This window comes from Amblyraja radiata, chromosome 26 (genome assembly GCF_010909765.2).
Source record: "Amblyraja radiata isolate CabotCenter1 chromosome 26, sAmbRad1.1.pri, whole genome shotgun sequence".
NCBI lineage: Eukaryota > Metazoa > Chordata > Chondrichthyes > Rajiformes > Rajidae > Amblyraja > Amblyraja radiata.
In genome coordinates, this window is record NC_045981.1 from 9,669,529 (window position 1) to 9,741,377 (window position 71,849).

At 48.6% G+C, this 71,849-nt stretch overlaps 2 protein-coding genes across 3 annotated transcripts; both read left to right on the forward strand.

The window, feature by feature from the left end:
• The first annotated feature begins 1,054 nt into the window (after positions 1-1,054).
• On the forward strand, positions 1,055-6,418 carry ppp1r27 (protein phosphatase 1 regulatory subunit 27). The gene is made up of 3 exons (XM_033044195.1): positions 1,055-1,345; positions 4,434-4,584; positions 5,829-6,418. Exons 1-3 carry the CDS (start codon positions 1,165-1,167, stop codon positions 5,950-5,952), a joined length of 456 nt encoding a protein of 151 aa, XP_032900086.1. The 5' UTR covers positions 1,055-1,164; the 3' UTR covers positions 5,953-6,418.
• Positions 6,419-15,104: 8,686 nt separating this feature from the next.
• mcrip1 (MAPK regulated corepressor interacting protein 1) lies at positions 15,105-32,079 on the forward strand. 2 transcript variants are annotated; one of them, XR_004415822.1, is made up of 5 exons: positions 15,105-15,202; positions 22,854-22,978; positions 25,726-25,824; positions 27,740-28,075; positions 32,069-32,079. XR_004415822.1 is itself a non-coding variant. In XM_033044196.1 (4 exons), exons 1-4 carry the CDS (start codon positions 15,195-15,197, stop codon positions 27,802-27,804), a joined length of 297 nt encoding a protein of 98 aa, XP_032900087.1. In that variant the 5' UTR covers positions 15,105-15,194; the 3' UTR covers positions 27,805-29,230. The 2 variants fall into 2 exon arrangements, 1 of the variants encoding a protein (XP_032900087.1); XM_033044196.1 differs by lacking the exon at positions 32,069-32,079 and having other exon boundaries at positions 27,740-29,230.
• The last annotated feature ends 39,770 nt before the right edge of the window (positions 32,080-71,849 follow it).

Below are 71,849 nucleotides of genomic sequence, written 5' to 3' on the forward strand. Positions count from 1 at the left end.
AGGTGTCCTCCAGGTGTACACGGCGTGGAACGCAGTCACACACCGACCGACCTGAAAACAGGCCCGCTTGCAACACAGCGCAATGTGACGGGACACCTGATGCATGAAGTCAACTGAGCAGCTTTCTCTCTCACTCTAGCGTGAGTCTCAGGGCGATGCCAAAGATCACGCGTTCAGCGTCACGGGGCGTCGGAGAAGCAGCCAGGCCCAATGTTCTTGCTCAAGAAGGAACTGCAGATGCTGCAAAATCGAAGTTAGACAAGAGTGCTGGAGAAAATTGGAGGTAGACAAAAGGGCTGGAGAAAAGTTTTTCAAGCCCTTTTGTCTGCCTCCAATTTTCTTGTTTGGCCTTCCAAGGACGAGATTGCAATGAATGTTATCTCCCCCCTCCCCCCCCCCTCCACACACCATCCTCTAACCATGCCCTTGATAGAATTTAGAACAGCACAGGAACCGGCCCTTCGGCCCACAAGGTTTATACCGACCAATGATGCCCACGTGGACTGATCTGACTGCATAGCGGCGACTGTCATACGCTGAGAGAATGGAGCAGCTGGGCTTGTACACTCTGTGGAGTTTAGAAGGATGAGAGGGTATCTCATATCTCATTGAAACATATAAGATTGTTAAGGGCTCGGACACACTAGAGGCAGGAAACATGTTCCCGATGGTGGGGGTGGGGGTGGGGGGGGGATCCAGAACCAGGGGCCACAGTTTAAGAATAAGGAGTAAGACATTTAGAACGGAGACGAGGAAACACTTTTTTTCTCACAGAGAGTGGTGAGTCTGTGGAATTCTCTGCCTCAGAGTGCGGTGAATTTTGTGTCTATCTTCGGTTTAAACCAGCATCTGCAGTTCCTTCCCTACACACATGTTGCATCTTCAACTATTCCCTTTGAAGGACGTTTGGCTAATATTGTAAACGCCTCCTCCCTCCTCGCCCTTTCCGCTCAGCGACTGTGGCGGGGGAGTGAAGGGGTGGGGTGGGAATCCCGGACCAGCCCGGGTCAGTGACTAAGGGTGGTATAAATAGAGGCAGTGGGAGGTATAAAGGCGAGTGCGTTTAGAGCGCAGGGCAGTGACTGCCGAGAAAGGAGCCAGCGTTGCACGGTGCCCGTCTCTCTCTCTCCCCCCGCTTGACTTTACCGGGTCCTAGCCGTTGCCATGAAGTATTACACGGGCCGGTCCGGGTACGCTGCGCCCCCCGCCCGTCTGAAGACCACCCGCGCCGTCCATTTCTCCCACGACATCGTCTTCCAGGATCACATTCGCCAGGGAGACCTGGTGCAGGTGGGACGGTTCATCCGAGCAAGCAAGGTGAAACTGGACACTATCTACATCTCGGGTGAGCGAGCGGCTGGTGTGTGTGGGGTGGGGTGGGGAGGGGGGTCTCTCTTGCCCAGAGCAAAGGGGAATCGAGAATCAGAGGACAGACACAAACAAAGCTGAAGTGAGTAACTCAGCGGGCCAGGCAGCATCTCTGGAGAAAAGGAGCAGGTGAAGAAAGTTCCCGACCCCCAACAAACGTCGCCGATCCATCTTCTCCACAGATGCTGCCTGTCCCGCTGAGTTACTCCAGCATTTTGCGTCTGTCTTCGGTGTAAACCAGCATCTGCAGTTCCTTCCTGAACATTTAGTCTAGAACCAGAGGACATACAATACAATTCAATTTATTGTCATTTGGACCCCTTGAGGTCCAAACGAAATGTCGTTTCTGCAGCCATACATTACAAACAAATAGACCCAAGACACAACATAATTTACATAAACATCCATCACATTGCTGTGATGGAACACAAATTTTTTTTAATCTCTCCACTGCACTCTCCCCACCCCCCCCCCCCCCCCCATGTCAGAGTCAAAGTCAAAGCCCCCGGCGGGCGATGGCGATTGTTCCGCGGCCATTAAAGCCACGCCGGGTGATGCAAGGTCGCACACCGGGTTCTTGGTGTTAGAGCCCCCGGCGGGCGCTCGCAGAGTCCCGCGGCCATTCCAAGCCGCGCGGGGCGATGGTGTAAGGCCCCGCTCCAGGAGCTCTTCAACCCCGCAACTCGGGCGGGAGAAGTCGCCGTTGCGGGAGCCCTGAAAAGCGGTCTCCCAGCAGGGACCCGCGGGCTCCCGGTGCCGCCCGCCAAACCCGCAGTTGCAGCCTCCGATCCTCCGGGGGTCGGGCCGCAGCAGCGTCCACCACCGCTCCACCCGCTCTGGACTCGGCCAGCTCCGCGACGGTGAGGTGAGTAGTCGGCACCACAGCCCCCGGTCTTCCTGTTGGAGGCCGCTCCTCGTTGCAGCCCCAACGTCAACGGAGACCCGACAAAGAAAAGGTCGGGTCTCCCGTGCAGGGAGAGATTTAAAAGTTACCCCCACCCCCCCCCCCCCACACCACCCCACCCCCCCCCCCCCCCCCCCCACACACATACCCCAACAAAAAATAACAAAAACTACATAAAAACATAGACATAAAATAATAAAAACGCAGACGGACTGCAGAGGCCGCTGCTGACGAGAGTCGCGCCGCCCACCGACATGGGTTTAAAGTGAGGGGAGGAGGGGGGAGAGAGATTTATTGGGAGCCTGAAGAGTAACTTCCTTTGCACAAAAGGTGGTGGGTGTGTGGAACGAGCTGCTGGAGGAGGTCTAAATGCTGTGGTGGATGTTTGTGTTAAATTCTATTGGGTATTGCGTGTTCTTTTTAAGTGTGTCGCTGCTGGCAAATTCATTTCACTGCACCTTCGGGTGCGTGTGACGAATACAATTGACTTTGACTTTGAAGAAGGGTCTCGACCCAAAACGTCACATATTCTTTTTCACCAGAGCCGCTGAGTTGCCCAAGCACTTTGTGTCTATCTGCTGGAGGATGTAGTTGAGGCAGGTAATATTGCAACGTTTAGGAAACATTTAGACAGGTGTATCCTGGTGGGGTGGGGGCTGTTGACCTGACCAGCGTGGGAGACTAGTTATAGGTTGTACTCCCTGAATTACTCCATGTCTATAATCAAAGACTTGTCCCACCCCGGTCGTTCCTACTTCTCCCCGCTCGCTCCCATCGGGCAGAAGGCACAGAAGCTTGACAGCGCGCACCACCAGACTCAGGAACAGCTTCCTCCCCTCTGTTGTCAGTCTTCTGAACGGTCCTTCCATAAACTGGGGGGGGGGGGGGGGGGGGGTACTGTCCGGTTCACCTCTACCCCATTGTGGACATTGGACTTTATCTCTGGGAACTGATGCGCTACAATGCTGAGAACTATATTCTGCACTCTGTATCTTCCCCTTTGCTCTCTACCTGTTGTACTGGAGTTTGGCTTGGTGGTATTTATGTAGGGGCTTTTTTTGGTCTTTTTGGATAGCCCGCAAAGCAAAGCTTTTCACTGTACATCGGTACAATGCCAAAAATAAGCAGAGTCTAAACTTAGACTTCTGCTGACTGGTTAGCTTTCTAACTCTTCGGTGATATCCTCTGGATAGGTTCTGCCTGTCTCTCCATGTGCTGGTCAATAACATGGAAGAGTTTTACAACACAGGAGCGGGCCCTTCGGCCCACAAAGTCCGTGCCACCCATGATTCCACCTGCCTGCTCATGGTCCATATCTCTCCACTCCATGCCTGTTCATGTGTCCATCTAAGTGCTTCTTAAACATTGCTCTTGCATCGACTACCTCTGACAGTCTGTGGAACAAAGTGTTCCACAAGGTTAATTCCCGGGATGGCGGGACTGTCATATGCTGAGAGAATGGAGCAGCTGGGCTTGTACACTCTGGAGTTTAGAAGGATGAGAGGGCATCTCATTGAAACATATAAGATTGTTAAGGGCTTGGACACACGTTCCCGATGTTGGGGGAATCCAGAACCAGGGGCCACAGTTTAAGAATAAGGAGTAAGCCATTTAGAACGGAGACGAGGAAACACTTTTTCTCACAGAGAGTGCTGAGTCTAGCTAGATAGGGCTCTTAAAAATAATGGAGTCAGGGGATATGGGGAGAAGGCAGGAACGGGGTACTGATTTGGGATGATCAGCCATGATCACATTGAATGGCGGTGCTGGCTCGAAGGGCCAAATGGCCTGCTCCTGCACCTATTGTCTATTAACTCAGCGGGCCAGGCAGCATCTGTGGGGGACATGGATAGGCGACGCTTTGGGTCGGGGCCCCTTCTTCAGACTCCGCACAGACAGCAGCGCCCGCAGTCGGGATCGAACCCGCGTCTCTGGCAGCAGCGGTAGAGTCGCTGCCTTTACAGTGAATGCAGCGCCGGAAACCTAGGTTTCACTGTAAGGCAGCGATCTACCGCTGCTGCCAGAGACCCGGGTTCGATGCCGACTACGGGCGCTGCTGTCTGTACGGAGTTTGCAGCATCTGCAGTTCCTGGTGTTTGAAGTGATGGGGCTGGCAGGCTGCGTCTATGAGACTATAGTTTGGTTTGTGTTTTGATTCCAGGCATGGCGGCGCTACACGAGGCTGTGTTGACGGGAAGTCTGGACTGCGTCAAACTGCTGGTCAAATACGGGGCGGAGGTTCGTCAGAAAGACGAGAACGGCTGGACATCCCTTCACATCGCCTGCAGCGACGGACACGCCGAGATCGCCAGGTGACGACCAGCATGGCCCACACCAACGTTTCAAGCAACTTTAGACAATAGACAATAGGTGCAGGAGGAGGCCATTCGGCCCTTCGAGCCAGCACCATCATCCACAATCAGTACGCTGTTCCTGCCTCTCCCCATATCCCTTGACTCCGTTATCTTTAAGATCCCCATCTAACTCTTGAAAGCATCCAGAGAATTGGCCTCCATTGAATTCCACAGATTCATAACTCTTAGGGTGAAAAATATTTTCCTCATCTCCGTTATAAATGGCCTACCCGTTATTCTTAAACTGTGGCCCCTGGTTCTGGACTCCCCCAACACCGGGAACATGTTTCCTGCCTCTAGCGTGTCCAAACCCTTAACAATCTTATATGTTTCAATAAGATCCCCTCCCATCCTTCTAAATTCCAGCGTATACAAGCCCAGCCCTCCATTCTTTCAGTATATGCCTTATACAGCATTGAAATAGGCCCTTCGGCCCACCGTGTCTGTGCCAACCAGTTTCAGTTTAGTTTATTGTCACGTGTACCGAGGTACAGTGAAAAGCTTGTTGTTGCGTGCTAACCAGTCAGCGGAAAGACTATACATGATTACCATCGATCCATTTACAGCGTATAGATGCATGATAAGGGAATGTAATGCGGATTAACCTACAGACCCACACGCCTTTGTAGTGTGGGAGGAAACCGGAGCACCCGGAGAACCCTCCCCCCCCCCCCTCCCCCGTGGGTCACAGGGAGAGCGTGCAAACTCCGTGCAGACAGCACCCGTAGTCAGGATCGCACCCGGCTCTCTGGCGCCGTGAGGCGGCAACTCCTACCGTTGGAGTTTCAGGGTTGGTGTCCAACGATGCAAGAGATTATAGAAATAGAATTAGGCCACTCGGCCCATCGAGTCTACTCCGCCATTCACGCATGGCTGACCTCTGCCTCCTAATCCCATTTACCTGCCTTCTCCCCACGACACCCGTTCTGATCAATAGTTTGTCAGTCACCCTGCCTTAAAAACATCCACTGACTTGGCCTCCACAGCCCTCTGTGGCAATGAGTTCCACAGATTCACCATCCTCTGACTAAAGAAGTTCCTCCTCAAGTTACGGAAGTTACGGAAATGGGGCCGAAAATGACCCATGAATCTGCCCATGACCGTACTACGTCTTTTTCGTCGAGTGGACTATCTTGCTCGCTATAGGATCTTTGCCCGTAAGTCCTCGCCTCACTCTGACCTCTCCACCTTCACCCCGCCAGGTATCTGCTCTCCCAAGGAGCCCAAGTGGACGCGGTCAACGATGACGGCGAGATGCCCAGGGACCTGATTGAGCCGGACGACATCGAGCTTCAGGTGCTGTTTGAGCCTCGAAGATCCGTCTGAAGAGAAGGCGAAAACCAAACGTGTCAACCCAATTCCCCAGTTGAGGAATGCAGAGATACAGAGATGTTGCCTGACCCGCTGAGTTGTTCCAAACCCTCAGCTGCAACTTGTGGATGGTGAACTGCAGCAAGGACTGGACTGTGAGGCACAACTCAACTCCCTGGCCTTGCCCTCTCTTGTGCCTTGGTTTGGTGTTTACCAATGCTGTTGCTTCCTTCATTTTAAACTTTTTTTATCAAAAGAAAGTTTGTCGACTTTAAAGGACATTTTTACTGCAAGTTACATTTAGACTTTCAGCCAGTGATGTTTAGGATTGGCCACTATCGCCTGCTCCAGCCTTTACACCGAGTCTTATATGCATTGGAGTCTTAACCCTATGTGTGGGAAAGAACTGCAGATGCTGGTTTAAATCGAAGGTAGACACAAAATGCTGGAGTAACTCAGCGGGACAGGCAGCATGTCTGGAGGGAAGGAATGGGTAACGCTTCGGGGCAAAGAAGTCTGAAGAAGGGTCTCGCCCCGAAACGTCGCCGATTCCTTCTCTCCAGAGATGCTGCCTGTCCCGCTGAGTTACTCCAGCGTTTTGTGTCGATCTTCGGTGTAAACCAGTGGCTGCAGTTCCTTAAAGCCCTGTCCCACGGTACGAGTTTCCATTGTAAAACGTATCATTCACATAATCTCGCTTATTCAAGTGCAAAGTTTCCAATCTTTCTGGTGAATAATGTTTACTGGTTTTTAAAGACAAGTTTCCCAAATATATTGGGGACATTCTCCATCATATCTTCACCTCATGTTCCCTGAAAAACTCTCCTCAAATCCCATCTCAGTCTTCACACATTCACCCCCCATCCACCAATGTCTGAGTATTCGAATGTAATGCAAATTGAAATATTTTACCAATTTGTTGAAATTGTTATGACTTACTGTTGCATGTGAGGGACGATGCTTTATATATTTATAATGAATAAAGTCATACATTTTGTTATTAAGAGTTGCAAATGTTCCATTATTTTGTAGGCTGCATGTGCTGTTCCCAGAATGGGGAATGTGGTCATGTATCTGTCTGAAGAAGGGTCTCGACCCGAAACGTCACCAATCCATGTTCTCCAGCGATGCTGCCTGAGCCCCTGAGTTACTCCAGTATTTCGTGTCAATAGATAATAGGTGCAGGAGTAGGCCATTCGGCCCTTCGAGCCAGCGCTGCCATTCAATGTGATCATGGCTGATCATCCACAATCAGTACCCCGTTCCTGCCTTCTCCCCATATCCCCTGACTCCACTATTTTTAAGAGCCCTATCTAGCTCTCTCTTGAAAGCATCCAGAGAACCTGCCTCCACCGCCCTCTGAGGCAGAGAATTCCACAGACTCACCACTCTCTGTGAGAAAAAGTGTTTCCTCGTCTCCGTTCTAAATGGCTTACTCCTTATTCTTAAACTGTGGCCCCTGGTTCTGGACTCCCCCAACATCGGGAACATGTTTCCTGCCGCTAGTGTGTCCAAACCCTTAACAATCTTATATGTTTCAATGAGATACCCTCTCATCCTTCTAAACTCCAGAGTGTACAAGCCCAGCTGCTCCATCCTCTCAGCATATGACAGTCCCGCCATCCCGGGAATTAAGCTTGTAAACCTACGCTGCACTCCCTCAATAGCAAGAATGTCCTTCCTCAAATTAGGGGACCAAAACTGCACACAATACTCCAGGTGTGGTCTCACTGTGGCTCTGTACAACTGCAGAAGGACCTCTTTGCTCCTATATTCGATTCCTCTTGTTATAAAGGCCAACATGCCATTCGCTTTCTTCATTGCCTGCTGTACCTGCATGCTTACTTTCATAGACTGATGTGCACGGACCCCCAGATCCCGTTGTACTTCCCCTTTTCCAATGTGTGAAGCTGGCCAGGGGGAAGGGCTGGGGTGCACAGAGGGAGACAGCTGCAGGTTGGCAGTGCTGAGGCGGCCAGGGAATGCGCTGCTCGCCCTTCCTTAGACGGGGGGGGGGGGGGGGAGGCCACAGAGTGTTTGTTGTGGCAACGATGCTTCACTGACAGCTGCCTGTGCAATAAAGTCGCCCATCTCTGTGTCACCGGCTGTCTGAAATAGCCCGAGCTACACGGGGAGACTCTGCTCTCTGACCGTTAGGGCCACTGATGGGCCATCATCGTAGGATTCACCCCGGGACAGGCGACAATGTTTCCCCATCACCTCCGTGTTAGTTTACACAAGGCACTGCATGGCGCAGAGGTAGAGTTGCTGCCTCACAGCCCCCAGAGACCCGGGTTCGATCCCGACCTGTGCTGCTGTCTGTACTAAGTTTGCACGTCCTCAAGAGTGATTCAAAGAGTTTGTGGCCGGTGTGAGAGGGGTCAGAGATGATCTTGCCCGCTCGCCTCCTGGCCTTTGCAATGTACAGTTCATCAATGGAGGGAAGGTTGCAGCCAATAACCTTCTCAGCTGATCGGACGATTCGCTGCAGCCTCCAGATGTTGTGCTTAGTGGCTGAGCCAAACCAGGCCATGATGGAGAACGGTTCCTCAGTATCATGTGCTCAGATGTACAGTGAAATTATTTTCCTGCATGCAGTTCAGTAAAGTGCTGCACAACTCTTGATTAGTACAAAGTGCATAAAAGTGATCCACTGAGACCGCATGCAAGAGTTACCAGGTTTTGGAACCATTTTCAAATTCGACCTCATTGGGACTTCTGTAGCCCCTGTGGCCGGGGCTCTGGAACTTCGGCCCAGCCGGCTGATCTGTTCCCATAGCCAACTTCCAAGGCCAACTTTGCGGGCCGGTGTCTCAGTACCGTTGGACTCCTCTCAGAGGCCGTGACCTCTGTTGGTCCGGCAAAATGGACAATCCTGAGAGGTTGCAGGAAGGGACTGCAGGATGCCGGTTTACATTGAAGATAGACACAAAATGCAGGAGTAACTCAGCGGGACAGGCAGCATCTCTGGAGAGAAGGAATCGGGTGGTGTTTCTTCCCTTCTTGGGAAGAAGCATCTGTAGTAGGGACTCGACCAGATACGTCACCCGTTCCTTCTCTCCAGAGATGCTGCCTGTCCTGCTGAGTTACTCCAGCATTTGGTGTATAATCCGGAAAGGTGATGGAACCAAAGGTGATGGAAAATTGGTGGTGGACCGGGATTTTGATTATTATTTATTTATTACATATTCAGTAGCTTGTGCACTTATAATTCTGCCGTTATTCCTCATTTTTTTGAAAGACACTGGGTTGAGAAATGGTTCTGTGAGTGAGTTCCACTGTGGAGGCACAACTACTGCTGAAGAGTTGGGACTCAAGATGGATGCCTTGCGCCTCCTGCTGGCAACTGGCTGCAAGTGTTGCTCCGCAGAGACACAAGGGAACAAAGTGAAGACACAAAATGCTGGAGTAACATCTCAGCAGGTCCAGACAGCATCTCTGGAGACCAGGAATGGGTGACGTTTCGGGACGAGACCCTTTTTCAGACTGAGAGTCAGGGGGAAAAGGGAAACGAGAAGATATAGATGGTGATTATGGAGAGAAATGAATGAATGAAAGAGGGGTGGGAGATTGCAACCTTCACGTGGTCCGCCCTGTTTCGACGAATGCAATCAACCCGGCGTGCACAATCAAATAAGATCAAACAGAACAAGTTGTCCTACAACTTTAGGCTGTGCACGCCATACGCAAGAAGAAGAAGAAGAACGAATGAAAGAGAAATGAAAAAGTAACAATGATAAAGGAAATAAGCCATTGCTAGATGAAAACGAGTTACAATGAAATTCACCAGGACGACAATGAAACTACTACAACGACTAGGGTGGGAGAGGGACATAGAGCGAGAGAGAGAGGATGCAAGGGTTCTTGGTTCTTGGTTTCCTGGTCCTCCAAAATATTTCCAAATGGAATTTAAACTGGAGGTTACTTGTATTTGGAGCATTGTGAGCAGTTTTGAAGGATGTGCTGGCTCTGGAGAGGGTCCAGAGTGTTTTATTATCATATGTAGCAATGTTACAAAATTTTGAGATTTAAAAAATCAAGTCTGTAATTTATCCCATCAGATAAAGCATAAAAATAAGTTTAATTTGACACCTAATTCACTTTCATATCTCAAGTATTTAAAAAGTTATGGCCATTTTCATACTGGGAAATGAGCATCTTGTTCCCTATTGATTTTCTATGGACATAACAAAAAAGCTGTGATCGTGAACAGTCAAAAGCCCATAACTTTCTTAAAAATTAAGAGAACTGAATGAAATTTTCAGTTATCATAGATTGAAGCATTCTGAAACAAATATAAAATAATCTTACTTGGATGACCTGAAATTAAAGCATATAATTAGTTAGTTACCTAATTGTAGCTAATTTCAGACTTCAATTACTAGATCTAAACATCTATCCATTTCTTAATAAATGATTAACATTTTTAAATAGCCTAAATGTCCAAATAATATTCACAAATAATTCACAATAAAACATGATTTTTAAATCTCATTTACATTAATTTATAGACCAAATGGAAGGCATTCAGTGTTCAATTGCTGTAAATAAATGCCCATTTAAATCAGCTTTCCAGTGGGTCCCTGTGGAACGCGCTGGTTTAGAACGTTCACATTGCGGTAGATTTGTGCCCCAAATGCCCAGAAAAATACTGCGGGATATAATGGGCCCAAAATGAGCTTCTCGCAATATTAAACTTTGTATAAAGGGATCTTTAGAAGCCCTTTTTAATGTAAAAAATATACAGCATACCTTCTGTGGTCTGCTTTATGAGACCCTGCGGTTGCTGGCGGTCGCGGGTTTAGAGATTGATTTTTAAACTACTATAACCATTTTACGAGGCCTTTAAAACTAATAATAGCTTTTGCGACGGGGTCTTCCAGCGATTTTTCGTTAATAATTAACTAGGCTGAACATCTTCGATTTGAACAGCCTAGAGAAAATCGCGTTTTAAACCCGCCCCCCTCTAAACGGCGCCAAAATTGCGCACACCCGCAGCGGCAGATTTTCAACGACGCTTCAGGTAGGCTTTGCAACATACCTATCATATGTCCCAGATAGAACAATGAAATTCTTACTTGTTGCAGCACAACAGAATATGTACACATAGACATAGTACACTGTAAACAATATGATAAACGAGAGAGAAAAAAAGTTCAGTGCGTGTATATAAACTCATAAGTACACACACATTTGTACATATTATGCCGAGAGTGAATTTTCTGTGACTGTCCAATAATGCTGTTAGTGGGCAGTCCTTCCACAAAGTTGTGGTTTCAAATCCCAGCCCTGCCAAATAACTCCATCTGAAGTCTGAACAAGGGTCTCGACCCGAAACCTCACCTATTGCTTGACCCACTGAGTTACTCCAGCATTTTGTGTCTATCTTTATCTGAGCTGTCGGCTTGAGTATTTTCACCCAAATCGCATAACTGTGGGCACAGCCGTTACTGCTGGCTATTGGCCCAGTTATTTGAAGTTCGATTCCCATCCTTAAATTTAAGTTTAGTTTGTTGTCACGCGTACCGAGGTACAGTGAAACGCTTTTGTCCCGTTCTAACCAGTCAGCAGAAAGGCTATACGTGATTACAATCAAGCCGTCCACATTGAACAGATACAGGATAAAGGGAATAACATGAATAACATTTAGTGCAAGATAAAGTCCGATTACAGATAGTCCGAGGATCTCCAATGAGGCGGTTAGTAGCTCAGGACTGCTAAAACTAAAGGTTACAGGGGAAAAAAACAGGGGGGGTGGGGTCGATGGGATTGCACTGAGAGCCAGCATAGAACTGATGGGCCGATTGGCCTTCTAGACGATAAGTAAGTATTGAATTGTTTTGGACTGACTGTTGGAACTGAGGCGGAATAAAAGTGTATTTTTCTTGCAGCTGGGGAGATGTTATGAGCAATGAGCCTCAGGGGCCAGTGTTGGCACCTCAAATATTGACATCAATGATGCGGATGAAGGTACCCGAGGGATGCTCGTTAAACTTGCTGACGGCAAGCAGAGGTAGTGAAGCAAGCCGAGGAGAACTCACCGCAAAGAGATGTAGAAAGGCTAAGTGAATTCAGTTCATTTTATTGTCACCTGCACCGAGGTACAGTGAAAAGCTTTTGTTGCGTGCTAACCAGTCAGCGGAACGACAATACACCATGTACAGATACATGACATGGGAATCATATTCGGTGCAGGATAAGTACGGTAAAGTCCGATCAAGGATAGTCCGAGGGTCTCCAATGACTAAATGAATGAATTAATGAGTTTATTGGCCAAGTATGTACACATACAAGGAATTTGCTTTGGTGCTCCGCTCGCAAGCAACAACACGGCATACAATAACAATTAAGAATGACACATAAAACATTAAGAATAAAACATTATGGTTTAAACATGTGAATGAAATAAAATACCAGAGCAAAAGGAGGCCACAGACATTTGGTTATTAAGATAGATGGTAGTTCAGGACCGCTCTCTGGTTGTGGTAGGATGGTTCAGTTACCTGATAACAGCTGGGAAGAAACTGTCCTTGTATCTGGAGGTGTGCGTTTTCACACTTCTGCACCTCTTGCCCGATGGGAGAGGGGAGAGTCGTCAGAGATCTGACAATTAGAGGGTAAAGGAGGAAAATGTGAAGTTATTCATCTGGCCAGGAAAGAAAGATTAACATCCAACCCGTTACAGACTGGGCGATCTGTGTGTGTTTTTGTACACAATTCCCAGAGGACGAGTCTGCATGTACAGCTGCAAGCAGGAAAGCTCACAATGTTGTTCTCTTTGCACGAGGAATTGAATGCAAAAGTAGAGATATTTATACTTCACTAAACAGAGGATGTTGGTGAGAACACCTCTGGAGTACTGTGGACAGTATTGATCTTCATAGAAGACACAATGTTAGTGTAAGTAAGAATGGGCATCATTTTGGGTTCAGATGCTTCTTCAGGTCTGAAGAAGGTTCTCGACCCCAAATGTCACCCATTCCTTCTCTCCAGAGATCTGCCTGTCCCGCTGAGTTACTTCAGCATTTTGTGTCTATCTTCGGTGTAAACCAGCATCTGCAGTTCCTTCCTACACAATGTTAACGTGTTGTCATTTGTAGGGTTAGGGTCTCCCTTATAGAGTCATAGAGTGGTACAGCGTGGAAACAGGCCCTTTGGCCCAGCTTGCCCACACCGGCCAACAATGTCCCAGCTACACTAGTCCCACCTGCCTCCACTTGGTCAATATCCCTCCAAACCTGTCCTATACAAGTACCTGTCTAACTGTTTCTTAAACGTTGGGCTAGTCCCAGCGTCAATTACCTCATCTGGCAGCTTGTTCCATACACCCACCACCCTCTGTGGGAAAAACATACCCCTCAGATTCCCATTAAATCGTTTCCCCTTCACCTTGAACCTATGTCCTCTGGTCCTAGATTCACCCACTCTGGGCAAGAGACTCTGTGCATCTATCCAATCTATTCCTCTCATGATTTTGTACACCTCTATAAGATCAACCCTCATCCTCCTGTGCTCCAAGGAATAGAGACCCAGCCTACTCAACCTCTCCTTGTAGCTCACACCCTGTAATCCTGGCAACATCCCCGTAAATCTTCTTTGAACCCTTTCAAGCTTGACAATATCTTTCCTATAACATGGTGCCCAGAACTGAACACAATATTCTAAATGTGGTCTCACCAATTTCTGGTACAACAGCAACATGACCTCCCAACTTCTATACTCTCACTGATGAAGGCCAAAGTGCCAAATGTCTTTTTGACCACCTTATCTATCTGCGACTCGACCTTCAAGGAACCATGCACCTGTACTCCTAGATCCCTCTGCTCTACAAAACTCCCCAGAGGCCTATCATTCACTGTGTCGGTCCTGCCCTTGTTAGATGTCCCAAAATGCAACACCTCACGCTTCTCTGTATTAAATTCCAACAACCATTCCTCCACCCACCTGGCCAATCGATCCAGATCCTGCTGCAATCTTTCACAACCATCTTCGCTATCTGCAAAACCACCCACTTTTGTATCATGATTTGAGAATTAAGGGACAGAAGTTTAGGGGTAACATGAGGGGGAACATCTTTACTTAGAGAGTGGTGGCTGTGTGGAATGAGCTTCCAGTGGAAGTGGTGGAGGCAGGTTCGATTTTATCATTTAAAAATAAATTGGATAGGTATATGGACGGGAAAGGAATGGAGGGTTATGGTCTGAGTGCAGGTAGATGGGACTAGGGGAGAATAAGTGTTCGGCACGTACTAGAAGGGCCGAGATGGCCTGTTCCGTGCTGTAATTGTTATATGGTTATATCAGCAAACTTGCTAATTTTCCCATATATGTTCTCATCCAAGTCATTGATGTAGATGACAAACAGTAACGGGCCCAGCACCGAACCCTGAGGCACACCACTAGTCACAGGCTTCCAGTCTGAGAAGCAACCTTCCACCATTACCCTCTGCTTCCTTCCATGAAGCCAATTTGCCATCCATCCATAATCTTGTTTCCCTTCCCTCCGTCCCCATCTCCTTTCTGTACTCTTGCTATTTAGAGCAAAACACAAAGTGCTGGAGGAATCCGGCGGGTCAGGCGGTATTTGTGGGGGAATAGACAGTCTGAAGAAGGGTCCCGACCTGAAACGTTGGCTGTCCAATCTCTCTTCAGATGCTGCCTGGCCGACTGAGTCGCCCCTGCACTTTGTTTTGGTCAAGACTCCGAGCGAAGGGGTCACCCTCTCCACCTCGCACACCCCTCTCTTCACACCCCAACCGTCCTCCTCTCCGTACCCACCTCTCCATCCCTCCTCCTCTCCATCCCTCCCTCCTCTCCATCCCTCCCTCCTCTCCATCCCTCCTCCTCTCCATCCCTCCTCCTCTCCATCCCTCCTCCTCTCCAGTCTCTCACTCAGTCTCCATCATTCCCTCCCTCCACTTTCATCCCTCACACTCCAGTCCCTCTCCATCAATCCCATCCCTCCTCTTCATCCTTCTCTCCCTCCCCTTCATCCCTATCCCCTCTCCCTCTATCCTCTCCATACTTCCCTTACTCACTCCCTCTTCATCCCTCATTCTCCATCCCTCACACTCCTCTCCATCCATCCATAATCTCCTCCCTTCTTTATCTTCAGCCCTGCCCCTCTCCTGCCCCTCTCCTTCGCTCTCCCTGACCGGAAGTGACCTTCGGGAGCGCGCACGGTGACGTCGGTGTGGGCGGGGCCGGCGGGAGCGCGCGTCACCGGCGCCGCATCGGCCCGAGGGAGGGAGCGGCGCGATGACCAGGTGGGTGGCGGCGCCGGGCCTGAGGCCGGGGATGGGGCTCGGCTCCCGGACAGGCCCGGCCGGAGTGGAGGGGAGATAAACAATGAGACGGCGGCCGGGCCCCGAGACCGATGCTCCCCCCCCCCCCCCCCCCCCGGACAAGGCCCTGTCCCGGCCCTGCCGTCCCCGGCCTATTGTTACCGCGGCGGCTCCTCACCTCTTCCCCCCCCCCCCCCAACTAATCCTCACCCCCCACAACTGATCCTCCCCCCACAACTGATCCCCACCTCACCCCCCCCTCACTAATCCTCACCCCCCCAACTAATCCTCACCCCCCACAACTGATCCTCCCCCCACTCCCCCCCACAACTGATCCCCCCCTCACCCCCCCCTCACTAATCCTCACCCCCCCCAACTAATCCTCACCCCCCACAACTGATTCCCCACCCCCACTCCCCCCCACAACTGATCCTCCCCCCCACAACTGATCCCCACCTCACCCCCCCCTCACTAATCCTCACCCCCCCAACTAATCCTCACCCCCCACAACTGATCCCCCCCCACTCCCCCCCACAACTGATCCCCACCTCACCCCCCCTCACTAATCCTCACCCCTCCCAACTGATCTCCCCCAACTAACCCCCCCCAACCAATCCTCACCCCCCACAACTGATCCCCACCTCACCCCCCCTCACTAATCCTCACCCCCCCCAACTGATCTCCCCCACCTCACCCCCCCCTCACTAATCCTCACCCCCCCAACTGATCTCCCTCACTAATCCTCACCCCCCCAACTGATCTCCCCCACCTCACCCCCCCTCCACTAATCCTCACCCCCCCAACTGATCTCCCCCAACTAACCCCCCCCCAACTAATCCTCACCCCCCCCCCGACTGATCCCCCAACTAATCCTCACCCCCCCCGACTGATCCCCCCCACCCCCACCTAATACCCCCCAACTCCCCCCACCCGACTAATCCCCCACTAACCCTCCCTCCCCCCAACTAATCCCCCTCCCAGACCAGCCCTACCACCCACTCCAGACCACCCCCTCCACCCAGAGTGGTAGACATTTGTACTATATAACTTTGCAATCCAACATCTACAGTTTGCTTTGTTTGTATGACGTGTTTAACTGATGAACCATGTAGAACTGTTTAAGAAAGAACTGCAAATGCTGGAACAATCGAAGGTGGTCAAAAAATGCTGGAGAACCTCAGCGGGTGAGGCAGCATCTATGGAGTGATGGAATAGGCAACGTTTCTGGGTCTCGACCCGAAACGTCGCCTATTCCATCTCTCCATAGATGCTGCCTCACCCGCTGAGTTTCTCCAGCATTTTTTGACCACCTAGAACTGTTGCTTTGTTTCAATGCTGCTGTGTTAGGATTGAGGGCTGTTTCCCCCCATCTGTCTTCAATTCAAATGGCAAGGTTGCATGGATAGATTTTTTGTGGGTGTAGTGTTTATAATACAATATGCCCTTGCTACATTGTACAGTTGAAGCCAGGGAAAGCATTTATGAGAAAAGATATTCTGAGAAAAATATTACATTTCCATGGGATGGGTCCAGGGAGCTGGAATGAAACTTTAGCCACAAACAAATTGTGGACTGAACTCAGTGGATCGAGCAGTGGAGAGGGGAGGGGTGTGGAAGGAATTTGTCGGTGGGGGGGTGGGGGGGTGAGGGGGTGAGGCAGGTGGCTGTAGGCGGCAGGTAATATGTGTAGGCAGGAACTGCAGATGCTGGTTTAAACCGGAGATAGACACAAAATGCTGGAGTAACTCAGCGGGCCAGGCAGCAACTCTGGAGAAAAGGAATAGGTGACGTTTCCGGTCGAGGCCCTTCTTCAGACTGAGAAATCGAGACCCGAATTGTCATCTATTCCTTTTCTCCAGAGATGCTGCCTGACCCAGCTGAGTTACTCCAGCTTTTTGTGTCTTATTTTTGGATAGAGTTAGGCGTTTAGTTTATTAGTGTCGCATGCACACCGAGGTACAGCGAAAGGCTGCGCCAATGTGCCATTGATGTTTGGGCCAATGGTTGGATTTGCGGGGGCTGTGATTATTAGCTCTATTTATACCTCACGCTGCCTCGGCACGGCCAGCAGCATAAGCGAGGACAAGTTGCTCACCGGCCACTCCCTCTTCTCCCATCGGGCAAGAGCTATAGAAGCGTGAAAACGCACACCTCCAGATTCAGGGACAGTTTCTTCACAGCTGTTATCAGGCAACTGAACCATCCTACCAACAACTAGTGAGCAGTCCTGAGCTACCATCTACCTCATTGGAGACACTCGGACTACTTTTGATTTGACTTTACTGGACTTAATCTTGCACTAAACATTATTCCCTTCATCATGTATCTGTACACTGCGTACGGCTCGAATGTAATCATGCATTGTCTTTCTGCTGACTGGTTAGCACACAACAAAAGCTTTTCATTGTATCTCGGTACACGTGGCAATAAACTAAACTCATAAACTAAACGCAACTATTTTCCCAAAAAACCCTACAGACTTGCGTACGAGACTGCAGATGCTGTAATCTGGAGTAAAAAAGAGACTTAATTTTTATTCACAAAATGTAAAAAGCCAATGGTTTACGGAAAGAGCCGTACAAACACGTGTGGTTATGCTGAATGAGTGAAAATTGACAGGGATTTAATTAACTTGTTTTAATTAATGTAGGTTCTATATTTAGTTGTGTTCCTAATTCTTTTATAACATCTATCTTCTGCTTGTTTTGCACTCAACATAAATTGCTCAGTTTTGTTCGACATTCCGTTCTGCCTATCTTTATGTTGTGGACCCTCATTTCATACAGTCATTTGTAAATCACGGCTTAGGTCACTGCTGCAATAGTTTAGTTTAGAGACACAGCACGGAAACAGGCCCTTCGACCCACCGAGTCCACGCCGATTACCCGTTCATACTAGCTCTGTTATCCCACTTTCTCATCCACTCCCAATACACTAGGGGAAATTTACAGAGGCCAATGAAGCTACTGAAGAAGGGTGTCGACATGAAACGTCACCCATTCCTTCTCTCCAGAGATGCTGCGTCCTGCTGAGTTACTCCAGCAATGTTGTTGTGTAGTCCTGAACTACTATCTACCTCATTGGTGACCCTTGTTGGATGACCTTTGATTGGACTTTGCTGGCTTTACCTTGCACTAATCATTATTCCCTTATCATGTATCCATACACTGTAAATGGCTCGATTGTAATCTATGTATTGTCATTCTGCTGACTGGATAGCACGCGACAAAAGTTTTCACTGTAGCTTACCCTCCAGTCCACAGGGACTAATCCAGAGTCGAGGGAAGATTGGAAAATGACCAATGCATCCACAATTTATAGGGCCACCTCCTTGAGTACTCTGGGATGCAGAGCTTAAGGCCCTGGGGATTTATCGGCCTTCAGTCCCAACAGTTTACCTAACACCACTTTCTGACTAATGTGCATTCAATTCAGTTCCTCCCTCCCACTATATCCTCGGTCCCTTAGTATTTCCGGGAGATTGTGTCTTCCTTAGTGAAGACAGAACCAAAGTACTCGTTCAACTGTTCTGCCATTTCCTTGTTTCCCATGATGAATTCATCTGTCTCTGACTGTAAGGGACCTACATTCATCTTCACTAATCTTTTCCTTTTTACATTCAGTGCCCTCCATAATGTTTGGGACAAACACCCATCATTTATTTATTTGCCTCTGTACTCCACAATTTGAGATATGTAATATTAAAAAAAGAAATGTGATTAATGTGCACATTGTCAGATTTTAATAAAGGCCATTTTTATACATTTTGGTTTCACCATGTAGAAATTACAGCAGTGTTTATACATAGTCCCCTCATTTCTGGGCACCATAATGTTTGGGATACAGCAATGTCATGTAAATGAAACTAGTCATGTTTAGTATTTTGTTGCATATCCTTTGCATGCAATGACTGCTTGAAGTCTGCGATTCATGGACATCACCAGTTGCTGGGTGTCTTCTCTGGTGATGCTCTGCCAGGCCTGTATTGCAGCCATCTTTAGCTTATGCTTGTTTTGGGGGCTAGTCCCCTTCAGTTTTCTCTTCAGCATATAAAAGGCATGCTCAATTACGTTCAGATCAGGTGATTGACTTTGCCACTCAAGAATTTACCATTTTTTGCTTTGAAAAACTCCTTTGTTGCTTTAGCAGTATGTTTGGGATCATTGTCTTGCTGTAGAATGAACCGCCGGCCATTAACATTTGAGGCATTTGTTTGAACTTGAGCAGATAGGATGTGTCTATACACTTCAGAATTCATTAGGCTACTACCATCAGTAGTTGTATCATCAATGCAGATAAGTGAGCCAGTACCTTCAGCAGCCATACATGCCCAGGCCATAACACCCCCAACACCGTGTTTCACAGATGAGGTGGTATGATTTGGATCTTGGGCAGTTCCTTCTCTCCTCCATACTTTGCTCTTGCCATCACTCTGATATAAGTTAATCTTCGTCTCATCTGTCCACACAACCTTTTTCCGGAACTGTGGTTGCTCTTTTAAGTACTTCTTGGCAAACTGTAATCTTTGGTCCTCATGTTGATAAACCAATAAAAGTTTCCAAAGGTGATGGAAAGACTGGAGGAAAGACTAGGTGCTGAGAGCTCTCTTACACCTGCATTAATGAGGCAATTAAACACACCTGGGCAATTACGGAGGGGGGGGGGGGGGTACTAGGGTGAAACCAAATGTCTGCATGGTGAAACCAAAATGTATAAAAATGGCCTTTATTAATATCTGACAATGTGCACTTTAACCACATGTGATTTTTTATATTACAAATCTCAAATTGTGGAGTGCAGAGGCAAATAAATAAATGATGGGTCTTTGTCCCAAACATTATGGAGAGCACTGTACCTACATAAACTTATACAGTCAGTTTTTATATTCCCTGCAAGCTTTATTTCATGCTCTTCCCCCGCCCCCTCTTTGTCCTCCATTGTTGAGTTCTAAATTTCGCTCAGTCCTCTGGTTTGCTGCTTCTACTGGCCAATTTAGATGCCTCTTCCTTGGATTTAACACTATCCTTGACTTCCCTCATCAGCCACGGTTGAGCCACCTTCCCAGTTTGTTTTTTTTTGCCAGACAGGGATGAACAATTTCTGGAGTTCATCCACGCGGTCTTTAAATCTTTGCCATTACATCTCCACTGGCAACCCTTTAAATATAATTTGCCAGTCTATCCCAGCCAATTCCTGACTCATACCTTCAAAGTCTCCTTTATTCAAGTTCAGGACCCTAGTCCCTGATTTAACCGTGTCACTCTCCATCCTAATGCAGAATTCCACCATATTATGGTCACTGTTGCCCAAGGGGCCTTGCACAACAAGATCGCTAACTAATCCTTCCTCATTACACAATACCCAGTCTAGGATGGCCTGCCCTCTAGTCGGTTCCTCTCCATATTGGTTTAAAAACCCATCCCGTATACATTCCAGGAAATCCTCCTGCTCAGCACTGTTACCAATATGGTTGGCCCAATCTATATGTAGATTAAAGTCACCCATGATAGCCATTATAATTTATAAATATTATCAGAATTGTAAATGGATTAATGTAATTAATTATACAGCAGAGGGGCCCTGCATTTGATTGCGGCTTCAACATTATATAAAAACTATTTCCCTGTGTACCTGTTATATAATTTGAGGGTAGACACAAATGTTGGAGTAACTTGGCGGGTCAGGCTGCATCTCTGGAGAGAAGGAATAGGTGAAGCTTCAGATCGAGACTCGTTAAAGGCCTGTCGTTAAAGGCCTGTGGCTCGGATCGTTAAAGGCCTGTCCCACTTGGCGAATATTTTCGGCGAGTGCCGGCATCATTGACTGATATATCAGGTCACTGAAACAGTCGCGGCGTGATGACGTACTGACATTTTTTTTGTCGTCGCTGGATTTTGAAATGTTCAAAATCTTTCGGCGACCCTGATACGTCAGTCAATGACGCCGGCAGTCGCCAAAAAAATCGCCAAGTGGGACAGGCCCTTTAGACTTGAAGTCGAAGAATGGTCTCAACCCAAAATGTCACCTATTCCTTCTCTCCAGAGATGCTGCCTGACCTGCTTTGTGACCCCAGCATTATAATAATAATAATAATAAATTTTATTTATGGGTTCCTTTCAAGAGTCTCAAGGACACCTTACAAAAATTTATCAAGTAGAGGAAAAACATGTAAGCGGAATGAAATAAATAGTAGAGACATTATGTGTCTTATCTTCAGTGTAAACCAGCATCTGCAGGTCTTTCCTGCACATATATGATCTGAATGGTTCTGAGTAAATACTATTATATAAATTGGTGGACATAAAGAATTGTAATTGAATATTAATGTAATGAAAAGGAACTGCAGATGCTGGTTTATACTAAAGGTAAACTCAAAATGCTGGAGTAACTCAGCGGAACGGATCAGGTAGCATCTCTGGAGAAAATGGATGGGTGACGTTTCGGGTCTGGACCCTTTTAGAGACTGAGACAGGGAGAGTGGGGGGGAAAACTCCCTTTTAAAACCAGTCTGAAGAAGGGTCTCGACCTGAAACATCAGCTCTCCATGTTCTCCAGAGATGCTGCCTGACCCGCTGAGTGACTCCAGCACTTTGTGTCTATCCTTTGTAATTGAGTATTGCTGTTTGCGGTTAAATTCCTTTCCACAGAATCCAGCGTTGTGCACTGTTGCTATGGTGACGTGGAACAGGTTACTCCTGCCTGTTTAATTGGAAGGTGAACGTTGGAAGCATCTAGTGACCTTATCTGATTTGAATTCCATGCTTGAAGGGCCACTTCCTTTCAAAATCAGCCTGCCTGCCTATTTCAAAGTTAAACCTCAAAGTAACAAAATAAAAACCAGGCAAATTGTAGCAGAGTAATCTCACCCTGTGTAAATTAATGTTTAACAATGCGTCCGCTGGACTGGAGGGCGGCAGCACCGAGCACCCCGGGCCGCGGTGTTTGAGCCGGCCCGTTCGCGGAGCTCGGTGAGCCGCAGGACTGATTTTGCCATCGCCCCCCCGGTGAGGTATCGCCTCAGTGCAGAGGGGGAAGAGGAGGGAAGAGACTGCAGCCCTAAGATTTTTGCCTCCATCACAGTGAGGAGGTGCTTGGTGGACTCACTGTGGTGGATGTTAATTTGTGTTTACTGTTGTTTATTATTGTATTATTGTATGTATGACTGCAGGCACGAAATTTCGTTCAGACCGAAAGGTCTGAATGACAATAAAGGAAATTCAAATTGAAATTCAAAGAAGGAACTGCAGATGTTGGAAAATCGAAGGTAGAAAAAAATGCTGGAGAAACTCAGCGGGTGAGGCAGCATCGATGGAGCGAAGGAAATAGGCGACGTTTCGGGTCGAGACCCGAAACGTCGCCTATTTCCTTCGCTCCATAGATGCTGCCTCACCCGCTGAGTTTCTCCAACATTTTTGTGTACCTGTGTGAATTAATAATGCTTAATAACGCAAGTGACATTATTGTACAGGAAAGAACTGCAGATGCTGGTTTAAATCGAAGATAGACACAAAATTCTGGAGTAGCTCAGATGGCGAGAGGGGAGGTGGGGGGGGGGGGGGGGGGGGAGGAAGGATGCCCAGAGCCCGAAAGATTTTGTTTTCTACCTAAACACGATCCTAATCTCTGCCTCCAGCTCACCTGCATCAAGGATCGTTTATAATGGCAAACGAAACAATGGCCCACGGTCTCCAACGAACACTGCACCGCAGGAGATTTATACGCCAGCACATGAAGAGAATGTCAGGTTTATCCATGAAGGTACGTAGAGCTCGGTGAGAAGATCCGACTCTCAGTACTGCAAGTGGAGTCAACATTGCAACCTTGTGTGGGGTTTTGGCTTCCTGTATATTACATGTTACCTCCTGCCCATCTAGCTTGTAATCTGCCTTCCTTTTTGTATGTAGTTTTTAAAAAAACTTTAGGTTGGAGTCACAGCGCGGGGACAGGCCTTTCAGCCCACCGAGTCCGTGCCGACCAGCGATCACCCTGTACACTTGCACTGTACTCACAGGGGTCGTCCACAATTTTTACCGAAGTCAATTAACCTACAAACCCGCACGTCCTTGGAGTGAGGGAGGAAACCAGAAAACCCACACGCGTCACGGGGAAAACGTCCAAGCTCCGTACAGACAGCGCTCATAGTCGGGATTGAACCCAGGTCTCTGGTGCTGTAAGGCACCAACTCCTTAATTCATATGCGCAACAAAAGACAACAAAGTTGTCTTCGGGCTGGTACAGCGGTAGAGTTGCTGCCTCACAGCGCCAGAGAACCGGGTTCGATCCCGACCACGGGTGCAGTCTATACAGAGTTTGTACGTTCTTCATGTGACTGCGTTGGTTTTCTCCGGGTGTCCCGGTTTCCTCCCACACTAAAATGACGTGCAGGTTTGCAGGTGAATCGGCTTTGGTAAAGATTGTAACTTGTCTCCCCCCCCCCAGTGTGTAGGATAGCACCAGGCTATGAGGATCGCTGGTCGGCATGGACCCGATGGACCGAGTTCAGCTGCTTCTGCGCTGTATCTCTAAACTAAACCAGAAAACGAAACAACAATCTGAATGTAACCATTAACTAAGTTACTGAGCGAGAGAAAATCTCGAGTGGTTTCAGACAAGGCGGTTTGTTCGTGCTTGTAGTTGACGGGGTGGGGGGGGGAAGTGTCAGTGCACGTGGCACAAGAGAGAGAAGAGGCCCGGATCGTTGCTTCAGGATGGGTCAGCAAATGGAACTGCCCCTTTGTGACATGCCTGTGGTAGTTCCTTGCCTTCTGTGTCTTAACACAGAAGAAGAGTCCACTCGATAGTTCATCACTAAAGATTTTTTGTTGTGGTGAAAAGTGCATTTTGTTCTGCTATATTACACAATGGCTCTCGGCCACCTCTTAGCTGCAATTGTTCCCAGCTGCCAAATGGAAGCGTTTAGCTGGGCCCTAGTTTAAGCTGACTCATGCACATTATCCTCAAAGGACAGAAGTGGCTTTGTTCTTGGTTTCTGGTAAAGATATTTGGATTAACTACAAACATTGGAGCGAGACATAAAGCTGTAATTTTGGCATTAAATGCTCAGCTCTCCGTGTTCTAAAAACCTGCAGACCAATATCCTGTGGTTTAGTCGGAAGTAACAGTATTGTCTCAGCAGCTGCCCTTTGCTTCAGTGATTCTTGCCTGCTCTCTTCGTAGATATGTATGAAAGATTTGGAGAAGTACACGTAAGCACTAATTTCGACAGAGTGCCAAAATCTGTTGTTCTCGCGGGATTTTAATCCCTTCTTTGTGTGACGCCATTTTGATTCATTCAGTTCTGCTTTTCAGTTGTTGCATCTGAAGAGGGCTTTGCTCTGTACTACCACAGCTTTACAGTCTTGTAGAGCGTTCCGTGAAGCTGCATAGTCTGTGCCTGTAGGATCTATCTGTAATGTTAAGTTCTTTCAGAGGCGCAGCGCGGAAACAGGACCATCAGCCCACCATGACCACGCCGACCATCGATCACCCGTTCACACTTGCTCTATGTTCATCCCATTGTCCCATTCGCTTCCTGTGCATTTAGGGGCAATCTTAAAGATAGCGGAGTCGGGATATGGGGAGAAGGCAGGAACGGGGTAGTGATTGGGGATGATCAGCCATGATCACATTGAATGGCAGTGCTGGCTCGAAGGGCCGAATGGCCTACTCCTGCACCTATTGTCTATTTACAGAGGTTCAATTAGCCTACAAACCCACGCGGTCACAGGGAGAATGCGCAAACTCCTGCAGTCAGGATTGAACCTGAGTCTCTGGCTCTGTGTGGCAGCAGCACTACCAGCTGCACCACTGTGCTGCTGCACTGGTGTGTTCCTGGATATAGTATTAGTTTAGTTTATTATTGTCACGCGGAGTTTGCACGTTCTCCCTGTGACCGCATGTGTTTCTCCGGGTGCTCTAGTTAACTCCCACGCCCCAAAGACGTACAGGTTTGTAGGTTAATAGGATTCGGCAAAAATTGTAAGTTGTCCCCAGTGTGTAGAATAGTGTACGGGAATCACTGGTCGGCATGGGCTCAATGGGCCGAAGGGCCTTTTTCCACGCTGTATCTCTAGGCTAAAAGTAAAATGAGTGTGTAGGGGGTGGTTGCAAAAGCGGGATAACACAGAACTGGTACCTTGTACCTTGCGAAGTCCACCAGGAACAGTTGGACAATTTTATACTGGACAATGTTTACAATTATCAAGCCAATTAACCTACAAACTTTTATGTTTTGAATGTGGGAGGAAACCAAAGTTCTCGGAGAAAACCTACGCAGGTCACGGGGAGAATGTACAAACTCCGTCCAGACTGCGCCCGTAGTCGGGATCGAACCCGGGTCTCCGGTGCTGCATTTTGCTGCAAGGCAGCAACTCTACCGCTGCGCCACCGTGACTGGGGTGGTCGGTGGTCGGCGTGGGCCCAGTCGCCTGACGGACCCTGTTTCCAGGCTGTGACTTTCAATCAATCAGCTAACCCGTGGCGTGACGTGTGGTTTTTGCTTGCAGCTTGGCAGTGCGTGGAGAGAGAGCTGAGGAGTCAGATGTCAGGAAATGAACGAGGACCTGTCCAGTATGTAGAGAAGAACCCAAACCCAAACCTGAACAGTGAGTATCGGACAAATCCCCCAGCACTAGGTCTCACCGTCTATATCTCTCCTTTCCCTTTCCCCTGACTCTGTCTGTGGAAGGGTCTCGACCCAAAACATCACCTATTCCTTTTCAAGAGAAGCTGTCTGTCCCAAAATGCTGGCGTAACTCAGTGGGACAGGCAGCATCTCTGGAGAGAAGGAGGAATGGGTGGTGTTTCAGACTGAAGAAGGGTCTCAACCCGAAACGTAACCCATTCCATGTCTCCACCGACGCTGCCTGTCCTGCTGAGTTACTCCAGCATTTTGTGTCTGTCTTCGGTTTAAACCTGTATCTGCAGTTTCTTCCTACACTTGCTGTCTGACCCACTGAGTTACTCCAGCTTTTTGTGTCTATCTTCAGTTTAAAACAGCATCTGCAGTTCCTTCCTACCCAGTGTAATTAACACGGTGATGCAGCGGTAGAGTTGCTGCCTTACACCGCTTGCAGCGCTGGAGACCCGGGTTCGATCCCGACTACGGGTGCTGTCTGTACGGAGTTTGTATGTTCTCCCCGTGACCTGCGTAGGTTTTCTCTGATCTCTTCGGTTTCCTCCCACACTCCAAAGACGTGCAGGTTTGTAGGTTGATTGGCTTGGTATAATTGTAAATTGTCCCCAGTGTGTGTAGGATGGTGTTAATGTGTGGGGATCGCTGGTCGGCGCGGACCAGGTGGGCCGAAGGGCCTGTTTCTGCACTGTATCTCTAAACTAAACTAAACTAATCAGGGAATCAACTGCAGGAGCTGCCAAGCTGAAATACAAACTTGAAGCAAAACACAAGGTGCTGGAGGAATTGAGCAGATCTGACAGCATTTGGGGAAGAAATGGACAGGTTACCTGGAGTATTGTGTGCAGTTTTGGTCCCCATATTTGAGGAAGGACATTCTTGCTATTGAGGGAGAGCAGCGTAGGTTCACAAGGTTAATTCCCGGGATGGCGGGACTGTCATATCCTGAGAGAATGGAGCGGCTGGGCTTGTTTACTCTGAATTTTAGAAGGATGAGAGGATCCCTTATTGAATCATATAAGATTATTGAGGGTTTGGACACGCTAGAGGCAGAACACATATTCCCGATGTTGGGGGAGTCCAGAACCAGGGGCCATGATCACATTGAATGGCGGTGCTGTCTCGAATGGCCTACTCCTGCGTCTATTGTCTATTGTGACGTTTCGGGACGGGACCATTCTTCAGAGTGATCAGTCTGAAGAAGGGTTTCCGACCCGAAACATCGCCTGTCTATGTGGAAGAAGGTCCTGAAATGTAATAATCACTGATTATGGAAACAGGCCATTCTGCCTAACTTTTCCATGGAGTGCAGTGGTTGAGTTGCTACCTTACAGTTCCAGAGACCCGGGTTCGATCCTGACTACAGGCGCTGTCTGTAAGTAGTTTGAACGTTCTCTCCGTGACCTGCGTGGGTTTTCTTCGAAATCTTTGGTTTCCTCCCACACTCCAGGTTTGTAGGTTAATTGGCTTGGTATAAATGTAAAATTGTCCCAAGTGTGTTGGGCTGCGCGGGGAATCTCTGGTCGATGCAGACTCGGTGGGCTGAAGGGCCTGCTTCCGCGCTGTATCTCTAAACCAAGCCAAACTAAATACCAACCAAGACTCCTCATCTACACTGGTCCCACCTGGCCACATTTGGCCCATATCCCATGGCTTATATGTCGTCTGTCCATTCCCTCCACAGGCTGCCTGACCCGCTGAGTTCGTCCAACAACTTGTGGTTTGCTCAAGATCCCAGCACCTACAGTCTTGTGTCTCCACAAAACCTTATTTTGAATATTTTTCCCCGATCCACGGTCCTTCACTTCCCTTGGAACACTAGTTACCCCTCCCCCTTCCTGCTCTCTGCCTCTATTTACCACTAAGTCGGTCAATTTGATTTTCAGATTTTACACCCATCGATCTGAGTGACCTGAGGAAGAGGAGTTTGTCGGATGCTAAGAAATCGTAAAGGATGTCGCTGGCCGCGGTTCATCGCCCCTTCAGCGTCCAGCAGGAGTTTCCTTTTTGAAGTTTGTTTTCTTTCATCTTTGACTCGGAGAGGAATGCGGAACGGGCAACTTCCCCCCCACACCACCGCAGGCCTGCCAGTTCCGTCCAAGGATGCAAGGATGCACACATCCAGCACGCCGGGAAAAAGCTCGATGGCGGCGTGCATTTTAACCAATTTTGTCCATCTCTCTCTCTCTCTCGTTCTCTAGTTCTTTTGTTCTCTCATTCTCGTTCCCCCTCTCTCCCCCTCTCTCCCTCCCTCCTTCCCCCATTTCTGTCAAGAACAATGCTCCATTTGACAAGTTAAGGTCACATTTCATTGCTGCCTGCGTCACGAACTGCACACGTTGTCCCCGGATTGTATGGTGTCCAACACTAGCTTGGCCTCAGCTCTGCTGAACCGTCTGCCTGGAGGTGGTGGGGGTCGGAGGGAAGGAGTCAATCCATAGTAAGCTCCAGTAAACTTAACGACTAAGATTTTGATTTTGTTTTTTAAATAATAAAATCCCATCTGCCCAGTTGGGAGTTGGCGACGGCCTTGGCAACTGGTGAAGCCTGCTGTCGGATTTGGACAGAGCCCGTACTAATGCAGGGGGGGGTGGGTGGGGGGAGGGGATAAATAAAAGCCCAACTGAACTGACGTGAATGAGAGCAGCGGGCTATGTGATAGGACTGCAAATGTCTTTGTTATACAGACCACAAGTTGGAGTTTGTGTTCCAGAGGTTATCTTTCAAATTAGTCTTAACTTAAAAAAAAAAGTAATAATTTTGGAGTGTGGTTGGTTGGTGGAGGTGGGAGGGGGGGGATGTGGAGAGGATAACTTGTTTGTGTGCGTGTGTTTGTTTTGTGAATGTTTTTCGTATTTCTACACTCCTTCAACACACGGGCACCGACATTGTCGGGGGCGGCGGCGGGCTGGAAATGCAGCGCTCCGGCCCCGTTTGATCATCAGAAATTAGCGTGTTCCCCTCGGGCATTGCCGCTCGGCACCTACACGGGCTGGGTTTGAGCGGGCATGCTGTGAGCAGGCACCCGACGGGACTGCCTGGAGACAAGCAGCATCTTAAAACAGTCCGTACACCGCTCTCTGCGCCGCCTTTCCATCAGAAGATCCCAAAGTATTAGTTTCTCTTTTTAAAACCCACTTCAGCTCCCATCAGGACTCACTAAAAGGTGCGGGCGAGAAATCGTTTTTTAATGTTGGCAACCTGTCTAAGTGAAGAACGATGTTGGAAAGCTGCTGTCTGTACTCCACTCTACCTTGGGACACATCCGATTCAAACCCGGAGGGATGGTGTTTGTCAGAAGAATTGTACGATTTAGCAATCTTCCTGATGTGTAAGTGAGGGTGGAATTGTAAATAAAACAACTTCACTTATGGGTCCTATCTGTGTACACGTTGTTAAACTCTCCGCGCGCGCGTGTGAAGTTGTGGACAATGCCACAAAACCTTTTAACTCTGATCTTTACGGCTACTGTGTACAGCACAGAGGCTCAGCCCAATGTACCTGTGTTGGGACTTTCTCATCATCATGCTGGGATGTCTGAAGAAGAGGTCTCGACCCGAAACGTCATCCATTCCTTCTCGCCAGAGATGCTCCCTGTCCCGCTGAGTTACTCCAGCATTGTGTGTCTTATCTTCAGGATTTTCTACATGCGAGACCATGTTGTGGTTTTAGTTTTGCAGAAACCTCATGGAAACGGGCCCTTCAGTCCACGCTGACCATCGATCGCCCGTTCACACCAGTTCTGTGTAATCCCTCTTTCTCATTCACTCCCTACACACCTGGTCCATGGTCAGATAGTCGGCGACTAAACCGTCTCCCACACCTGGTTTGCCAGGTGAGGAGGGGGCTGCCCTATCTAGCTCTCTCTTGAAAGCATCCAGAGAACCTGCCTCCACCGCCCACTGAGGCAGACAATGATGGTAAGTTCAATGGTTCAATCAGTTCAGTTTATTGTCATGTGTACCAAGGTACAGTGAAAAGCTTTAGTTGCAAGCCATTTACAGTGTACACATACATGATGAGGGAATAACCTTTAGTGAAGTAAGAAATATTACTGCAGGAGTAGAGATTTAAGAGTGTGGAGCGATAGTAATGATGTGATTGTCAATCTGCTTCTGTTGGCTAGCACACAGAAGGTTGCCTGTGTTGGGCGCCATCTTGAATTCTATGGTGCTATGTTATCAAGTACCAAGGAACAGTGAGATTCCTTTTTTTCCTCACACAGTAACGTTGCCATGCATAAATACAATCCCCGATGAGGTACAGAAAGTATAGAACAGCTCACTGAGCCCACGTGCAAGAGACCACCAGGTTTTGGCTCTCGGAGTTAACAGATTTTGGCTATGGGGAAGGGAGGGCTAAATCTAGGGGCTTTGTGGAGCATCTGCTCACTGCTACAGGGCATTGGTCCACCAGTGCAGGAGATCAGGCGTGGTGGGGGTGGGGGGGGGGGGGGAGACATTTTAATAAGGGAGGGAATAACGGCAATAGAGAGGAAGGATATTGCGTTGAAGGATCAGGATAGTGAAACAGCTTGGGTACAGATAGAGAATAACAAGGGGAAAAAAACACTAGTGGGTGTAATTTATAGACCTCCAGATAGCTGTGACGCTGTTAGTCAGAACATAAATCTGCAAATAGTTGACGCATGTAAAAAGGGAACTGCTGTAATCATGGGGGACTTCAATTTTCATATTAATTGGGCAAACCAAACTGGGCAGGGTAGACTAGAGGAAGAGTTTGTAGAATGTATTAGAGACGGGTTCCTAGAACAGTATGTCACAGAACCGACAAGGGGGGAGGCAATCTTGGATCTGGTCCTGTGTAATGAAGCAGGATTAATTAAAAATGTCATAGTTAGGGACTCGTTGGGAACAAGTGACCACAATATGGCCGAATTCCATATTCAAATAGAAGGGGAGCAGGTTGAAACTCAGGCTAGGGTGTTTAGTCTAAATAAGGGGGATTATGAGGGTATGAGGACAGAGCTGATCAAAGTTGACTGGGATAGCAGACTCAAGAATAAGACGGTACATGAGCAGTGGTGTACGTTTAAGGATCTACTGTATAACCTTCAAGAAAAATTTATTCCTATGAAGAAAAAAAGGGGTAAGGGTAAGAACAGTCAGCCATGGCTCAGTAAAACTATAAAGGATAAAAACTAATAGTAAGAGTTTTTATAGCTATATAAAAAGAAAAAGGGTGGCTAAGGTGAACGTTGGTCCATTGGAGGGTGAGACTGGAGAGTTGTTGGTGGGGAACATGGAAATGGCAAAGGCATTAAACGAGTATTTTGTATCAGTCTTCACCATAGAAGACACAAAAAATATTCCAACGCTGGATAAACGGGGCGGTAGGAATGGAGGAGCTAAATACTATTAAGATCACTAAGGAGGTGGTATTAGGGAAATTAATGAGACTGAAGGAGGATAAATCCCCTGGGCCTGATGGATTACATCCAAGGGTCTTGAGGGAGATAGCGGTGGGGATTGTGGATGCATTGGTGATAATTTTCCAAAACTCCCTGGAGGCGGGAACGGTCCCAGTGGATTGGAAAATGGCCAATGTAACACCTATATTTAAAAAAGGAAGTAAACAGAAGGCGGGTAACTATAGACCGGTTAGTCTAACATCGGTGGTGGGTAAAATGTTAGAGACAATTATTAAAGAAACACTAACGGGGCACTTGGATAAACATGACTTCATCGGACAGAACCAGCATGGTTTTGTGAAGGGGAAATCCTGTTTAACGAATCTGCTCGAATTCTTTGAGGAAGTAACAACCCGGGTGGATAAAGGGGAACTGGTGGATGTGGTATACTTGGACTTCCAAAAGGCTTTTGACAAGGTGCCACATAAGAGACTATTGCTAAAAATAAAAAATTATGGGATTGGGGGTAATATATTAGCATGGGTAGAGGATTGGCTAACAAATAGGAAGCAGAGAGTGGGGATAAATGGTTCATACTCGGGATGGCAACCGGTAACTAGCGGGGTTCCGCAAGGGTCGGTGCTGGGACCCCAGTTGTTCACAATTTATATAAATGATTTGGAGGAGGGAACCAAGTGTAATATATCAAAATTTGCGGACGATACAAAAATGGGAGGAAATGTAGGGGATGAGGAGGATAGGAAGAGTCTGCAAAAGGATATAGATAAGCTAGGTGAGTGGGCAACAACTTGGCAGATGAAATTTAATACTAATAAATGTGAAGTCATTCACTTTGGGAAAAAAAATGATAGGGCAAGTTATTTTCTAAATGAGGAGGAGCTGCGTTGTAATGCAACGCAAAGGGATCTAGGGGTATTAGTACATGAATCACTAAAAGTCAGTATGCAGGTGCAGCAAGCAATCAGGAAGGCCAATGGAGTTTTGGCCTTTATTGCTAGGGGGATTGAGTATAAAAACACGGAGGTCTTGCTGCAGCTGTACACAGTATTAGTGAGACCACATTTGGAATACTGTGTACAGTTCTGGGGTCCATACTTAAGAAAGGATGTACTAGCCCTGGAGGCAGTGCAGCGAAGGTTTACAAGATTAATTCCTGCAATGAGGGGATTGACATATGAGGAAAGGTTAAGTAAGCTGGAACTCTACTCTTTGGAGTTTAGAAGAATGAGAGGCGATCTCATTGAAACATATAAGATCGTGAGGGGCCTTGATCGGGTGGATGCACCGAGGATGTTCCCAATGATCGGGGAAACTAGAACTAGGGGACATAGTTGCAGAATAAGGGGGGGGCTCTTTTAAAACTGAGATGAGGAAGAACTTCTTCACCCAGAGGGTGGTTAATTTATGGAATTCACTGCCCCAGGGAGCAGTGGAAGCAGAAACGTTAAATATATTTAAGTCTAAAATAGATGGTTTTTTAGCTGCCAAGGGGATAAGGGGCTACGGGGAGAGGGCAGAGATATGGACCTAGGTATGGTTAGTATAGTAAGACCTGAGTGATCTCCTGGACAAGTGTCGATCGCCTGGATTGGGGTCGGAGAGGAATTTCCCGGATTTTTTTCCCGAATTGGACCTGGGTTTTTATCCGTTTTTTTGCCTCCCCCAGGAGATCACGCGGTTCTTGGGGTGGAGAGGGTGATAGCGGTATAAAGGGGAGGGTAGTGTCTTGTGTTCTGTGTCTTGTGTCTACTGTTTGTGGGTGAGTGTGTCTGTTTAGTGTTCAGCCATGAGCGAATGGCGGTGCGGGCTCGACGGACCTGGTGGTCTACTCTCGCACCTACTTTCTATGTTTCTATGTTTCTATGACAAGCAAGGTGAGCCTTCATGCCATCAGAAATTCTCTGAAGAGAGGGCGGGCGGGCAGGTTGCTGCACACAGCATTGTCCCGACATCAGGGTAGACAAAATGCTGGAGAAACTCAGTGGGTGCGGCAGCATCTATGGAGCGAAGGAAATAGGCAACGTTTCGGGCCGAAACACTTCACTCAGGCGCTTCCTCCTACTTACCCCTGGACCACGACCCCACAGACGAGCACCAGGCCACCAGCTCCAGCACCATCACTGACTTCATCCACTCCGGCTCCCTGCCCCCCCTCAAGCCTCCAACCTCATTGTTCCCCAGTCCCGCACGGCCCGATTTTACCTTCTCCCCAAAATCCACAAACCTGACATACACATCCATTGTCCAGACATCGTTAGAAACAGGACGTTTCACCCTCTGAGGGGTTGACGAGGCTGGGACTCTATTCCCTGGAGCGCAGGAGGACGAGGGGTGACCTTATAGTGTACAAAATCATGAGAGGAAGAGATCGGGTAGATGCCCAGAGTAGGTGAATCGAGGACCAGAGGACATAGGTTCAAGGTGAAGGGGAAAAGATTTAATAGGAATCTTTTAATTTCCTATTAAAAAGATAGGGGGATGTATGGAACAAGCTGCCAGCGGAGGTAGTGGAGGCAGGGACTATCCCAATGTTTAAGAAACTGTTAGACAGATATATATATAAGGCATTCGGAGGGATATGGACCAAATGCAGGCAGGTGGGACTAGTGTAACTCCACCTCCCTGAATAATCGTCCAAGCCCTTAATTTTCTTTGAAATCCTGCAGCTTAGTTTTAGTTTAGCTTAGAGGTACAGTGCGGAAACAGGCCCTTTGGCCCACCGAATCCGTACTGACCAGTGATCCCCTTGCACTATCCCACGCACCAAGGACAAGTTGCAATCATTACCGAAGCCAAATAACCTACAAACCTGCACATCCTTGGGATGTGGGCGGAAACAGGAGCCCTCAGGGGAAAATCCACGCAATCATGGGGAGAACGTCAAATTCCGTACAGACAGCACCCGTAGTCAGGTTTGAACCCGGGTCTCTGGCGCTGTGAGGCAGCGGCTCTACCCGCTGCAACGCCGTGGCTTCGCCAGACAGCATGAAGTGGAAAGCCTGCGTCCTGCGAACCGATGCGGCAGAGATGGAGAAAGCGTGAGACGGGGGTGGTGTCTGTAATGTCCGCTGTAACACCCTGTTGTGACCAGCACAATGAATACACATCCGCCATCTTGTAAGAAAGATTCAATCTGGACAACCAACGGAAACTTCTAGAAGGTCACCTGACCTCAGTCACGGGGCACAGGCACATTTGCCCGCTTCTGCTCTTGGCCTCGGGGCGCTAGCATATACATTACATCACATCACATCTCCCCCTTCACTTTAATTACATCACATCTCCCCCTTCACTTTAATTACATCACATCTCCCCCTTCACTTGAATTACATCACATCTCCCCCTTCACTTTAATTACATCACATCTCCCCATTCACTTTGGGGTCAATACAACCTATTTTCAATACTAATAACTTGAACCTCTAATCAATTTAATGTGGATAAAGTACAACAATTAACACAGTGCTGTTCATGCTACAAAACTATAAAATCATTGCCGAACAATTTTACATAACGTCGAGTTGGGGGTTTTGACAATCGCCCACTTCTCGTGCGAGTCGTATTTCCGACTCGTTCTGTGTCGTATTTCTGTTGTGCGTGAGTGTGGCTTGGCACGCTTCGAGCCGGTTCCCCCATCACAGAACCTTGTGATGCGGCCTGTGATAGTTCTCTTGGGTCTGGGAGACTAGCTCCTTCTGTGAGAGGGGTCCCTCTGTGTGGGAGAGTGTTCACACTTGTCTGCTGCGTGTTGCCAGGGCATGGCTCAGCTGCTTCGTGCGCAGGTCGTGTGTCCTTCGCTGCGCTGGAGTCCGGGGCTTAGTTTGTGTAGCAGCTTAGCGAGCAAGCCTACTAACGTCTTGTGGTCAGTAAGGATTACTGTGCGCTGACTGACAATGAAGTCATGAAACTTTCTGCATGCGTACAATATGGAGTACAACTCCTTCTCTATAGTTGCATAGTTACGCTCGGCAACGTTCACACGTCATGATGCATATGCAACAGGTCTCTCGTCTTGCATCAGGACCGCTCCAAATCCGCTGTTGGAAGTGTCTGTGGCAATTGAAACGGGCGTGTTCACATCGTACAGTTTGAGTATGGGTGACGATGTGAGTAGAGACTTCAGCTGGTCTACTGCTTGCCTTGTGCTTCTGCTCAAAATGCCACGCTATTCCCTTTTCCGTTAGCTGTCTAAGTGGGGCGGTGATCTCCGAGAGGTTTGGAATAAACTTGGCCACGTATATGACACCATCCCCAAGAACGTTTGCACTTCAGCCTTGTTTGTCGGGTATGGCATTTGTAATGCTGCTGACACGAGATGGGCTTGGTGACACGCCTGCTTTGCGAGATGACGTGGCCCACATATTCAATCTCGTTTGAGCGCATTACCGACTTTCTGGGATTGAGCTTTAGTCCGTTCGAGTAGGGCGTTCGCCCTTGCATCATGTTGTGCTGCATTCACACCCCAAACGAGAATGTCGTCAACGACTATCTCCAGCCCTTCTAAATCGCCAAACTCTTCCTGCATTGCCCGCTGCCAAATCTCACTTGCGGATGAGATTCCAAATGGAAGCACGAGATATCGGTATCTCCCAAAGGGAGTATTAAATGTGGTCAGACAGGAGCTGTCATCGCTCAGTGGGAACTGCCAGTACCCACTTGTAGCGTCAAATTCCGAGAACCATTCTGCCTTCGGCATGCGGGCTGCAATGTTCTCGAACGTCGGCATTGAGAAATGCTCCCTACGAATGGCCGCATTGCGGTCACGTGGGTCAAGGCATATGCGGACTTCACCATTAGGCTTGTTAACCACAGTCATTGAATTCACCCAATCCGTCGGTTCGCTCACGGGCTTTATGACTCCCAAGCTTTCCATGCGCTCTAATTCAGCTTTGACCTTATCCCTGATCTTATAGGGGATAGTGTGGGGCAGGTTTTGCTTAGGTTGCACGTTCCCTTGCAACGCTATGTTGTACTCATGTATTTTTAGCCTTCCCAACCCTTGGAAAAACTTGCGGTTTTCCTCAATGATCCTCGCAGTGTAAGATGGGTTCGCACTCACGCCATCAACCGCCTCCCTTCGCACAAGAAGCCCTAACTTTTCACCCGTCAGTTTCCCAAATATGGGATTCACATTCCCCCTCACTATTTGAAAGACAAACCTATATTCCTTCTTACCGACTTTAACGTTCCCCTTTGCCTGTCCCACAGGCTTCATTGTATGTCCAGCCTATGACCTCACTGTTACGTTCGGGTTCAGTAAGTCAAGACCACTTTATGAACAAGTGCTGTGGCAGGATGTTGACTTGAGCGCCAGAGTCAAATTTGAACTCAATGTCCACATTGTTGATGCCTCACATCTGTCCCCATTCACGTGGTCGACTCAGTCACGGCATCAATGTAGAAGACATCAACGTCGTCGTCCACTGACTCAGGCAGCGGTGAAGCGTTCATCTGGAACTCGATGTCGCGGACGTCACGGCTCCAGTCCCCGGCCTTTTGTCTGATTAGCCGGGGACGTTGTCGGGAACGTGGGCGGCTGTTGGGCGCTCTATTTACTCGGCAGTCGGGGGATCTGGAAAGATGTCTGATCTCTCCGCAGGTGTGACATCTCATGTACTGAGCAGGGCAGTAGTTGCCTTTATGCCTGCGGGTGCATGACCGGCAGACGGTATCCTGACCAGAATCAGGGATTTCTGTTTGTGGTTGTCTGGGTCACGAAACCCTGCCTCGGCCCCATGGCCGACTGGTGCTGCCCCGCTTCACGTGTCTTTGGTGTCGATGGCGTTTGGGGCAATCTGCTTCACGTGCCCGGCTGATGCTTCGCTGATCCTGCGCATGTCACTGCATTTTTCCAGTGTCAAATCATCGCATTGTGGTAGTTTCTCCCGGAGCGGCTGATGCCGCAGACTATTCTGTCTCGCAGTCATGGAGACTGCCAAACTCGCAATCATTAGCTAAAGACTTCACTGCAGTCAGGTCTCCTCGCTGCTGATTACGTGTATTAAAGATGTATCTTGTGACAGTTACATTCTTTTTTGGTTCGCAGTATGTCTGGAACATTTTCTTCAGCGGTTGTATTTTGTCACATTCCTCCGTGGCGAAACCGAAAGGCCTCATAAATCTCCTGAGCTGCCGGCCCCGCCACGTGGAGGAATGTTGCACAGCGCATCTTTTCTGGCTTACTCATCAGTTCTGTTGGCTTCCCGTACAGCTGGAATATCCTTATCCAGTCCTTATAATTCTTGGCCAAGTTCCCTTGCATGGAGAGTGGTCCCGGTGGCTTGAGTCCAGCCATTCTTTTATATTGTTTTTTTTCCTTCTGACACCATGTAATGTCCACTGTAAGACCCTGTTGCGACTGGCACAATGAATACACGTCCGCCATCTTGTAAGGAAGATTTAATCGGAACAACAAACGGAAACTTCTAGAAGGTCACCTGACCTCAGTCACGAGGCACAGGCACATAAACCAGCATCTGATTTTGGCCTCAGGGGGTGCTGGCATTTACATTACATCACATTACAGTATCCTCGCCAGGACCGGGTGGGTGGAGGTGTAGCCTCGGTGGGTTTATAGCAGATGTTGGTGTCATGGTTTGTTTCCTGAGATGGGGAGAGTGCAGTTGTATAGGGCTCTGGTGAGACCACATCTGGAGTATTGACTACAGTTTTGGTCTCCTAATTTGAGGAAGGACATCCTTGTGGTTGAGGCAGTGCAGCGTAGGTTCACGAGAATGATCCCTGGGATGGCGGGACTGTCATATGAGGAAAGTTTGAAAAGACTAGGCTTGTATTCACTGGAGTTTAGAAGGATGAAGGGGTATCTTATAGAGACATATAAAATTATAAAAGGACTGGACAAGCTAGGTGCAGGAAAAATGTTCCCAATGTTGGGCAAGTCCAGAACCAGGGGGCTACAGTCTTAGAACAAAGGGGAGGTCATTTAAGACTGAGGTGAGAAAAAACCTTTTCACCCAGAGAGTTGTGAATTTATGGAATTCCCTGCCACAGAGGGCAGTGGAGGCCAAATCACTGGTTGGATTTAAGAGAGAGTTAGATAGAGCTCTAGGGGCTAGTGGAGTCAAGGGATATGGGGAGAAGGCAGGCATGGGCTATTGATAGGGGACGATCAGCCATGAATGGCGGTGCTGGCTCGAAGGGTCGAATGGCCTCCTCCTGCACCTATTTTCTATGTTTCTATGAGTGGCATGATGAGATGGGAGGGAGATGATGGAAATGGTTCAAATGAATGTAAGGGCAAGGTAAGGGTTAGTGTTGAAGATGATGACGTTGAGCAGTTCCCAAGGGGTGCAGTCCCTCTGTAACTCCCTTCCCATCCAAACCACCCCCTCCCCGGGTACTTTCCCTTGCAACCGCAGGAAATGCAACACTTATCCCTATACCTCCCCCCTCGACTCCATCCAGTGACCCCAACAGTCTTTCCAGGTGAGGCAGAAGTTCACCTGCTCCTTCTCCAACCTCATCTACTGCATCCGCTGTTCCAGGTGTCAACTTCCCTACATCGGCGAGACCAAGCGCGGGCTCGGCGATCGCTTCGCCCAACACCTCCGCTCAGTCCGTGTTAACCAACCTGATCTCCCGGTTGCTCAGCACTTCAACTCCTCCTCCCATTCCCAACTGATCTTTTTGTCCTGGGCCTCCTCATTGCCAGAGTGGGGCCCAGCACAAATTGGAGGAACAGCAACTCATATTTCGCTTGGGCAGCTTACACCCCAGCGGTATGAACATTGACTTCTCTAATACTTTCATATAGTCCTTGCTTTCTCCCTCCTTCCCCTCCCCCTCCCCAGTTCTCCCACAAGCCCACTGTCCCCGCCTCTTCCTTTCCCCCCCCCCCCCCCACCACCATCAGTCTGAAGAAGGGTCTCGACCCGAAACGTCACCTATTCCTTCTCTCCACAGATGCTGCCTCACCCGCTGAGTTTATCCAGCATTTTTTTGTCTACTTTGGAAATCTGTGTTCTTTACTCAGTAAACCTTCATTATAAGAGACCATTGGGGGGAAGGGCTGTCCGTTATTGCCGATTGTCCGTAATAACAGTGTAATGTGTGGTTTAGTTTGTTCTCTCGTGTACCGAGGTACAGTGACAAGCTTTTTTGTTGCATGCTGTCCAGTCAGCAGAAAGACAATACATGATTACAATCAAGCCGTCCACAGTGTACAGATACAGGTTAAAGGGAATAACGATGACTGCAAGTTAATGTCAGTAAAAGTCTGATTAAAGATAGTCCAAGGGTCTCCAAGTAAGAGGATGGTGGATGGACACAAAATGCTGGAGTAACTCAGCGGGTTGGGCAGCATTCTCTGGGGAAAAGGAATGGGTGACGTTTCGGGCCGAGACCCTTCTTCAGACTGGGGTTCAAGGGAGAGGTGATAGAAGTGGATGATAGGTCAGGACTGGTCTCTAGCGGGCATTAGGATGGTAGAGACCCAACAATAAGATTCAGGCTGATTAAGAACTACACTGACAGAGCTGCCTTTTCTCAGCTGAAACATTAGTCAAGTCAAGTCAAGTCACTTTTATTTCTATAGCACATTTAAAAAACAACTCTCTTTGACCAAAGTGCTTTACATTGGTGGAGGTACTAACGTTATACAAGATTGGTTCATAGATTAAGTACATACATAAATACATACATATAGCCCTCCCTCAGAGGACGTCAAGAAAGGCTTGAGAGTAAAGATGAGTTTTAAGTCTCGACTTAAAAGAGTCGATGGAGGGGGCAGTTCTGATGGGAACCAAAGCCTTACCCATCCCCAAGCTATGAAGCTCCAAGATCTCAATACAGTAATACAGGGGGTGTGGTGGGCAGCCCGGCCTGGCGGTGGGGTTCAGGGGGTCCCTCCGCTATAACCAAAATCCGTTATAAAGAGGATGGTAAAAACAAGGGTTACTGCACTGAGACCTGCAGTGTTCACTGTGGCTGCAGTACCAGAGATCAGTCTGCAGGTGTCAGGAGGGAGCCACTGCACCATCTGGTGGGCACAGAAGCATCAGGCTTTACCAGGCAGCATCTGTGGATGGAAAAGGACAAACAAGTGTTTTGAGTCGAGACGCTTCTTCAGACGGACCGAAACGTCGCCTGCCAATTCCCTCCCCAGATGCTGCCTGATCCGTTGAGTTCCTCCAGCACTTTGTTTTCTGTCTAAGATTCCAGCATCTGCAGTTCCTTGTGTCTGAGTTTTTTTGTGGGGGTTATTTCTAACTAATGCAGAGCTACATTTGAAAGGAGGGTGAGGGGTGGTATAGGTTTTAAGGTGAGGGGGGGGGGGGGGGGGGGGGGGGGGGGGACGTTCAATAGGAACCTGAGGGGCAACTTTGTTACACAAAGGGTGGTGGGTGCATGGAACAAGCTGCTAGAGGATGTAGTTAAGGCAGGTACTATCACAACGTTTACAAAACAATTGGACATACATAAGAAAGATTTGGAGGGATATAGGCAAAACACAGGCAGGTGGGACTAGTGTAGATGGGGCATGTTGGTCAGCATGTTGGTCTCTTCACACTGTGTTTTTGATTTTCTGTTTTTGGATTGAATTCTGTTTTTAATTTGTGTCATTGTGATGTCTTTAATTACTTGTTTTACTCCGATTATATGTTTTTATTCCGATTACTATGTAAGGTGTCCTTGAGATGTATGAAAGGCGCCCATTAAATAAAATTTATTATTATTATTATTAGCATGGGGAAGTTGGGCCGAAGGGCCTGTTTCCACGCTGTATCACTATTTGTGGCTCTAAATTGTCTGTGTGAGATGGGACCATGCAGCTCGGAAACAGCCCCAGTGTCTGTGCTGACTAAGATGCCCCATCTACACTGCAGAGTGACATCAGCTCTCACAGTGAACTGTGGACGAGAGACTTCAGGTGCAGGAAACCTGAGCTATAAACAAAGTGCTGGAGGAACTCAGCGGCTCAGGCAGCTGAGTGTTCAGTTCAGTTTATTGTCACGTGTACCAAGGTACAGTGAAAAGCTTTTGTTCGAAGTCAAAGTCAAAGTCAATTTTATTCGTCACATACACCCGAAGGTGCAGTGAAATGAATTTGCCAGCAGCGATACACTTAAAAATAACACACAATATATATATATTTTTTTAAATTTCAAAAAAGACTTTATTCAGGTAATAAATTTATACCATACGTGAACCGTGCCAGGAATTCATCCGACATTTTCGGAGGCTATACAAATTGTTCAATACAGTCTATATACACAATAAGATTTAACACAAACATCCACCACAGCATTCTTCACTGTGATGGAAGGCAACAAAGTTCAGCCAGTCCTCCTCTCTGTTCACCCGTGGTCGGGGCCATAAGTTGGTGCTAACCAGTCAGAAAGACAACACATGATTACAATCGAGCCATTCACAATGCACAGATACACGATAAAGGGAATTAAGTTTAGTGCAAGGTAAAGCCAGTAATGTCCGATCAAAGATAGTAGTTCAGGACCATTCTCTGGTTATGGTAGGATGGTAACAGCTGGGAGGAAACGATCCCTGTATCTGGAGGTGTGCGTTTTCACACTTCTGCACCTCTTGCCCGGTGGGAGAGGGAAGAAGAGGGAGTGACCGGGGTGAGACTGGTCCTTGATGATGCTGCTGGCCTTGCCGAGGCAGCGTGAGGTGTAGATGGAGTCGATAGAAGGGAGGTTGGTTTGTGTGTGTGTGACTGTGTTACGTGTTCAGGTACACGTTGAGTGAGTGACTCACTTTGTATCCCAGAGAAACTGTCCTTTGCACATCTCGTGGGTGTTCCTCCGCTCTTTATATAACGCAGATCCGAGTTCCTCCAGCACTGTGTTGGCTGCTCTTGCAGTGAGTCGTGGTGGCCACAGTGTGGCAGTGGTGGCCAGCTCCTGTAGACTGAGCCCATTCAGTATTGATAGAAACAGGCCCTTCGGCCCACCGAGTCCATGCTAGTTCACACTAGTTCTATGTTATCCCACTTTCTCATCCACTCCCTTCACACAAGGGTTGATTAACCTACAAACCTGCACGCCTTTGGGATTTAGTTTAGTTTAGTTTAGAGATACAGCGCGGAAACAGACCCTTCTGCCCACCGAATCCACGTCGACCAGCGATCCCCGCACATTAACACTATCCTACACACACTAGGGACAATTTACAATTATACCAAGCCAATTAGTCAATAAACCTGTACGTCTTTGGAATTCTGGAGAAAACCAGAGATCCTGGAGAAAATCCACGCGGGCCATGGAGAGAACGTACAAACTCCGTACAAACCTGTAGTCAGGATCGAACCCGGGTCTCCGGTGACGTGAGGCAGCAGCTCTATTATAAGATTTTTACTGAATTGTAAGCAGGAAGTAATGTCACTGCACCTAGGTACATGTTGTAGCTCAGTTTGGAGATGCAACGCGGAAATAGACCCTTCGGCCCACTGTGTCCGTGCCGACCAGCGATCCCCGTACACTAGCACTATCCTACACACACCTGCAGGCACCCTACACATGGCCACTCTGCATACGTAGGGCTGCAGGGTGGCACAGCGGTAGAGTTGCTGCCTTACAGCGCCGGAGACCCGGGTTCGATCTCGACTGCGGGCGCTGTCTGTACAGAATCTGTACCTTCTCCCCGTGACCCGCGCGGGTTTTCTCCGAGATCTTCGGTTTCCACCCACACTCCAAAGACGGGCAGGTTTGTAGATTAATTGGCTTCTGTAAATTGCAAACTGTCCCCTAATGTGTGTAGGATAGTGTTTGTGGAAGGCACGGACCCGGTGGGCCGAAGGGCCTGTTTCCGCCCTGTATCTCGAAACCAAAAATAAACTAGTTTGTCTCACACTCACACTCACACTCGCTCTCACTCTCACACTCACACACGACTTCTCACACACACTCTCTGACATTCTCACACGACTTCTCGTGTGCACTCACACACACTCACACACACACTCACACACTCACTCACACACTCACTCACACACTCACTCACACACACTCACTCGCTCTCACTCTCACACACGACTTCTCACACACTCACACACACTCACACACACACACACACTCACACACTCACACACACACTCACACACACTCACACACACTCACACACACACTCACACACACTCACACACACACTCACACACACCCACACACACACTCACACACTCACACTCGCTCTCACACACGACTTCTCACACACGACTTCTCACACACTCACACACACGCACTCACACGCACTCACACACACTCACACGCACACTCACACACACACACTCACACACACACACACACACACACACACACACACACACACACACACACACATACACTCACACACACACACACACACACTCACACTGCTTCTCACTCAGTACAGTGTGTGTGTGTGTATTACACTGTGTGTTACACACACTCATCACAGGCAGAGGCCGTTCAGAGTCGCCAACATCCATAACTGGGGAGGTGGGAGCTTCTTACTGATGAAAGCACACGAGCAGCGGGTTGGCACGACGTTACTGCACATCAGAGCGCTCAGTACTTTACACTGAGGAAACTATCTGCTGGGAACCAACATTAATCTTTCTGAAAAGGGATTAAAACTTTCAGCAGTGAGGATAATCTTGCATAATAGCCAAATTTAGTCGGGAACAGTTAGACATAAAAGATTCAAGATTCAAGAGACATGTATAGAATAGAATAGAATAGAATAGAATAGAATGCCTTTTATTGTCATTCAAACAGCTTGGATTGAACGAAGTTGCATTTTATACAGTCTTACGTTACAAAAAAACCCAAGACACACACTTAACACACTTAACACAAACATCCATCACAGTGGATCTCCAACACCTCCTCTGTGATGGAAGGCAAAGTCTTATCTCTTCCCTTTGTGCTTCTCCCGCAGTCCAGCAGTCCAACTGCAGCGTTGAGGTGAACTGGGGCTCCCGATGTTGAAGCCCCCGGCACCAATTGGTACGGTGACATTTGTGGTCACCATACAGTCACCATACAGCCATACGAATAAAAAAGAACACAGCTCACGAAAGACTTTAACATAAACATCCCCACACAGCGGAATCAACGTTTCCCACTGTGAGGGAAGGCACCAAAGTTCAGTCATCTTCCTCTTTGTTGTTCACCCGTGGTCAGGGCCTCCCCCCCGCAGTCGCCACTACGGGCGGCCCGACGTCGGAACGAAGGAACATTCTCAGCGGCTTGGACTTCCGAATCGGCCGCTTCTTACCGGAGACCGTGACTCCCGAAGTCCACAGGCCGAGCTGGGCGGAGATTCACGCTGGCGGCCCTCGGCAAAGGGATCCCAGGGCTCGGCGATGTTGAAGTCAGCGCCGCCCGCGGCTGGGAGCTCCGCAAACCACAGCTTCACGATGTTGAAGCAGCGGGCGCAACACTCTGGAGCTTCAATGGCGATCCCCAGTAAGGCATCGCCCGCTCTGCGATGGTACTTCAGTTGCTGAAGCTCTGGTGGTCTCCGGTCTCCGGCAGGAAAGGCCGCGCCAATCCAGATGGTGGGGTGGGGGGGACGCGACTCGGAGAATAGTCGCATCCTCGCCAGGAAGTGACTGGGAAACAGTTCCCCCCTTACCCTACCCACCTCCCCCACATAAAAATACAAAAAAACCTCCAAGACATACGTTTTAAACAGACTAAAAATTAAAAAAAGATGGAAAAACAGACTGTAGGCAGAGGCTGCCATCATGCTAGTGGCATTGGAGTATGCTGGAGGACAGGCAGCTTCTCTGGAGAGAAGGAATGGGTGACGTTTCAGGTCGAGACCTTTCTTCAGACTCATGTCAGGGGAGAGGGAGGTACATAGATAAGGAGCGTAAGGCGTGAAAATAGGACAAAGGGGATGAAGATCGAGGAAAATGTAGAATAGATCATCTTCTACCTGGGGTCAGTCTGATGATGGGTCCTGACCGGTTGGTTGGTTAATTGGCTTGGTATAATTATACATTAACCCCAGCATTAATGTGCGGGGATCGCTGGCCGGCACGGACTCGGTGGGCTGAAGGGCCTGTTTCCACGCTGTATCTCTGAACAAAACGAACTAATCCCCTGATGAGCTTTCACTCCTCCTTCTATTCTGACTGACCTGTCACTTCATCTGAGGCGAAAGACCCCTCTCCTACCCTCCCCCCTCCTCCCCCCACACCTATGTAATAGAATAGATGGGCCAAATGGCCTAATTCTGCTCCCATGCCTTATGGATGGAATCCTATGTCTTATGGATTTCTGGATCAAGTCCGGGTCCCTGGCGTTGTGTGGCGGCAGCTCTGGTACATTTGTCAGTTTAGTTTAGAGATTCAGTGTAGAAACAGGCCCTTCGGCCCACTGAGTCTGCAGCCACCAGCGATCCACGTACACTAACACTATCCTACACACACTGGGGACAATTTACAATTTTTACTGAAGCCAATTAGCTGACAAGCCTGCACGTCTTTGGAGTGTGGGAGGAAACCGGAGATCCCGGAGAAAACCCACGCGGTCACAGTGAGAACTCCGGAATGGAACCCGGGTCTCTGGCGCTGGGAGTCAGCAACTCTACAGCTGTGTCACTGTGCTGCCTGTACATGTCCCAATGATCCCTGGAAACATCCCAGTCATTGATTCTGCCAACTTGCTTTAAACTAGTTGTGGAGAGGTCATGTAGCTCTTAAAGATAGCGGAGTCAGGGGATATGGGGAGAAGGCAGGAACGGGGTACTGATTGGGGGTGATCAGCCATGATCAATCACATTGAATGGCGGTGCTGGCTCGAAGGGCCGAATTGCCTCCTCCTGCACCTGTTGTCTATTGAAGCATTAAAATGAGGATGGATTAATTGGCCCTGGGTTTTGCTTGAATAACACTGCACCCTAACAGGTTAAAGTACTACACTGACTGGAGCAGGATTCACTGGAATCAACTAGATTGATAGGGGATTTGATGGAGGTTTTCCAGATGCTGCTGGGAGATGACAGGATGGCAGCCAAGAAACTACTTCTAGTCGGAGAAATTGAGATTTGGAGAATAGAGTCCAAAAAATACTGGGAGCCCATCCATCTGGGAGTGAATTAGGAAGCAGTTTTACGCAGAGAGCGTGTTGGGTGCTTGCAACTGTCTCCTACAAGGCCTGTTGTTAATTTAACCCTGGGATTGATAGATATTTTTAATTTAGTTTAGTTTGATTGAGGCGCGTCACGGTGGCGCAGCGGTAGAGTTTCTGCCTCACAGCGCCAGAGACCCGGGTTCCAACTTGACCACGGGTGCTGTCTGTACGAAGTTAGTACGTTCTCCCCGTGACCTGCGTGGGTTTTCTCCAAGATCTTCGGTTTCCTCCCACACCCCAAAGACGTGTAGGTTTGTAGGTTAATTGGCTTGGTAAAAATGTAACAAAATTGTCCCTATTGTGTGTAGGATAGTGTTAGTGTGCGGGGATCGCTGGTCGGCACGGACCCGGTGGGCCGAAGTGATAAGGCTGAATTAAGTTAAAAATATAAGAAGATATTAAATTGGTTCCTGGGCTAGCTTACAGCTTATATTTAGTCTCAAATTAGGCTTGCCTCAGGTTGCGGTGTGTGAGATAATGAATACTATAACATTTGTCTCCCAAGTGATGAGAGAGGAAGCAGAGAAGTAGCTAGATTGATCTCTTTGATATAAAATGCCTTGCACCAAGTGTCCGATGTTTATGAGGGAGGAGATGACAAGAGAGAAGCTAGATTGATCTAAGTGGCAATACCAAATGTCCAATGTTTTTAATATACCTTGTACCATGTGACAAAAGGCCTTTGATGTGATGCATTCTGTGAAAACCTTTATTTTCCTGTACCTCTGACCATGACTAATGTTTGTGGAATGTGCTAAGGTGTCAAAAAAACACTATATAATACGATGTAATTGTGTTGTTCAGGGAAGTGGATGAGGACGGTGAAGTGTCTGTAATTGCTCACTTGACTAGTTCTCCCTCCCTTCCATTGGCCGATAATAAGTAAAGTTTTGAACTGGTCTACCAAACGTTTGAGTGTTGTCTGTTTATTAAGCAGCGAACCTGTAAAGTTGTTATAAAAGTAACTTTTTCAGAAGGGCCTGTTTCCCGCGCTGTATCTCTAAACTAAGATAAATTAAACAATGGGTCGCCCGGCCCGGCGGATGTTTGTAGGTAAACACAAGTGTGTTGACGACAGGAGTCTTGTTTATGTTGATTCCACGCTCTTTGATACAATGTGGCACGGAGATGTTTACATCTACACAACAGAGGCGGGTGGCTTCATTGTCCACAACATCCGAGGAGATCGGGTCCCGTCTCCTCCCAATGTAAAACAGTGCTCTTGTGAAAACAAGGAACCGCAGATGCAGGTTTTGCAAGAAAGGACACAAAGTGCTGGAATAATAACTCAGCGGGTGGGGCAGCATCCCTGAAGAACATGGGCGGCACGGTGGCGCAGCGGTAGAGTCGCCAGAGTCCCGGGTTCCATCCTGACCGACCGCGAGTGTTGTCTGTGTGCGTGGAGTTTGCTCGTTCTCCCCGTGACCTGTGTGGGTTTTCTCCGGGTGCTCCAGTTTCCGCCCGCACTCCAAAGACCTGCAGGTTAGTCGGTTAATTGGCTTCTGTAAACTGTCGGGTACGTGAATCTGGAGGTGTGCGTTTTCACACTTCTGTACCTCTTGCCTGACTAGAGGACTTTTGAAATGCTGCAGGCACTGGGGTGATTTAAGCTGTGGTCAGTCATGGCTGGACCTTAATGTGGACAAATTCAGGCATTATTACGAAAGTCTTCCACATGTTGACGTGTTGACAGTGAACCTGACAACCTGCAGTGGTTTCACCTTCACCCCCATCTAAAAGTTGAGGTTTATTTTTAATACGTTCCCCAGTGGGAATTGAACAGGAGCAAGCCGCAGAGAGCTGGCTGCTGGCCCTGTGATTTAAGCGTGACGTGGCCATCTTCTCACTGCCTCCTCCCCTCCCTCTCTCTCTCTCCCTCTCTCCCTCCCTCTCCCTCCCTCTCTCCCTCCCTCCCTCCCTCTCTCTCTCCCTCCCTCTCTCCCTCCCACATTTTCTCTCTCCCTCCCTCTCTCCCTCCCACATTCTCTCTCTCCCCTCCCTCCCTCTCTCTCCCTCCCTCTCTCCCTCCCTCTCTCTCTCTCTACCTCTCTCTCTCTCCCTCACTCCCTCCCTCTCTCTCTCCCTCTCTCCCTCTCTCCCTCCCTCACTCCCTCTCTCCCTCCCTCTCTCCCTCTCTCTCTCCCTCCCTCTCTCACGGCATGATGACGTGTTGACGCGCGCTGTTTTTTCAAGTGTCGCAACATTTTTTTTGTCGCCGCTGGATTTTGAAATGTTCAAAATCTTTTGGCGACACTGATATGACGCCAGCAGTCGCCGAAAAAAATCGCCAAGTGGGACAGGCCCTTTAACACTATCCTACACACACACACACACACACACACACACACACACACACACACACACACACACACACACACACACACACACACACACACACACACACACACACCCATCCACCCACCCACACACACACACACACACACACACACACACACCCACACCCACACACACACGTCATACACACACACACACACACACACGGGACAATTTACAATTTTACAGAAGCCAATTAACCTACAAACCTGCACGTCTTTGGAGTGTGGGGGAAACCAGAGCACCCGAAGAAAACCCACTCAGGTGCCGGGGAGAACGTGCAAACTCCGGAGCAGACAGCACCCGTGGTCGGGATGGAAGGCGGGTCTCTGGCGCAGTGTAAGCGCTGTGAGGCAGCAACTCTACCGCTGCGCCACCGCGCCGACCCTTGACTCTGGACTCTCGAGAGCGATTGTTAGATTCTTGATTACTAAGGGAGTGAAAGGTTACGGGGAGGGGGGGGGGGGGAGCGGGGAAGTCAGGAGAATGCGGTTGAGCAGGAAAGATGGATGAGCCGCCATCGAATGGCAGAGTGGACTCGATTGGCCGAATGGCCTCATTCTGCTCCTCTGACTTATTAACTTCTGCTCCCAAGAGGCTTTTGCGATATATTTGGCGAAATTTGGGAGATGCAGGAGTCTGGTCTGCGATCCCGAGCTTCCGCCCTTTGTCCCGGAGTGTGGGAGAATGGGAATGTTAGTTGGTCAGGTGCGGACTGCAGCTGCATGTCCGGCCGCTGGGATATCGAGGGATATTTACAGTTGTGTGTTTAGTTGGAGCGGACCGCTGTGTTCCTTTAAGCACGTAGTCCGTGGAAGGACACAGTCCCCAGACTGTGCTGGCAGACACTGTAATGTTAACGCTGGCTATCACAGGAGACCAGGCCCGCCCGTTTCCTCAGCTCCCCACCCCCCTGCTCACAAGAACGTCATGGCCATTGCTTCATTCCCCTCTCCCCATCCATCACTGTCCACTCTGCTACTGCTGCTGACCTCCCCCTGTCCCCACCCCCCCCCCCCTTTCCTCTGGAATCCGGCCGATCCCAGCCAGACGACTTTGGAAATTCCTTCCCGGCTTTCATTAATCAACTTTTGTCCCTCGGCCAACTGGGGAAGGAGACAGCGAGGTCGCTGGATGTGTGAGAGAGGCCAGGGCGGTTGTGTGAGTGGGACGGGGTCTAATGCTGGGGGTGAGTTGTAGACAGTCACACAATGTGGAAACAGGCCCTTCAGCCCAACTTGCCCACACCCACCAACATGCCCAACCTACACTGGTCCCACCAACACGCCCCACCTACACTGGTCCCACCAACATGCCCCCACCTACACTGGTCCCACCAACATGCCCCACCTACACTGGTCCCACCTACACTGGTCCCACCTACACTGGTCCCACCAACATGCCCCACCTACACTGGTCCCACCAACATGCCCCACCTACACTGGTCCCACCAACACTGGTCCCACCTACATTGGTCCCACCTACACTGGTCCCATCTACACTGGTCCCACCAACACTGGTCCCACCAACACTGGTCCCATCTACACTGGTCCCATCTACACTGGTCCCATCTACACTGGTCCCATCTACACTGGTCCCACCAACACTGGTCCCATCTACACTGGTCCCATCTACACTGGTCCCACCAACATGCCCCACCTACACTGCTCCCACCAACATGCCCCACCTACTCTGGTCCCATCTACACTGGTCCCATCTACACTGGTCTCACCTACACTGGTCCCATCTACACTGGTCCCATCTACAATAGTCCCATCTTTACTGGTCCCAGCTACACTGGTCCCACCTGCCCGTGTTTGGCCCATATCCCTCTAAATCTTTCTCATGTATGTACCTGTCCAAATGCTTTTTGAATGTTGTGACAGTACCTGTTTTAACTACCTTCTCCGGCAGTTCATTCCATACACCCACCACCCTTAGTGTGTAACAAAGTTGCCCCTCGGGTTCCTATAGAATCTTTCCCCCCGTCCCCCTCACCTTAAACCCATGCCCTCTGGTTGTTGATGCTCCTACTCTGGGCAAGAGATCCTGTCCCACCTGCCTGCGTTTGGCCCACATCCCTCCACACCTGTCCTAGCGGGACAGGCAGCATTCTCTGGAGAGAAGGAATGGGTGCCGTTTCTTCAGACGGTGGGGGATGAACGTGAAACATGATGTGGATCACGTACAGGCAGAGCTTAGTGTGGAGATGCCGTTGAAACACCTGGCCTGTCCACATCAACTGCTGGCTCACAGTGGGAGGTGGAGGGCAGGTGTGAACGAGTCCTGTTTGCTGATGCACAGTTTACAGAGGGAATCCGTGCGGGCCAGGAGCAATTCCACCCATGGACGCCATCGCCATCGCCCCGCGGCCAGATGTGCCCCCAAACCCCAGATGTGTGCAGAGTCTGTGATCGAGACTAAAGATGTCGACTTTCTAATCAAAAGTTAATTTTAGTCAGAACCTTTTTACCCAAAGATGGGAAAAACCAAATACTAGAGGGCAGAGTGGTGAGGTGAGAGGGGCAGAGTCTAAGGGAGATGCTCAGTTTAGTTTTAGTTCAGAGATACAGCACGGAAACAGGCCCTTCGGCCCACCGAGCCCGCACCGACCAGCGATCCCCGCGTGCACAGTATCTATTCCACACACTTTACAGAAGCCAATTAACCTACAAACCTGCACGTCTTCGGAGTGTGGGAGCACCCGGAGCAAACTCACGCGGGTCACGGGGAGAACGTACAAACTCCGTATAGACAGCGCCCGTAGTCAGAATCGAACCCGGGTCTCTGGCGCTGTGTGGTAGCGACTCTACCGCTGCACCACCGTGACCGTACTTCATCTCAATCTGAATCTCTGCTTTGTAGTCAAGCCTTTATGATCAGTTGATGCATGTGACTCCTCTCACCTCAATAGGGGAAGGGCGTGGATGCTGTGGAGAGTGCGGGTATGAGGTTCGCCAGAATGCTGCCAGGATCGCTCACATGGAGAGGGTGGACAGATTCGCCGGGGGTTGCCGGAGGGGAGCGCATCGTCCGCTGGCCCGCGGTAGCCTGAAGCCGCGGTCTGCGGAGCTCCAGCCGGTGGCGTCCTGTGCCTGGGATCCCTCGTTGGGGACCCGGGAGGAGAAGAGCTCTGACCGCCGGTCCGCGGGCGTGGACTTACCATCCTGAGCGGGGTCCCTCGCCGGGGATCCCTGGAGGGGAGCTCAGACCGCCGGCCTTGCGGTCTGCGATGCTTCTGGCTGTGGCGGGGACTTTAAACCTTCGACCGCTGGCCTGCGGCCTACACCAACTTGAAGCCGCGGTCTCCGGTGGGGAGGCACCGATTCAGGACTTATCTGGACTTACCTTGTCTGTACATCTGGACGCCCGCAGCGGCGACTGCGGAGGGTTGAGGTCCTGACCACGGGGGGAAATGGAGGAGGACTGGCCAAACTGACCATAGTGATGAATGCTGTGGTGGATGTTTGTGTTCATTGTTATTGTGTATTGTGTGTTCATTTTTTATTGTACCGCTGCTGACAAATTCATTTCACTTTATATGCAAGTGACGAATAAAACTTGACTTGACTTGAATTTGGTTTCGTACAGTTAGATGAGACTCTGCACGTGATCCATATCCCATTTCATGTTCATATCCCATATTTTAGTTTAGTTTAGTGTAGTTTATTATTGCCACATGTACCGATCGAGGTACAGTGAAGAGCTTTGTGTCGTATGCTATCCAGTCGAAGACGACATGATTACAGGGATGACAGAGATGAGTTTAACGGCATCATGTTTGGCGCGGACATTGTGGGCCCCTGCGCTCTACTCTTCCACGTTCTAATTATAGTTTATTGTTTTCTTCCATCTGCTCAGTTTTACACGTTTTAATTTAATTTTCATTTCAATTTAGAACTTGGCTTAGTGTGGTCTGGCAGTGATATCGCGATGGAGCAGCTGTGAGTGGAAGTCCCTGGACAGGTGCTGAAGGCAAAGGGGGAGTGGGGGCGGCAGTTAGCATGGTGATGTTGAAGGGACTGTTGGACAGGCGCATGGATACGCAGGGAATGGAGGGGTTCTGGATCACGGGCAGCAGATAAGAGCTGGTCTTGGCATCGTGCTCGGCAGAGACATTGTGGGCCGAAGGGCCTGTTCCTGTGCTGTACCGGTTTAGTTTAGAGATACGGCGCGGAAACCAAGTCTCAGTGTGTGTAGGAAAGTGGGATAACATAGAACTAGTGTGAACGGGTAGAAACTTACAAAATTCTTAAGGGGTTGGACAGGCAGGAAGATTGTTCCCGATGTTGGGGAAGTCCAGAACAAGGGGCCACAGTTTAAGGATAAGGGGGAAATCTTTTAGGACCGAGATGAGAAAAACATTTTTCACACAGAGAGTGGTGAATCTGTGGAATTCTCTGCCACAGAAGGTAGTTGAGGCCAGTTCATTGGCTATATTTACGAGGGAGTTAGATGTGGCCCTTGTGGCTAAAGGGATCAGGAGGTATGGAGAGAAGGCAGGGATGGGATACTGAGTTGGTTGATCAGCCATGAAAATATTGAATGGCGGTGCAGGCTCGAAGGGCCGAATGGCCTACTCCTGCACTTATTTTCTATGTTTCTATCACTGGTCGGCATGGACTCGGTGGGCCAAAGGGCCTGTTTCCATGCTGTCTCTCTAAACTAAATTAAATTAAATTAAATTGAACAAGACTAAACTAGACTAGACTAATGGGCCTGTCCCATTTACGTGATTTTTTTCGGCGATTGTCGACACCCATCACAGCAGGTCGCCAAAACCTTTACAGCAGGTCGTCAAAAATGTTCAACATGTTGAAAACGCAACGATGACCAGAAAAAGGTACAACTCTTTGGCGACTACTCACGACCATACAGGCGTCACCCCGTGACACTTAGAGTAAATTAAATTACACTAAACTGAGATAAACGTAACTAAGGCTACGCTAAACTAAACTAAGATAAAATAAGCTAAGATAAGATAAGCTAAATTAAACTAAACTAAATTGTAATTCATTTATTAGCCAAGTATGTAAGAACATACAAGGAATTTGATTTGCCGTACAGTCAGAACAAAAAAGCAGCAAGACACACAACTACGTAAAAGTTAACATAAACATCCACCACAGCGGATTCCCCACATTCCCCACTGTGATGGAAGGCAATAACATATTATCTTCTTCCCTCAGTTTCTCCCGCAGTCGGGGTGATCGAACCTCCCGCAGTCGGGGTGATCGAAGCTCCAGCGTTCGAGGCGGTCGAAGCTCCGGAGGTTGGAGCTCCCGAAGTCGGTCCCCAGCAAAGGGACCGCCAGCTCCACGATGTCGGGCCGCAGACTAAAAACAACGAAAGAAGATGAGGACGAGACAGACCGTTGGCGAGGCTGCCATCGTACGGCGCCAGGCTTGACACAAGGAACTGCAGATGCTGGTTTACAAAGTAAAGACACAAAGTGCTGGAATTACTCAGCGGATCAGGCAGCGTCTGTGGAGAACATGGAGAGGCGACGTTTCAGGTCCGGGCCCTTGTTCAGACCCTCTTCCGGTGATGGGATGGGATTAGAAACATAGAAAACAGGTACAGGAGTAGGCCATTCGGCCCTTCGAGCCAGCATTCAATATGATCATCCAAAATCAGAACCCCGTTCCTGCTTTCTCCCCATTCTCCCCATTAGCCCCAAGAGCTCGATCTACAGTAACTCTCTCATGAAAACATCCAGTGAATTGGCCACCACTGCCTTCTGTGACAGAGAATTCCACAGATTCACAACTCTCTGGATGAGATTGGGAATGTGAGGTGGTAGCCAGTCAGTGAGGCTATCCCGGGAATGCTGGGACTGTGGTCCACAGCAGAGGGGCGAGAGGAGAGGGGAGGGTGTGATGGACCGGGAGTCTACTCTGTGGGAGCAGCCAGAGAATCACACCCCACATTCCCCGACATATTTTATAAACACGTGTAAAATTATAAAAGGACTGGACAAGCTAGATGCAGGAAAAATGTTCCCAATGTTCGGGGAGTCCAGACCCAGGGGCCACAGTCCAAGAATAAAGTGGTAGGCCATTTAAAACTGAGAGGAGAAAAAAACCATTTTCATCCAGAGAGTTGTGAGATTGTGGAATTCACTGCCACAGAAGACAGTGGAGGCCAATTTAAAATGTATTTAAAAGAGAGTTGGATAGAGCTCTTGGGGCTAGCGGAATCAAGGGGCATGGGGAGAAGGCAGGCACGGGGTTACTGATTGTGGATGATCAGCCATGATCATATTGAATGGCGGTGCTGGCTCGAAGGGCCAAATGGCCTCATCCTGCACCTGTTTTCTATGTTTCGATGTTTCTATCCCGGAGCCGGGTGGGAACGCTGACACGATGCTGCAGCTGCTGGAGTGAAGGGGAGACTGGGAGCAGATGGCTGCCGCAGTCACTGCGGGCCACACACATCTTGTTGGCATTCCTCACCACTGTGCCGCTCTTTAACAGCTCACTACCATCTGTATTTTCTGGCTATGGAGTGGGAGGGAGGCTGTCTTTGCCAGTAATCCCAACACCAGGAATTGCAGATGCTGGTTTACAAGGAGAAAAAACTCAAAGTGCAGGAGTAACTCAGCGGGGCAGGCGGCATCTCTGGGGAACATGGATAAGTGACTATTTGGGTCGGGAAGGGTGTGTGGGTGAATGTGCGTGTGTGTGTGTGTATGTGAGTGAGTGTGTATGTGTATATGTGTGAGTGCGTGTATGTGAGTGTGTGTATATGTGAGTGTGAGTGTGTATGTATGTGCATGTGTGTGTGTGTATGTATGTGTGTGTGCCTGTGTGTGTATACACATGTGTGTGTGCATGTGTGTATATATGTATATATGTTTGTGCACCTGTGTGTGTGTGTGGCTGGTGTGATTGTTAGTGTGTGTATATGTGTGTGTGTGCCTGTGTGTGCACACCTGAGTGTGAGTGTGTATATGTATATATGTGTGTGTGTGTGTGTGTGTGTGTGTGTGTGTGTATATATGTGTATGTGAGTGTGTGAGTGTGTTTATATGTATGTGTGTGTGTGTTTGTGTGTTTACACCTGTGTGTGTGAGTGTGAGTGTGTATATGTATATATGTGTGTGTGTGTGTGTGTTTATATGTATATATGTGTGTGTGTGTGTGTGTTTATATGTATATGTGTGTGTGAGTGTGATTGTGTATATGTATATATGTGTGTGTGTGTGTGTTCCTGTGTGTGTACACCTGTGTGTGTGAGTGAGTGTGTGTGTATATGTATATATGTGTGTGTGTGCCTGTGTGTGTACACCTGTGTGAGTGTGAGTGTGTATATGTATATATGTGTGTGTGTGTGCCTGTGTGTGTACACCTGTGTGAGTGTGAGTGTGTATATGTATATATGTGTGTGTGTGTACACCTGTGTGTATGCCTGTGTGTGAGTGTATATGGCCACATCCTCAGCAGCCCACCTTCTGACTGCATTTATTGTGAGCAGTTTTGGGCCCCATGTCTGAGGAAGGATGTGTTGGCTCTGGAACAAGATAGAGGAGATTTACGAGAATGATCCCAGGGATGAGTGGGTTAACGTATGATGGGCATTTGTCGGCACTGGGCCTGTACTCACTGGAGTTTAGAATGATGAGGGGGGACCTCATTGAAACCTACAGAATAGTGAAAGGCCTGGATAGAGTGGATGTGGAGAGGATGTTTCCACTAGTGGGAGAGACTAGGACCAGAGGGCACAGCCTCAGAATAGAAGGACGTACCATTAGAAAGGTGACGAGGAGGAATTTCTTTAGTCAGAGGGGGCTGGTCACAAGAACATGTAATAGGAGTGGAATTAGGCCATTTGGCCCATCAAGTCTACTCCGCCATTCAATCATGGCTGATCTATCTCTCCCTCTTAACCCCATTCTCCTGCCTTCTCCGCAGAGTAGGCTGATGAACCTGTGGAATTCACTGCCACAGAAGGCTGTGGAGGCCAAGTCGTCGTGTATTTATAAGGCAGAGATTGACAGATTCTTGATTAGTGTGGGTGTCAGGGGTTACGGGGAGAAGGCAGGAGAATGGGGTTAGGAGGGAGGGATAGATCAGCCACGATTGAATGGCGGAGTAGACTTAATGGGCCGAATGGCCTAATTGTATAACTTATAGCTTGTATATCCTATAATGTCATCTTATGAAAAGTTGGAGGTCAGATTAGAAGCCTCACTCTGCGGCGGCACGGTGGCGCAGCGGTAGAGCCGTCACCTCACAGCGCCCGAGACCCGGGTTCGATCCTGACCACGGGTGCTGTATGTATGGAGTTTGTACGTTCTCCCCTGTGACCGCGTGGGTTTTCTCCGGGCGCTCCGGTTTCCTCCCACATCCCAAAGACCTGCAGGTTTATAGGTCAATTGGCTTGGTGTAAGTGTAGGTTGTCCCTAGTGTGTGTAGGATAGTGTTAATGTGCGGGGATCGCTGGTCGGCGCGGACTAGATGGGCCTAAGGGACTGTTTTTGTGCTGTGTCCCTTATCTAAACACTCTGTCTCACATTCTCTCTCTCCCCCTCTCTCTCTGTCAGAGGGATTAACATGTCCACTCCACAAACAGGGATAGGTTTGGATGAGGATACTACTTTGGTCCGTATCCATAACAACAAAGCTTTCCTTTGAAGAACTTGGAAGTGAAGATATTATTTAGTCTGCGCAGTTTCCAAATCGTAGTGCTACTCAACTGTTTTAGATGACGGCCATTAATCTCTCCCGCTTGGCACTAAAACCATTGGCCCGCGTCAGATTTAATTAAAAGAATCTGTTAAAAGCTTCCACAAATACCGGGCCCGGTCGCCGTGGCAACGGGGTGGGATTGAAAAGCAGAGTCTGGCTTGACTCGTCTGGCCTGGGAGCGCTCCGTGAGGCGACGCCATCTTAGGGCCTTGGGAAGGTCGCCGGGGCAACGCCCAAGGGCCCCAAACCAATTCGATCCCGACCTTGGGCTCTGTCTGTGCGGAGTTTGCACGTTCACCCCGTGACCCGCGTGGGTTTTCTCCGGGTGCACCGGTTTCCTCCCACAATCCAAAGACGTACAGGTTTGTGGGTTAATTGTCTTTGGTAAAATTTGTAAATTGTAAATTTAAATAAATTTAAGAGTGTTGGTGAGCAGGAGCAGTGATACAGCGTGGACACAGGCCTTTCAGCCTAACTTGCCCACACCGGCCAACATGTACCACTTGCCCACGTTTGGTCCATATCCCTCTAAACCTGTCCTATCCATGTACCTGTCTAACTGTTTCTTAAACGTTGGGATAGTCCCAGCCTCAACTACCTCCTTTGGCAGCTTGTTCCATGCATCCACCACCCTTTGTGTGAAAAAGTTACCCCTCAGGTTCCTATTAAATCTTTCCCCCCTCACTTTAAACAGGGCTGCCAACTCTCACGCTTTGAGCGTGAGACTCACGCCCTCAAGCAAACTCTCACGCCCTCACGCTCATCAGAAATTTCTCACGCTCAGTGGTGAGAAATTTTGTGATCAACGAAAATGTCAAAACTCGGATAAACTGCATGGTCAGCGGGTGTTGGAGAGCCGGGGCTGCGGGAGGGATGGGAGCAGAACCAGCGGCGGGAACAGATGCGGGGAGCCGGGACTTCCGAGTGTTTGCGGCGCTGCGAGTCGCTCGCTGCAGCTCTGGCCATGGAGCAGCTCCGGACAGTGCGAGTGTCCCGGGCCGTCGGAGCCGTCGGGCGCGTTGTGCCGCTGCTGCGAGAGTGTCTGTGCCGAATTTGCCCAGGTGACCGGCATGGATCAGGCTGCAGCTCGGTGCATCCTGGAGGACAACCAGTGGCTGCTGGAAGTAAGTACCAAGCACTGGGTAGAAACGGTGGAAGGTAGTGGACTTCAAATGGGGGTGGTTGGAGAAAGCATCCTGCTTGCCTGCTAGATTTTCACTTACTGTAACTGCAGGAAAAATGTTCCCGATGTTGGGGGCGTTCAGAACCATGGGTCACAGTTTAAGAATAAAGGGGGGGGGCAGTTAGGACTGAGATGAGAACAAACTTTCTTCACGCAGAGAGTTGTAAATCTGTGGAATTCTCTGCCACAGAAGGCAGTGCAGGCCAATTCACTGGATGTTTTCAAGCGAGAGTTACATTTAGTTATTGGGGCTAATGACATCAAGAGATATGGGGAAAAACAGGAAAGAGGTACTGATTTTAGATGAATAGCCATGATCATATTGAATGGCAGTGCTGGCTTGAAGGGCCGATGGCCTATACCTGCACCTATTTTCTATGTTTCTATGCTTGAGAAATAAAACTCGATCACTTGATTTTGAAGCATTCATGCATGGTGGAGGTATAATGTAGTCATAGAGTGATACAGTGTGAAAACAGGCCCTTCGGCACAACTTGCCCACATCCGCCAACATGTCCCAGCTACGCCACCTGCTTTTGGTCCATACCTCCAAACCTGTCCTATCCATGTATCAGTCTAACTTTTTCTTAAATGTTGGGATGGTCCCTGCCTCAACTACCTCCTCTGGCAGCTTGTTCCAGACACCCATCGCCCTTTGTGTGGATAAAGTTACCCCTTAAAAAGTTACCTCTTAAAAATACTTAATACAAAAAACATTGAAATCATACTTCTACAGTGCACTAAAACATGATTTTAATACATCAAATTTCAAAAAGTTCCTACCCTTGGAGGGGAAACATCCTTTTTCCACACCCTCTCCCCACTCGGTTGCTCCACTCCCTCACCGGGTACCCCCAAGGCCAGTGATCATTGATCGCACAGCCTCCCCCCTTTCAAAAACGCTCCAATTTAAAGCATATATATTGTAAGTTAAAAGACCCCCCCCCCCCCCCGCCGCTATGCTCCCTCAGGTTTGGTCTCTCGCAATTTCTCACTCCCAACTCTCACCCAATGTTGGCAGCCCTGCTTTAAACCTATGTCCTCTGTTTCTCGATTCCCCTGCTCTGGGCAAGAGACTGCGCGCCTACCCGATCTATTCCCCCTCATGATTTTGTACACCTTTATAAGATCAGGTAACAGTCTGTAAGACAGTTCATCTGTCAGCAAGGTGAGAATGGAGGCAGGGTTAGAATCTGAAGTGTGTGGGAAGGAACTGCAGATGCTGGCTAAAACAGAAGATAGACACAAAATGTTGGAGTAACTCAGCGGGACAGGCAGCATCTCTGGAGAGAAGGAATGGGTGACGTTTCGTGTCGAGACCCTTTAAGACACGAAACGTCACCCATTCCTTCTCTCCAGAGATGCTGCCTGTCCCGCTGAGTTACTCCAGCTTTTTGTGTCTGTCCTTGATAATTGAGCCGTGACGTGCGGAGGCTGATGTAAGTAGCCAGTGCCTGGGTTCCAGTGTACCCAGTCACTGGAGATAAATAACGTGTGGATAGTGGGTGTTTGGACACGTGGCGTGTGGGAGCCGCCCGCGGGATCAGAATCAGTTCAGTGTAGTTCAGTTTATTGTCACGTGTACCGTGGTACAGTGAAAAGCTTTTTTGTTGGGTGCTAACCAGTCAGCAGAAAGACAATACATGATTACAATCGAGCCATTTAAAGTGTACAGAAACATACAATACGATAGAATATTTATACCAGGAGGGAAATTGATCTGCCAACAGTCATAAAAAGCACAAAATACATGACACATGAATTTAAAGTGAAGTGATTCGGGATGTGCAAAGATTGGGGAGGGGAGAGAGGGGGGGAGAGGGGGGGAGGGGAGTCAGTCTACCCCACGACAGAAGAGGGAGGAGGGGAAGGGAGAGCAGTGCTGAACCATGATAAGGGAATAACGTTTGGTGCAAGGTGAAGCCAGTGTAGGCTGATCGAGGATAGTCTGAGGGTCACCAAAGAGATAGATAGTAGTTCAGCCCTGCTCTCTGGCTGTGCTAGGATGATTCAGTTGCCTGATCACAGCTGGGAAGAAACTGTGGCTGAATCTGCAGGATGTAGGAAGGAACTGCAGATGTTGCTTTAAACCGAAGATGGACACAAAATGCTGGCGTAACTCAGCGGGACAGGCAGCATCTCTGGAGAGAAGGGATGGGTGACGTTTTGGGTCGAAACGAGTTGCTGCCTGACCCGGGTTCAATCCTGACCTCGGCTGCTGTCAGTACAGAGTTTGTACGTTCTCCCCGTGACCTCTGTGGGTTTTCTCCGGGTGCTCCAGTTTCCTCCCACACTCCAAACACGTACAGGTTTGTAGGTTAATCGGCTTTGGTAAAGATTGTAAATTACCCCTAGAGTGTAGGACAGTGTTAGTGTACGGGGTGATCGTTGGTCAGCGTGGGCTCGATGGGCCAAAGGGCCTGTTTCCGTACTGTATCTCTAACAACTAAGAAAACTGCCACCCAGCAGTATGAATATTGATTTCTCTAACCAAGTAGTAACCCTTTCACCCCCCCCACCCACCCACCCCCCCCCCCATAGTCGTTGTGCTAGTTTCACTGTCGTTCTGTATTTTCACTGTCCTTTCACCTAGCCCACAGCCAACAATGGACCATTGTGGGCTCCACCTATTCTTGATCATCGTTAATTTTGGCATATCGTTCATTCATTTGTTCCATTTCTCTCAATATCGCCATCTATATCTCTCGTTTTCCCTTCCCCTGACTGTCTGAAGAAGGGACTCAACCCGAAACATCACCCATTCCTTCTCTCCAGAGATGCTGCCTGTCCCGCTGAGTCACTCCAGCTTTTTGCGTCCATCTCCGGTTTAAACCAGCACCTGGAGTTCCTTCCTGCACATTCTGACTGCCTCATCGTTCCGTTCACAGTGAAGGTCTTGGCTTGGTTTACTGGGACCCGCAGCTGTAAAGGCAATAAACGCTACTGAATTCCTCTATAACATTGCACACAATTGCCCGGGTTTGTATACAGGCTGCCAGAATTGTCAGATTAGCGGACCATTACCTCTCGAGCTGTTGTAGGCCCAGGGAGAGCTAACGTTTCCCTAGGCTGTAACAGGCAGGCATCCAGCCTCAGCTTATAACAGCCTGCTGGGTAGAGTTATACGGCACAGTGTCACACACCGTTTAGATGTGCGTCACCCTGTGAGGCCTTTAACACTCCGTGTCTTTAATTAATGTGTAGGCTGTAGAAGGGTCTCGACCTGAAACGTCATCCACTCCTTTTCTCCAGAGATGTTGCCAGTCCCACTGAGTTACTCCAGCGTTTTGTGTGTTTATGTTCGGTGTCTTTAATTAATTTTGCTCCCTGCTTTAGAGAAGCTTAAGGGGCAGTGTTTGTGTGAAGGCGCTGATTGAAGTGGGCTGTTTGCAAGTTTCAGAGATACAGCGCGGAAAGAGGCCCTTCGGCCCGCTGGGTCCTCGCTGACCGGCGATCCCCGTACACTAACACGACCCTACACTAGGGACAATTTTTACACCTTATACCAAGCCAATAAACCTGCAATGCTGTGTGGGAAGGAACTGCAGATGCTGGTTTAAACCAAAGATAGACACAAAACGCTGGAGTGACTCAGCGGGTCAGGCAGCATCTCTGGAGAAAAGGGATAGGTGGCTTTTCAAATCTAGTCTGAAGAAGGGTCTGGATCTGAAATGTCACCTATTCCCTTTCTCCGGAGATGCTGCCTGACCCGCTGAGTTATCCCTTCTTAGTTAATTCAACAATTGATTTTGATTGTGATTGTAGGAAGGAACTGCAGATGCTGGTTTAAACCGAAGATAGACACAAAAAGCTGGAGTAACTCAGCGGGACAGGCAGCACCTCTGGAGAGAAGGAATGGGCGACATTTCGGAACGAGAGTCTCGCCTGTCCCGCTGAGTTACTCCAGCTTTTTGTGTCTATCTTCAGTTCAATACAATGGTCCTTTGTTGTCACGTGTGCATTGGGGGGGGGGGGGGGGCTAGAATGCACCCAATGGGCCGAATGGCCCCCTTTAATGTCATGGGGAAACATGAAAGTTCAAAAGGCTTGGATAGAGTGGATGTGGAGAGGATGTATCCACCAGGGAGCATCTAAGACCAGAGGTCACAGCCTCAGAATTAAAGGATGCAGCTTTAGAAAGGAGACAAGGAGGAATTTCTTCAGTCAGAGGGTGGTGAATCTGTGGAATTCATCGCCACAGACGGCTGTGGAGGTCAAGTCAATGGATATTTTTAAGGCAGAGATGGATAGATTCTTGATCGGTACGGGTGTCGGGGGTTATGGGGATAAGACAGGAGAATGGGGTTTGGGGGGGGGGGGGGAGAGAGATAGATCAGACATGATTGAATGGCGTAAGTGGTGGCTTGATGGGCTGAACGGCCGAGTTTTGCTCCTGGAGCCGGTGAACTTATCTGAGTCGCAGTTTTTGTTGTTCTGCACGAGGGAGCTAATTAATGGCGCGCGTTGTTCTTCAGCGCGGGGTTGTGTGGCTTTGTGTCAATCTGAACCATTAGAGCTGGTTAATTCTGCAAATTACCACGGTAGTTCAGACTGACAGGTTGTTACTCCACAGAACATTGAACATACATAGAACATGCATACAACAGACAACATACACAGTACACAGCTAGAACATAGAGCACACATAGAACACAGCTAGGACATAGCAAGAACACAGAACATACATAGAACGCATAGAACATAGCAAGAACATAGAACACAGATAGAACATACATAGAACATAGCTAGAACATTAAAGAAACAGAACATAGAACACAGAAAAAACATAGAACGTACATATATAAAACATACATAACATTTAGAACACAGAACAAAGAATATAGAACATACATCGAACATAGAACATACATAGAATATAAAACAAAACATAGAACACACATCAAACATAGAGCATACATAGAACACAGAAAACAAAACATACATAGAACACACATAGACACGTATAAAATTATAAAAGGACTGGACAAGCTAGATGCAGGGAAAATGTTCCCAATGTTGGGGGAGTCCAGAACCAGGGGCCACAATCCAAAAATAAAGGGGAGGCCATTTAAAACTGAGATGAGAAAAAACGTTTTCACCCTGTGGAATTCTCTGCCACAGAAGGCAGTCGAGGCCAATTCGCTGGATGAATTTAAAAGAGAGTTGGATAGGGCTCTAGAGGCTAGCTGAATCAAGGGGTATGGGGAGAAGGCAGGCACGGGTTACTGATTGTGGTTGATCACAATGAATGGCTGTGCTGGCTCGAAGGGCCAAATGGCCTACTCCTGCACCTATTTTCTATGTAGGACACAGAACATAGAACATAGAAAACAAAACAAACCTAGAACACAGATAGAACATAAAACAGTACAGGCCAGGAACAGGCCAAACTCCCACAATGTCCGTGCCGAACGTGCAGTCGTTAAACTGATCTCCTCTGCCTGGTGATCCATATCCCTCCACTCCCTGTATAGCCACGTGCCTGTCCAATAGCCTCTTAAACACCACTATTGTATCAGCCTCCACCACCATCCCTGCATCTCCCGATCACGGGAGAAAAGGAGGAAAGAAGACATAAGTGATTTGACTTCCATCACAGTGCGGAATGTGAGGTCGCGGAAAAAACAAGATGGGCTGGTGTGGACTCGGAGGGAGTGCCGTGAGTGCTCGGTGTCTGCGGGTACATCGCGCCAGGACATCCCGGAGTCCGGTGCGAGTGTGGACGGGTTTCTGACTGAACTGGCGGACAGGGACTGCAGAGAGAGTGACAGCGGTCGGTACGACTCTGGTCACATCACGGTGAAGGAGCGTGTGTGTGTGGCCCGGACATTGAGCTGATGGCTGTGGGTCTCCGCTTATGCTGTGTGCCCTGGGGATTCTCACACGCCGCTGTGGTGGCTGTTTATGTTTCATTTTTACGTAGTTATGCATCTTGTTGGATGACTTTTTCTTATGAATGTTGGCAAATCAAATTCCTTGTATGTTTACATACTTGCCTAATAAATTAATTACAATTACAATCACAATTCTTCTAAACTCCAGCGAATATTGGCCCAGTGCCGTCAAACGCTCATCATATGTTGGAAAATGGGCTAGTGTTAATGAGTGATCAATGGTTGGCATGGCTTTGGTGGGCCGAAGGGCCTGTTTCCATCCTCTCCACATCCACTACTCGGAGTTCCACTGCCTCTCCGTCTCCAGATGAACGTTGATGCAATCTTGGGCCCTCGTCTCCTTCCCTTATATTTGTTTCCCCTTCCTGCTTTTGGACCTGACTTTTCTGGAAAGACTTCACAAGAAAGGAATGTTAAGAACGCAAAGCCTTTCAAACGGAACAGTTTCTTCTTCCTGTCTTCCTGCAGCGATAACAAGTATTGGCGATCGCCCAAACTATTTACCTAAGTCAACTGTGTCTGAGCTGGGCGGCGGAGTGGGGCAGCGGTAGAGTTGCTGCCTTACAGCTCCAGTCCCGGGACCGATCCCGACTACGGGCGCTGTCTTTACGGAGTTTGCACGTTCTTCCCGTGACCTGCGTGGGTTTTCTCCGAGATCTTCGGTTTCCTCCCACACTGCAAAGACGTACAGGTTTGTAGGTTAATTGCCTTGGTAGATGTAATCATTGTCCCTAGTGTGTGTAGGATAGTGTTAATAGAAACATAGAAACATAGAAATTAGGTGCAGGAGTATGCCATTCGGCCCTTCGAGCCTGCACCGCCATTCAATATGATCATGGCTGATCATCCAACTCAGTATCCCGTACCTGCCTTCTCTCCATACCCTCTGATCCCCTTAGCCACAAGGGCCACATCTAACTCCCTCTTAAATATAGCCAATGAACTGGCCTCGACTACCCTCTGTGGCAGAGAGTTCCAGAGATTCACCACTCTCTGTGTGAAAAAAGTTCTTCTCATCTCGGTTTTAAAGGATTTCTCCCTTATCCTTAAGCTGTGACCCCTTGTCCTGGACTTCCCCAACATCGGGAGCAATCTTCCTGCATCTAGCCTGTCCAACCCCTTAAGAAGTTTCTATAAGATCCCCTCTCAATCTCCTAAATTCTAGAGAGTATAAACCAAGTCTATCCAGTCTTTCTTCATAAGACAGTCCTGACACCCCAGGAATCAGTCTGGTGAACCTTCTCTGCACTCCCTCTAGGGCAATAATGTCCTTCCTCAGATTTGGAGACCAAAACTGTACGCAATACTCCAGGTGTGATCTCACCAAGACCCTGTACAACTGCAGTAGAACCTCCCTGCTCCTATACTCAAATCCTTTTGCTATGAAAGCTAACATACCATTCGCTTTCTTCACTGCCTGCTGCACCTGCATGCCTACTTCCAATGACTGGTGTACCATGACACCCAGGTCTCGCTGCATCTCCCCTTTTCCTAGTCGGCCACCATTTAGATAATAGTCTGCTTTCCTGTTTTTGCCACCAAAATGGATAACCTCACATTTATCCACATTATACTGCATCTGCCAAACATTTGCCCACTCACCCAGCCTATCCAAGTCACCTTGCAGTCTCCTAGCATCCTCCTCACAGCTAACACTGCCCCCCAGCTTAGTGTCATCCGCAAACTTGGAGATATTGCCTTCAATTCCCTCATCCAGATCATTAATATATATTGTAAATAGCTGGGGTCCCAGCACTGAGCCTTGCGGTACCCCACTAGTCACTGCCTGCCATTGTGAAAAGGACCCGTTTACTCCTACACTTTGCTTCCTGTTTGCCAGTTCTCTATCCACATCAATACTGAACCCCCAATGCCATGTGCTTTAAGTTTGTATACTAATCTCTTATGTGGGACCTTGTCGAAAGCCTTCTGGAAGTCCAGATACACCACATCCACTGGTTCTCCCCTATCCACGCTACTAGTTACATCCTCGAAAAATTCTATAAGATTCGTCAGACATGATTTACCTTTTGTAAATCCATGCTGACTTTGTCCAATGATTTCACCACTTTCCAAATGTGCTGCTATCCCATCTTTAATAACTGACTCTAGTAGTTTCCCCACTACCGATGTTAGACTAACTGGTCTGTAATTTCCCGTTTTCTCTCTCCCTCCCTTCTTAAAAAGTGGGGTTACGTTTGCTACCCGCCAATCCTCAGGAACTACTCCAGAATCTAAAGAGTTTTGAAAGATTATTACTAATGCATCCACTATTTCTGGAGCTACTTCCTTAAGTACTCTGGGATGCAGCCTATCTGGCCCTGGGGATTTATCGGCCTTTAATCCATTCAATTTACCCAACACCACTTCCCGGCTAACCTGGATTTCACTCAATTCCTCCAACTCCTTTGACCCGCGGTCCCCTGCTATTTCCGGCAGATTATTTAAGTCTTCCTTAGTGAAGACGGAACCAAAGTAGTTATTCAATTGGTCCGCCATATCCTTGTTCCCCATGATCAACTCACCTGTTTCTGACTGCAAGGGACCTACATTTGTTTTAACTAATCTTTTTCTTTTTACATATCTATAAAAACTTTTGCAGTCAGTTTTTATGTTCCCTGCCAGTTTTCTTTCATAATCTATTTTTCCTTTCCTAATTAAGCCCTTTGTCCTCCTCTGCTGGTCTCTGAATTTCTCCCAGTCCTCCGGTATGCTGCTTTTTCTGGCTAATTTGTACGCATCATCCTTCGCTTTGATACTATCCCTGATTTCCCTTGTTATCCACGGATGTACTACCTTCCCTGATTTATTCTTTTGCCAAACTGGGATGAACAATTTTTGTAGTTCATCCATGCAGTCTTTAAATGTCTTCCATTGCATATCCACCGTCAACCCTTTTAGAATTAATTGCCAGTCAATCTTGGCCAATTCACGTCTCATACCCTCAAAGTTACCTTTCTTTAAGTTCAGAACCATTGTTTCTGAATTAACAATGTCACTCTCCATCCTAATGAAGAACTCAACCATATTATGGTCACTCTTGCCCAAGCGGGCACGTACAACAAGACTGCTAACTAACCCTTCCTCATTACTCAATACCCAGTCTAAAATAGCCTGCTCTCTCGTTGGTTCCTCTACATGTTGATTTAGATAACTATCCCGCATACATTTCAAGAAATCCTCTTCCTCAGCACCCCTGCCAATTTGATTCACCCAATCTATATGTAGATTGAAGTCACCCATTATAACTGTTTTGCCTTTGTCGCACGCATTTCTAATTTCCTGTTTGATACCATCTCCAACTTCACTACTACTGTTAGGTGGCCTGTACACAATACCCACCAGCGTTTTCTGCCCCTTAGTGTTTCGCAGCTCTACCCATACCGATTCTACATACTCCAAACTAATGTCCTTCCTTTCCATTGCGTTAATCTCCTCTCTAATCAGCAACACTACCCCACCTCCTTTTCCTTTCTCTCTATCCCTCCTGAATATTGAATATCCCTGGATGTTCAGCTCCCAGCCTTGGTCACCCTGGAGCCATGTCTCCGTGATCCCAACTATATCATAGTCATTAATAGCTATCTGCACATTCAACTCATCCACCTTATTACGAATGCTCCTTGCATTGAGACATAAAGCCTTCAGGCTTGTTTTTACACTCTTACCCCTTATACAATTATGTTGAAAAGTGTCCCTTTTTGATTTTTGCCCTGGTTTTGTCTGCCTGCCACTTTTACTTTTCACCTTGCTACCTATTGCTTCTACCCTCATTTTACACCCCTCTGTCTCTACGCTCACACATTTAAGAAACCCTTTCCCTCCAGAATGCTGGTCCCACATGGTCCCATGTGCAGGGATCGCGGGTCGGCACGGACTCGGTGGGCCGTAGGGCCTGTTTCCGCGCTGTATCTCTAAACTAATCTAAACTTGGTGTACGGTGTATACAAAACAAAGAATTTCACTGTGGAAATCACGAGATAATAAGCGACAAGACAGGTGCCATGTTTAAGAAAGAACTGCAGATGCTGGAAAAATCGAAGGCAGACAAAAATGCTGGAGAAACTCAGCGGGTGAGGTGGCGAAGGAATAGGTGGCGTTTCAGATCGAGACCCGAAACGTATCAATCAGTCAATGTGTTTGTGGTGCTGTGGGCAAGAACCAGTTTGGCACGGTGGCGCAGTAGAGTTGTAGCCTCACAGCGCCAGAGACCCGGGTTCCACCCTGACAACAGATTCTGTCTGTACAGAGTTTGTACCTTCTCCCCGTGACCTGCGTGGGTTGTCTCCGGGTGCTCCGGTTTCCTCCCACACTCCAAACACGTGCAGGTTTGTAGGTTAATTGGCTTCAGGAAGAATTGTAAATCGTCCCGCGTGTGTGTGTGTGTGTGTGTGTGTGTGTGTGGGTGTGGGATACTGCTGGTGTGCGGGGATCGCTGGTCGGCGCCGACTCGATGGGCCTGTTTCTGCGCTGTATCTCTAAAACAGGCACGTGGATATGCAGGGAATGTTGATCACGTGCAGGCAGGTGTGGTTAGTTAGGCCTGGCTCCATGGACAGCAGGGGCACCATGGGCCGAAGGGCCTGTTCCTGTGCTGTACTGTTCTCCGTTACAATGTACGACTGTCAGAAACAGGGCGCCTTGGTGAATCGTGACGGGGGGGGGGGGGGGGGGAGAGTGGGTTACACTGACCCGTGAACAGAGAGAGGGGGCATTGTTAGAGTGAGGCCCAGCGCACAGTGGAGGAACAGCAACCCCATGTTTCGCTTTTGCAGCTTACATCCCAGCGGTATGAAGGCCCCGTAGCAGAAGCTTCCACGTCGCGGGGCTGGAACTGGAAGTATCCCGAGCTAATTCTGCTACCACAATCATCTCTTGCAACAAGTGATGGCTCCCACTGATTGTCCCATTCCTTCTCTCCAGAGATGCTGCCTGTCCCGCCGAGTCACTCCAGCGTTTTGCGTCCACCATGTTGACTTGCTAACGCTGTTGACAGCACTGAGCAAGGATTGTGTAATCTGGGCCCCATTGTGTTATTGTCAATGGACTTTCCGGGCAGCTGAAGGGCAGTGTCTTGTGGCTGTGTTAACCGGTGTTTCACAAGTACCTGATGTCCTCGGCTTGTCATCCCTGTGCTGGAACCTCAATAGAAGCTGCTTGTAATGGGAGTGTCACACCTCCCTGCTAATGGCTCCAGTGACAGAAGGCTTTACAACGGGACGAGATATGCAGGAAGCAACTGCAGATGCTGGTTCAAACCGAAGCTAGACACACAAGTGCTGGAGTAACTCAGCGGGACAGGCAGCGTCTCTGGACATGAAGGAATAGGTGACTTTTCTGATTGAGTCTGAAGAAGGATCTCGATCCGAAACGTCCTTTTCTCCAGAGATGCTGTCCAGCATTTTGTGTCTAACCTACTAACCCGTACAACTTTGGAGTGTGGGAGGAAACCAAAGTTCTCAGAGAAAATCCACGCAGTCACATGGGAGAACGTACAAACTCCGTGCGGACAGCACCTGGAGCCAGGATCGAACCCGGGGCTCTGGCGCTGTGAGGCAGCGATTCGGGTTTTGGGTCGGGACCCTTCTTCAGACTGAGAGTCGGGGGAAAGGGGAACGAGAGATATCGACGGTAATACGGAGAGAAGTAGAACAAATGAATGAAAGATGGACGGAAAAAGTAGCGATGATAAGCAGGCTATTGTTAGCTGTGTGCTTGGTGAAAACCAGTTACAGACTATGAGACTCAACAAGATGACTTTGAAGCTGGTACAAGGGAAAGTGAGCGGTGAGACTGCCGCAGAAACCTGCACAACACTCGTCTCCACTGGCTGTTGTGGGCTCACAATACACTGGCTCACCTTTTAGACGAGAAATACAACGTGGAAACAGGCCCTTCAGCCCACTGAGTCCGTGCCGACCAGCGATCCCCGCACACTAACACTATCCAACACACGAGGGACAATGTACAATTCTTACAAAATCCAATTAACCTACAAACCTGTGTAGAAAGGAACTGCAGATGCTGGTTTAAACCGAAGGTAAACACAAAGTGCTGGAGTAACTCAGCGGGCCAGGCAGCATCTCTGGAGAGAAGGAATGGGTGATGTTTCGGCTTGAGACCCTTCTTCATGGATAGTCATGGGGTAAACACGGACAGATGGGAAGGCATGGGATAGGCAGGGCCTGTATGATTTTTAGGACTCTAAATCTTGAAAGAAAACCACAGGTGGTGGAAATGCTCAGCAGGTCAAGCAGCATCAGTGGAGAGAGATGCAAATGAACATTTTCGACATCGAAACATAGAACCATAGAAAATAGGTTCAGGAGGAGGCCATTCGGCCCTTTGAGGCAGCATCGCCATTCAATATGATCATGGCTGATCATCCAAAATCTATACCCCGTTCCTGCTTTCTCCCCATATCCCTTGATTGCGTTAGCCCTAAGAGCTAAATCCAACCCTCGCTTGAAAACACCCAGTGAATCGGCCTCCACTGCCTTCTGTGGCAGAAAATTCCACAGATTCTCAACTCTCTGCGTGAAAAAGTTTTTTCCTCATCTCAGTCCTAAATTGCCTACCCCTTATTCTTAAACTGTGACCCCTGGTTCTGGATTTAACCCCCCCCCCCCCAACATGGGGATAATTTTTAATGCATCTAGCTTGTCCAATCCCTTAAGAATTGTATATGTTTCTATAAGAACCCGCTCATCCTTCTGAATTCCAGTGAATACGAGCCCATTCGAAGCTTTCACCCAGCTCCTGACTTCTTAATCGGCCCTCTGTAATTTGCCCTTGGTGTGTAGGGAGTGGATCTACTTATCGAGTCCACACTCAAGATTAGAAGTTGTTCTCAGTCTGAAGAAGGGTCTCGACCCGAAACGTCACCTAGTCCTTCACTCCATAGATGCTGCCTCACCCGCCGAGTTTCTCCAGCATTTTTGACTCCCTTTGATTTTTCCAGCACCTGCAGTTCTTTCTTAAACATGGCGCCTGTCTTGTCGCTTCTTGTGCGTGGTGGTGGTGGAAAGATTGGTGGAAACAGGGCCGCGACGTGAACGCTCTTTCCTTGACCCCAGGGAGTGGATGTGAAAGTGGGATAACATAGAACGGGTGTGAATGGGTGATCGGTGGTCGGCATGGACTCGGCGGGCCGAAGGGCCTGTTCCGTGGTCTGTATTCCAAGTGCTTTCAGACGTCCTGATTCTGTGCCACAAGAAACTGCAGCTGCTGGAATCTCGAGTGAAACACAAAGTGCTGGAGGAACTCAGCAGCTCAGGCAGCATCTGCGGAGGGAACGGACAGGGGACGTTTCAGGTCGGGACCCTTCCTCAGAAGACCCAAGATGTTGTCTGTCCCTCCTCCTCTGCAGATGCTGCCTGACCCACTGAGTTCCTCTGGTACTTTG

Coding starts and splice junctions, on each gene's coding strand:
- ppp1r27 (XM_033044195.1), top strand. CDS start 1,165: ATGAAGTATTACACGGGCCGGTCCGGGTACGCTGCGCCCCCCGCCCGT. Junction 1,346..4,433: donor GGACACTATCTACATCTCGG/GTGAGCGAGCGG, acceptor TTTTGATTCCAG/GCATGGCGGCGCTACACGAG. Junction 4,585..5,828: donor GGACACGCCGAGATCGCCAG/GTGACGACCAGC, acceptor TCACCCCGCCAG/GTATCTGCTCTCCCAAGGAG.
- mcrip1 (XM_033044196.1), top strand. Junction 22,979..25,725: donor TGTCAGGTTTATCCATGAAG/GTACGTAGAGCT, acceptor TTTTGCTTGCAG/CTTGGCAGTGCGTGGAGAGA. Junction 25,825..27,739: donor CCCAAACCCAAACCTGAACA/GTGAGTATCGGA, acceptor TTTGATTTTCAG/ATTTTACACCCATCGATCTG.